The sequence below is a fragment of the Cladophialophora psammophila genome, assembly GCF_000585535.1.
Source record: "Cladophialophora psammophila CBS 110553 chromosome Unknown aczJe-supercont1.23, whole genome shotgun sequence".
In the NCBI taxonomy this organism is placed as follows: domain Eukaryota; kingdom Fungi; phylum Ascomycota; class Eurotiomycetes; order Chaetothyriales; family Herpotrichiellaceae; genus Cladophialophora; species Cladophialophora psammophila.
This window is the reverse complement of record NW_006912944.1, coordinates 346,135-415,963: the sequence shown is the minus strand read 5'-3', so window position 1 is coordinate 415,963 and position 69,829 is coordinate 346,135. Positions and strand designations below refer to the sequence as shown.

Here is a 69,829-nt window from a genome sequence, read left to right as displayed (position 1 = left end):
CTAAGGCGCGAGCTCGATATTTAATTCTTCGCGAATAAAGCCGAGGAATATAGTAAAACCGAGAAAACTATCGATATTAGAGAATATCTTAGAGTTCGTTAGCGAAGTGATATACGTATAGAGATAGATATAACGTAGATAGAGATAGTCGATACTCGTTTTATATATCGTTTCTTCTCATTATACTACTGAAGAAGTAAAATCCGCTTAGGCTTAATCTAGTGTAAGTAGTTAGTCGATATCGTAATCTAGCCGTAATACGGAAGGAAAGTTCGCTCGTAGGAAGTAGAACGAGAGATCGTGATGCTTCTAATCTCTCACGACATTCTTATACTCTTATTCGAGTCGAGTATACTTCTTTAGTGTATAGCTATAGTAATCGTCGAAGTAATACTAAGAGAGTAGCTTCTGTACCGCGAAAGAAACTTAGTCTCGATCGTCGTCGTCTTTCTCACTATTCTCACTATTATAGTCTAGGCTCTCTTTCTCTTCGTCTTCTTCGTCTTTCTTCTTCGATTCTCGCGCTTCTATCTCGTCGGAATTAGTTAGATTAAGAGAAGTATTAGAGCTAGAGAAGTAGTCAAAATTATTTAGATCGTTAGGATTATTAGAAATATTCTACGTCGCTATTCTAAAGGAGCGAATAGATGAGAAGATATCTATCGCGGTACGTATAGATATTAGAGATGTCGTCGAAAGATTAGTTAGTCTAGGAGAGAGCGCGCTCGTAGAAGAAGTGTAATCTATAATATTAACCCGAGAAGTTATCTCGACGACTAATTAAGTAATATCGTTATTATTCTCTTCATTACTACTATTACTCTCGCTAGATTATAAGTATAAGTTATAATCTTTACGATTCTAAGGATATTAAGATAATTAAGTAAATAGTCGATGTACGCGAGGAAGAGCAGATAGTGTAGAGATAATAGAAGTAATAGAGAGATGACTTAACGATTATAATTCGCTAGATTAAGAGCGAGAAGAGACAAAATAATAATGAATCTACCGTTAATTAAGAGAAGAAGTCTATAGCCGACGATATAGCGTGGCGAGAGTATTCTAAACTCGTTTATAACCTTAGCTTATATCTGGACTTCGGAATAAAGATGGTTAAGATAGTGTAGCTATTAATTTAGTACGGTTAAGAGATAAGCGTAATAGTATAGAGGCTATATTATCTATGAGAAGAACGAGATTAACGTAACTAGTTAGTATTAGTGTAGAGTGTATGATGCTCGTTAATATTAATAGTAGTGAGTTATCGTATAGCATCTTCGACGTCACGGATAAAGTCATATCCTTCTAGACGTAATTCTACAGCCTAAACGGTTAGCTCAGAATTAGGAAACTCAAAGGGTTGCTTAATAAGAGACTCAATGCGCTGTTAATTAAATACTTACTGTCCTTAAGCTCTCTCTTATTGTCGTCGTTACCGAAGTCTTCGTTGCCGAAGACGATCTTAATCTCGTTTACGCTGAATTGAAGGATCTAGAGTATCATCTATCGATAGTGGTCTACCACGTTTCGGTACTCGAGCAGACTCCATCACTAAGGAATGTCTTATAGAAGGAATGTCTTCGAGATATCGTATTAAAGTACTGAAGCGATGAAGAGTATATTGTGATTCGGCTAAGTTACTAAAGATGGAATCTATAAAAAGACTAGCGTTGCTATAGACGAACCAATGAATGAATTATCACGCTGTAGGCGAGCCAATGAATGAATTGTCACGCTGTAGGCGAGCCAATGAATGAATTATCACGCTACTTAGCGTAGACCCACCTAAATAATTCTTGGCAAAGAACATCAAAAATTTCTCGTTATACTTGGTTTTCAAACCTCAATATCTTAGTAACGAGATGAGATATTAAGATGCGGTGAACGGGTATCGATGGTAAATCGATAGAATTATATCTTTATCTATTAATATTATAAAAAGTCTCGAAAGGTGGCTTAACTTTAATAGGTGAAAGAAGTATGGAGAAGAACTTTAGTTTAGTGTCGACGCCTTAGCTAATTATAAAGCTATTTATTACTTTAAACTTCTCTTATTATACTACTTATAGATATCTTAAGATAATAACGTTACTTCTTAAAAGTATATATAATAGTTAATATCTCGTCGTCGTTCGTATAATAGTTTCTTTTCGTAGAAGTTATTTTCCGTAAGAAGAACGCTATTAGCTTCTATAGCGTACGATTACTAAACGACTTATATACTTATATTAATATATCTTTAATCGTTTAGCTTAATATATTTATCTCGATACGAAACTACTATTTTAAGTTAAAGTACGTAAGTATAGATATCTATGTAAAGCGCTCTTTTAGCGTATAAAATATATAATTAGTTTCGAATATCTATATAAAAGAATCTATTTTTTTATTCGTTACTATATTCGTAAAAAAATCTATAATAAATACTACTATCGCTAAGTATTTATAAATAAATTCTTAGTAGAAGTTAATAAAATTTAGAAAGATCTAGATCTCTTAATACGATTTTAGAATAAATTACTTCGTTATAGCTTATACTTTACTAAGATTTACCGATATATTTACGACTTTTACGCGAAACCTAAGAAAGTTAACTTTCTTAGCGTAGAACTTATGTTTAGATAGCTTAATATATAATCTATACTATCGTAGTCTCTTAAGTATAAATTATACGTATCTTATATACTTCTCTTTATCTCGGCTATAAATAAGTATATTATTTATAAATATAACGTATATATCGTTTAGTAGCTCTCTTAACGCCTTATTAATATAGATTTAAAATAACACTAAAGTATTAATTAGTTTAAATAGTATAATATTATACTCGAAGTACTTATAGCGCGTACGAAATATAGTTCTTTAGCGATTCTCTTCCGCTATAAATATATAATAATAAATATCTCTAAGATTTAGTTTTATATATATCTTAGCGCCGCTTAAATAATTAAGATTCTTAAAAATAAGCGGTAGTAAATAATAATTCTTTTTATTATTTTATTTAGCGTACGATAGTCGATATATAGTCGTAGACTATTATTCTTCTTTACGGTAAATAAAATCGAAGTACTTATTAACGATTTACTTATCTTAATTTATTTTTTCGCTAAGTTAGTATCGATATATTTACGTAGAACTTATAGTTTTCTCGCGTTTAATAAATAAATAAATCTATAAGATACGATCTCGCCGTTTATAATTAAGATTAAGTATTTAATCGTTATTCTCTTCTTAACGAGATCTTCGCTAAACTTATAATATATTTTAGCGAAATTACTAAATATATTTAGTAGAGATTCTTCGTCTTTTACTATATTCGCGAGCGTTACATTAGCGCTCTATATATTAGTAATCTTTAAGAGAATTATCGTTATTATATTAATAATACTTCTATCGATAGTCGTATCTTTTATTAGTTTATATAGCGATATATATATATAACTTACTAACGTTTATCGCTTTCGTAGCTCTACGTACTTAAATCTTAGTCGATATTAAAATTAATCTTTATTAACTATAGATAGTCTAAAATCGTATTATAACTCTAAATATTATAATAGAAGAAGTTTAAAGTGGGGGATAGCTTTATAATTGGCTGAGGCGTCGACGCTAGACTAAGGTTCTTCTTATATTGTAATAAGGCAAGGTGGCTATGCTGTGATGGGCTGTGCTGGGCTGGTAGAGCGGTGGCAAGGTGAAAAAGTTGTCTAGTTATATGTCAAACCTAAATGGGCTGGTAGAGAGGAGGTGCGGAACAGTTTACAGTGCTGGCAGTGTGCCATTCATTTTTTACAGATTAAGCAGAGTATTATGAATTCCATGGCTTTTAGTGCCGTCTACCTAAATTCTAAGAGTGTTTTATTAGTTCTGTCCTATTCCTCGATGCTACCGCTGTGCTAAGTATTCATAGCCCTAGTCGCTATCTCTCTAGGTGGTATTAGTGGTGTTATTATCAGTATTAACTAGAAACGCGTTCTCGATTCCCGATCTACTGGATAGGCCTCTATGCGTTGTTATACGTATACGCTAAACTCTAAAGTACTTTATTATAGTTAGCGACCGCGGAAAGATAATCTATTCATCGAAGATTCGAGCTCTTTACGATAATGTCTTAATAAGATACTACATTAAGAATTACTAAAGTTAATGCTAAAGAGTAAAGGACACGACTAAATAGAAGTTCGAGATTAACGACTAAAATTTACGTAGGTATCGATTTAACTTTAAAAGACGATAAGACTACTTATAGAGATAGAGTCCGCTAATTATTTAGAAAACCTTTTCTACGAAAGAGTTTAGAACCGAAATATTAAGAAGAATTTAAAATAAATAGCTCTTTTAAGAAGTAGATTAATTAGTCGCGAATAAAATATTATAGTGGAGATATTTTCGAAGAGAAGATACCCGATTAGTAGAACGAGACGCTATAGTATTATAATATATAAAGCCTAACGCGAAACTTAGAGAGAAAGAAGACTATCTCTCTAAGATCTAGAAGTTCTTCTAAGCGAGCCGTCGAAAAAGTATATTCACCGAAGAACTAAGATATAAGAAGTAAGAAAATAGATACGCGGAATAACGAAGAAAAGAAGTAAAGAGATACGGAATACGAATAAGTTTTAAGATAGAGGAATATTTTAATAGAGAATTCGATATAGAGCTATAATAGTGATTCTAGACTATTACGGTTAAATAGATAAAGAAGATATTATCGACGACTAACTATTACTACGTCGAATATAGTCCTTCTAGCTAATTAGTATTCGAGATACGAACTTAGTCGGCGCTATAGAGGTTACTCGCGTAACATTAGAGCTAATTAGAAAGATCGGTTCTCTCGTATACGAAGATCACTCATAGATCGAGAAGATTACGAACTAAGTATTAAAGAGCGAGATCTATCCGACTATTAGATTAAGTTCCGAGAAGAAGGCGCCTTACTAAGAGCGTAGCTAGTTTACTTATTAATTTAGCTACTACTTAAAGGAATCGGGGGTATACGCGAGCTTCTAGATTAGTTCTTTCGAAGTATAGAAGCGATGACATCGGAGCAATCTAGAATATCGAGGTTTCGAGGACTAGCTGCGAGTACTTCTTTAGCGTCTTTCGCTATATTCTTATCTTCTTTTAGAAATTCTTTATAGTCGTCTTCGTTGGAACTAATATAGATAATGACGACATCGGATCCGACGATAATAACGTAGAATAAAAATAAGCTAATTACATTAAAGATACCGTAAGAAAGTAAGAAGAATTTCGAATACTTATTCTTTAAAGGCGTGAATACTACGGTATTCTTAGAGAATTTCGAGTATTTATCTTTATATAATCGATAGTTAGAAGAAGATCGTACTAAAGCGATTATTCGTTTTTATAACCGTTCCTATATAATAATTATTCGTAACCTATCTAAATATAAACTACGAGATTAGAAAGATATTAAGCGAAAGATACTAAAGAAGTAAAAGAACGAAGATAAAGATTAGCTAATATTAACTCTTTTCTATTTATAATCGCTTAAGGATAAAAAGCGAGAGAGTAAGATATATATATTTATCTACGCGAATTTAAAAGAACTAGCGATACCTTACTTAAAGAAGAGAAAATAATCTCTATTTAATTAGATAGATAATTACTAAAAGAGTTACCGAAGCGAGATCGCAATAAAATTATCTTAGATCTAGACATCGATTATAGAGATACTAAAATAATTAAGTACGATAAGATTTATAAAAAGACTATAAATCGCTCGTAAGCTCACTATAATACTAACCGTTTTATAGACTCTTTAGAAGATTAGGCTTTAAATAATTTAATGGAAGAACGTAAAGAAAAGTTCTTAATATTAAGGTAGAAAAAGAAAAGTATAAAAGACAAGAAAAAGAATAAGAAAACTAAGAAAACGGCTAATAAAGTATCTTCTCGGACTTCTTAGATTAGATAAGGAATAGTACTTCTCTCTACTAAGCCATTATTAGCGAAATATATTAATGAACTATCTAATCGTTTCTAAAGTGCGATGGTACTAGAAATAAGAGACTTAAAGAAATAAATATAAATAGTAATAGAGATAATTAGTGCCTTAGTAAACGCAACGATAGTAAATTTAGATTTATCTAGTTATATATTAAATCTAAATTTAGAGCTAAGATCGAGAATATCCGCGACCGGGAGACCTAGCTATAGAGAAGATCGACGTAATGTAATTTATTACTTTTATAACGAGGTTAAATATATATAGCCTCGCTATTCGCATCTAGAGAAATATCTACGAGCTAAATAGATTTATTTTAACTTAAGAAATCACATTGTAATAAGGCCTAAAGTACCGGGAAAAGATATTAAAGAAATCCGTTTCCTATAATTAAAGACTAGATTAAACTATCTTAGAGATATCTTTCATAATCTAGAAGAGCTAATAAAGAGTTTACGCGTCTCTTATCTTAGAGTAAGTCTATATAAAGATTCGACCGTAATTAATAATTCTTCGGAAGAGAAAATTAAAGAGGCTATAGTTACGACTATCCGAACGTTTAATAAGAGTAAAGCGCGAGAGTCTAAAGCTAAATATAGTATAGCAGGCCACAAGACCATTCTAAAACGATTAGAGAAAGAAAAGAACTATCCGATTACGAAGTAAGCTCGATTAGAATAATATATAAAAGAGATTCTTAAAGCTACTAATTAAGTTACGGAATAATCGAGGAAAAATCCGATAAAACGGATACGTTTTACAAAACTAGAAATTATCTACGATAGCGTTATCTAAGAAGTTCCGAAAAATTAAGATACGATAATGAAAGATGCGAAACTAAGTTCGGTTATATAACGTTAAAAAAGAAGAACGTATATATAGAAATAAGAGTAGCTCGTACCCCGTGAAAAGCTTTAAAAGGCACTTAAGCGAATGTCCACGGAAGGAACGATAAGCTTAGTTAATAAGATTTTAAAATAGAAAATAGTCGGAACTACTATTTAGAATATATTAGCTAGGTTAAAAGAAGTACGATAGAAGCTATTCTTAAGAAAAATTTAGGAGTATAACGAAGATCGTTAGAAGCTTCTACACCGTAAGGCGCGAGTCTCTAAGATACGACTAAATAATGAGAGTAGTTATTCTTAGATCACTAAGTTAGCTCTTACTAAATATCCGTTTCTAAATATTAAGCTTCGTTATGAATATAAACGAGCATTAATTAATAGCGGAGCGGAGGTAAATTTGATCTCGAAGGATCTTATAATGAAAATCGAAATGGAAAATACGATTTAACTTACTTAAAGCGTTACTAGCTTTATTAACTACGATAAGAGACGTGGGTAGCGGTTCATTAGGTTAATTAATCCGTTAACGTTAACTATTACCGATATGAATATTAAGACTTCTATTTATATTATACGAATTATAGATCTTAGTTATCGATTAATATTAAGAATCTTATTCTAGATTATAGCGCGAATATAGATAATGCGAGATAACGATGAGAATTACGTAATTACTCTCCGTTTATAGACGGATAAAGGTATCGTTTAGATTAAGATAAGAGAAGAGAAAGTCGATAAGAATGAGAAAATCGCGGAAATAGTGGAATTATTATATAGCGAATTAAACTAGTTAGCGAATAAAAATATAAAAGGTCTCTATTCGCCTTCTTAAAAGGCCTAACCTCTATAACGATAAGAAAAAGAGAGCTCTACTAAAAGAACGAAGGCGAAGACTAGAAGAACGAAGGCGAAGATAAAAGTTCGATATTAGTGAGAAGAGATATAATAAGTAGAGATCTATTAGATTATATATTAAACCTAATTTATTAATACGACGAAGGGAATCTAGTAAACGAGACTACGGCTAGAGTTCGTCGGGTTATTATCTCGTCGAAACTTCGAGATAAGAAGAATAGTCGATAACTAATTAGACTCTCGAGGCGAAGAGATTTCATTAGCTTAATTAATAATATAAGAAATAAGATAAGATATAGAAAAATTAAAGTAGTCTAAGGCTTAAGAGCTCGCGTAAATACGCTCTATAAGCGTAAGGCTAATAAGGTTCTTCCGGTGAATATATCTTAAACGGACGAAAGTACGCTAGATGAGTTAATCGACTAAAGAAAGAGAGTAATAGCTAAGAAAAGAGCTATAGAACTCTATTCGATGCCGTATCGCTATAGTTAGTAAATTATACCGCGGTTTATAACCTTTTAAAGAGAATTACGCTTAACGCTAACGCGACTAAAGTAGCTTTTAATCGGAGACGTTCTTTAGAAATTAAAAAAGAATATATTAGTAAAAGTATTATTTAATAAAGAAGAAGCACTTTCCTAGAAGTTCTTAGAGATTAGAAAAATTATTTAAGAAGTAGTATTACCTTAGATTATTCGAACTATTTCATATAAAGTATAGTAGACTAAGAGTTTTTATATTTCTAAGGCTCTAGAGAAGAAGATAATTATATTAATGAAAGATCGAATTTAAAAAGGGATCTTTAAGCCGTATTATAGTCTCTATCGAAATTCTTTCTTTCTCGTAGCTAAAAAAAAGACTAAGGAGTATAGAATTATAAATATAGCTATAAACATTAATAGAGTAACTATTCGAGATACGAATCTACCGCCTTTATCGAACGATTTCTCTAAAGAATTTACTAAAATATATATTCTATCACTAATAGATTAATTCTTTAGTTATAATTAAGTAGAATTAACTATTAAATATAGAGATATAACTACTTTTTAGACTTTATTAGAGTTAATACGATAGACTATCTTATCGTAAGAGACTATAAATTCGATGGCCCAGTTTATAAGAATATCGAATAAGATTTTAGCGGCGTAAATCCCGGAGACGGCGAGATCTTTTATTAACGATATCGCGATAAAAGAACTAAAGACGGACTATAGAGCTGAATAAGTAATGTCTAGATTAAGAAAGTTTATATTGAAATATATTTAGAACCTCGATTAAGTTTTATACGACGTTAAGAGAGTAAAAGTAACGGTTTTAGAAGAAAAGTTATAATTCTATATAGTAAATATTAAAGTAATTAGATATATCTACGATCGCGAAGAAAGACATCCTAATACTGCGAAGATTAAAAAGATTATGAAATAGTTAGTATCACGGAATATCACGGAGTTAAAGGGATTTTTAAATATTTATATCTACTATCGAATCTAAATTAAAGGTTTTATATATAAGATTACTATTTTTTATCGTTTATTAAAGAAAGATACTAAATGATAATAAATATAAGTAAAAGATAATACTATAAACGTATTAAAGATTACGCTAACTATCGCGCCTATACTAGTAAGTATTAACTATAAGAATAACGTAGAATTAATTATTCTTACTTTCGATACTAATTTACTAGGTTAAGAAGTAATACTAATACAGTGTAAACGTAGTTCTCGAAAACATAGATATTCTATACGTTATGAGAGTAATTTATGAATAAAAGTAGAGGCTAAATATAACACGGAAAAAAGAGAATACTATACTTTACTAAAGATATTAAAGAAGTTTAAGTCCTAGCTATACGGTATAATTTTTTTAGTTAAAACTAATATAGTAACTCTCGCTACTTAATTAAACCGCTCGGTAACCGATCTATTTAGTATCTTAGTAACGTAGTAACTTACTTAGATTCGGCTATTTAATTTCGAAGTTAGATATATTTCTAGAATTAAGAATATAATAGTAGACGCTCTATCTAGACGGCCGAGAACTATAAGTAAGACTACTAAAGTAGAAAGAGAAGAAGACATCGATAAATAAGTAACCGCGTAACTCTTTACGGTGCGAGTTAGCTCGATAATTCTAAATAAAACTTAAGACTTACTTCTATATGGAAAATATCGAGTTTTAGAACTAATAATAGACTCTACTATTAAGATATAATATATACGAATCTACTTTATTTAGTTAAAATCTAAAATATCTTAGTAAAGTACTACCGAAAAGAAGAAATAGTAAATACCGTTGCGAAAGAAAGAATATTCTAAGAAATTATAGTAAATTACGCACTATCTTTAAATCTTTCGACGACTCACCGGAATGAACAACGATAACTTTAAAAGAATAAAGCGAGAAGTACTAAAATACTTTATACGAAACGGTCACTTATTCCGAAGATCTAATATTATAAGACCTACGCGGCGAGTGATGAATAAGAAAGAAATAAAGTAATGAATTTTAAAAGAACTACATAATGAAAGTGAATATAAAGAAGTTAAGGTCACTTATCGACGTATTACGGATCGATACCATTAGAATGGTATATATGCGATAATAAAAGAATATAAAAAGACGTATATAGAATATTAGTTTCGAGACTCGCGGAGAATTAAAGAGAAGATAAAGCTCACTTACGTTAATAAAAAATAAAAGACTATTTATATAGATATAACGCCGATACTAAAATCACGGGGAAAAGCTTATCTAGTGAAGGCTAAAAGTGCCTTCTTCGAATAAATAAAAGCGCGCGGACTAACTAAGAATAATAGTATATTAGTGGTAAAATTTCTCTAGAAAGATCTAATCTATCGCCATAGAATATTTAAAAAGCTAGTCGTTAATAAAGAGTCTAAAAATAAGAACTTAATAATTACTTTAATGAATAAATATAATATTAAAAGAGTAATCATTTCTACGTATCATCCTTAGATAAATGGCTAAGTGAAAGTAAATCATCGAGCTACTACGGACGCTCTTACGAAGACGTATAAGAGGCCGGACCGTAAAGACTAAATAAACTATTTATATATTATATTATAAGCGGATCGAATAACTATTAAAGCTAGTACGGGCTTTACTCTATACGAATTAGAGTATCTCGATCGATCGAAACTACTCATTAAACTAAATATTACTACTTAGAGACTAATACTATAGAAAGAGATCTATACCACTAAAGAATTTATAGAAATACGAGCGCGCGTACTTAAGAGACGTAAAGAGAATCTAAAAGAGACGCGAGAACGTTTAAGACGGCAACGTAAGCGAGATAAGAAGTATTTTAATAAACGTTATCGAATTTAAATAGAGAAGTTAAAAGAAGAAATACTAGTTTTAGTTTATAATACGTTTAGTTTAATAAATATATTAAGCTCTAAGAAGCTCTTCTTTCGATGAATAGATCCGTATTAAGTTTTATAGATAAATCCGATCTATAATAACTATATCTTATATAAATTAAATAGTGCGAAGCTTTATAAAACCTTTACTACTAATTAACTAAAGCGTTTTTATCCGCGTAACCCGAATCGATTCGAGTTAGTAAAGTTAAGTAATACGGTAATAAGAGTAGTAATCATCGAAGAAAATAATAGTAGCGATTCTATAAACGAGATTAAAGAAGAGCGAAGTAAATATATCGATGATCGAAATAGTTTCGGAGAATTAAGTAGTGAAGTCGTTAGAACTCGAGTTAAACGCCTATCTCGAAGGGCTTCGGCTACTTATATAACTCCGTTAATCTAGGTATTAGACGGAGTTAAAGAAGATAATTAAGAACGGCTTCAAACTAACTTTATTATCGAGCTTTCTCTTTCTTCTAGAAGAATTAATAGAGGAAGAGATTTCCGAGGGTTCCGCGAACTAAGACGTAAACGAAGAGAATAATTTAAAAAAAACTCGCTAAGTAAATAGAGGCGGCTTTACTTATATAAGATAAAAAGAAAGACGAGCTCTCTATAGCTATTCTTATATTTACTTACCTTTTATTAAGTCTATTACTAAAGTTTTAGTTAATTAAGTTATTATTTAGAGTAGATTTAATATTTACGATTAATACTACTATAATAGAGAGAACGGTATAATAATACCGGTAACTCTATTATAGTTTTTCTTATATTTTAATTTATTTAGTTTAATTTCTATAGAGTAAGTATTATTAACTATCTACGCTTATTTATTTACTTCTAGAATAGCTCTTAAAATATATAGATAGATAGTGAATAGAATAAAGATAAGAATTATAGAGAAAATAACTTATAGTATTTTAGTAGTCTTTAGTATAGATTAGTTTATTTAGTTATATATTAAATCTAAAAATAGTTTCGCTAAGAGACTAATAAGCTAGCGTAAACTTAAAAAGATACTTAATGATAGCCTTACGGTCTATACGTTACGGCGAAGTATAGATATTACGGCGCGTAAATTAAGATTTATAGTATAAATAGATACGATAATAGAATATAGTAATAGTAGCGATATAGAGTAATTTATTTACGGGAACTATAGATAAGTGAGCTAATTAATTAATTAAAGAGAAGAAAGTACTACTTAGACTATAAATAACACTAAAGGCGAGTAAGAAGTCGAGCGAATAAATACTAAGACGCCGTCACCGCGACTACCGAAGCATTTCTCACTTAGTTCGTAGATAGCACTTTATAAGTGAAAGAATAGATAAGAAGAAACTAAAATCGACGTAAATATATAGTAGTGACGTTAGTATATAACGAAGTTCGCCACTTAACGAGTAGTGAGATTAATAAGCGGCTAAGTTAACTCTCGACTATTTCTACTATCTCTTCTCTCTCGTCTTTACTCTATTTCGTTAAGTAATTACTTAATTCTCTTCGTTCCTAACGAATATTTAAAGGATATCTTCATTGACCTCGAAAAACAACGCTGCACCATTTTTATAGCTTTATTTAGTGTATTTTTCATTAAGAAAACTAAGCTTTAATTATTTATAAATAGTTTTAAGTAATATAAGTAATTAAGATACTTCGCGAAGATCTCGTCGCGTGTAAGGGCTTACGCCTAATTCTACACTAATAATATCGTAATGATAAGTTCCGTAAACGCCTTAATATATTACTTCGTTACTAGATCCGTTCACACCAACGCCCTTATATTAGCAGTAGTAAGTGGCGATTCGGAGATAAGACACTATTAATATTAGTCCGTGAGTAATCTAAGCTCCCTTATAAAGACCTAATATAATGGTCGGAACGTAACTCATTTATGGTTTTAAAGGCATTACTCTTAATACGGCTATAGCATTAAATATTTAGATATCGCATCCTCGTTATTTCTCGATTTAAAAACCACCACGGGAAATACTAGTATTATACCGTAAAGAAGGAATCGACGTAACCGAATAGGTTAAATAAGCCATCTAAATAGTCGAAAGAATACAATAATTAAGTGAAAAGTTCGTGCTAAAAATCGCTAATTATATTAAAGGCGATTTAGAATTGTGGAATATCGCCCTCTAAAGGTTTATCTTAAATCTTTAGTTACGTAATTAAATACGAAGTTTAAGTTCGTATTTAGACCTAGGGTCTATGAAATTACGTGACTAATGCGATATTAATTTCGCACTTTATTAAATGATTAGTCGTGCTTACTAATGTTAATTTAAAATTAACATTTTAAGAATCTTAACTATGGACACTTATTATCTATATAAAGACCTTTACTCTCCCTAGGTAAATAGTTATCTTTAAGTTCTTTAATAGTCACTTATCTACCTATAAGGTTTACGATCTATATGAGCCTTACTATCTATACATTAGATAGTTCTCAAAGTCCTTTAAACAAGAATTAAAGATAATATTTAAAAATAAAGTAATTAAAGATAAGAAGACTAAAAGATTTTAAGTATTAATTAAAGAAGCGATTAATAACCGAAATAAGTATAACGAAATTAAGAGAAGATTCATTAAAGATATTAATTATACTAAAAGCTAAAATATAGCTCTATTTCTAAAGAATACGAGCGGTAGAGATACGGTTAGCCGAAAGTTTAGGTAATGAATAACCGAAGAATTTTAGAAAGGTATCGTAATATAGTGGTTAGGCAATATAGCGTATACACTAAAGAAGCTCTAGTGTATAAGAATAGCGCCTAAGCTGCGGGACGAGACACTCATAAATATATTGCGTCGAATTAATCATTAAATAATAAAACGACTGGCCGGTCTCACGGGTGCAAAGTTTTCTTAGCTAGCACCGTAACGAATCGATATCTTTACGGTATAATCGAATCTAAACGATTTTAGAAACGTCATAAATGATTATGGGCATTTATAAGTTATAGCTACGCGTTTAGAATATTATCTTTAGTTAAAGAATAAGTTACACTAACTAAATAATATAGAGTCACTAAATATATATAATTTAATTCTTACCGAGGGTCTCCTAGGGGTACCGATTAGCTAAATTAATTAGGTCGAATAGAATCTCATTATAAGAAAGAAACTAACTATAAAACCGCCTACTAAGAAATTTATAGAGAAGAGATTTAGTAAGATATTAGCGAAAGACGAGACCGAGAATTAGTTAAAGAACTTCTAAGAATAAGCGATAAAATCTCCGCTTTTACCGACCGTACCTAAGAAATAACCGGAAGAAGAGTAGAGATATTAGAAGCGAAATATTCTAGATTACTTTAAGAATAAGTCTATAATAGAAAAGCTTACTAAAATTAAAGAAAAAGAAGTCGTAATTAAGAAAGCGACTAAAAAGTAATTAAAAATTCGAAACGAATATATTAAAATAGTGATTTAGCCTAGAAAAAGATCGCGATTAATACCGTTAGTTCTAAGAATATCTTTAGAGATAGAAGTAAGAGCTTCTAAGCGAATACACTTCTCGTCCACCGAATAAGCGTTTACGGAAGCTAAAGAAATTATTACCAATAGTAAATATCTTCGTGGAGAGTTTTAAGAGTTATCTTCGCCCTTTAATACGAGACTATATAAATAAAACTTATTAAGAAATCCTTCTAATATAGAAAGACTAGTATAGAAGATTATTATAGACTAGTTTAAGAGAGTTAAGTATAATATCGATAAAGATACTTTAACGAAACGATAAGCGAATAAAGTGATTTAATACGGATTTAAAGCTATTATACGAGCATTTCAAAGATTAATCGAAGTATTATCGACTAATGTTAGTTCGAGGTAATCTCTTTAGTATTACGCTACTCTCGAAGTAATTTAAATCATAGAAAGAGTAGAGACTAAAAAAGGTACGTTAGAAATTTAGCGAATTTAAGACGCTTTAAAGAAATTTAAAGAGCATAGTCGCGAAGTAAAGAAATCTCTTCGCGGCGAAAATTATTACTCGGAAGGATATATAATTAATAAGAAAGAATTAAAACATCTTTTACTTAGTGCGAATTATAACGATTAGTTATTTATAGATTACGTTATTAAAGATATCGCGGCCTATCGAAAGCACTAAGTGAAAGACGAATGAAATGTAATCTACCTATATAACGTTCGAGGGATATTTACGTTTATAATCTAGCCGCGATCGTAGCGATAAGATAAGTTTATATAGAAGAAGCTAATTCTCTATCGAGAGATTAACTATTAGTAGTTAATATACGTCGATCTCGATTCTCGAATCGTTTACGCTATAGATTCGATTAGGAAGCGCACGGTAAAAGACTTAATGATTTCGATTATTTTAGAGTATCTCAACTCTTAAGTTCGAGCAAAGCTTAAAGACGGTAAATAGTTCACATTTTAGAATATTAATGTTAATAAATAACTAAATAACTATAATTACGGAATATTTATTATCTTTTAGACTAGAGCTCTTATGAAAAACGGTATTAAAGCTATTAAAGAAGTTAAAATCGATACTTCCCATCGAGTTTAACTTATTTAGAATATTTATTAAGCTATTATTAGAAATAAAAAGATATCATTATTATGGTCGTCTCGCGTAGAAACTAGTGAGTGATAGCTATTAAAGTCTATTGTGATGATCACTTTAGATAAAAGTATTGTTGATCTCATTAACTAAGAGAATACGAACTAGATATTATAGGCTTATATCGATCTATATAGCGAAGAGAGAATAAGTTTAGAATATAATAGTAATGACCCTTAGAATAGAATCTCAACGCTAAGAGTGAACTCTCTCTTTCCTCGCGTTACTTAGTTAGTTAAAGAAGAATTCTAAGAGCGAACCTTAGAGCCACTGAGCAATATTAGTATAGAAATAGACTCGATCCTAAGATAGAGTGATTATTAAAGCGAAATATTAAGAGCGTCTTCGGTGTCCTTATATAGACCGAGTAGATCTATTACATCTATTAATGATGTTTTAGTTCGTATTCTAGACTCAATAAGAGAGAAGAATCTATCCTCATTACGAGCTTCTTCTCACAGTACTACGGACCCGCTCTCTAGGTAATAATAGAGTTAGACAATTCTTAAGTATACTATGTACTATCGAACGAGGTCGTTCTATAAATAAGAGAGAGAGAGATGTAATAAGGTAAGGTAGCTATATTGTGATGAGCTGTGCTGAGCTGGTAGAGCGGTGGCAAGATGAAAAAGTTATCTAGTCACATATCAAATCTAAATGAGCTGGTAGAGAGGAGATGCGGAATAGTTTATAGTGCTGGCAGTGTGCCATTCATTTTTTACAGATTGAGCAGAGTATTATAAATTCCATGGCTTTTAGTGCCGTCTACCTAAATCCTGAGAGTGTTTTATCAGTTCTGTCCTATTCCTCGATGCTACCGCTGTGCTAGGTGTTCGTAGCCTTAGCCGCTGCCTCTCTGGGTGGTGTTGGTGGTGTTGTTGTCAGTATCAACCAGAAACGCGTTCTCGATTCCCGATCTGCTGGACAGGCCTCTGTGCGTTGTTGCACGTGCACGCCAAACCCTGAAGTGCTCTGTTACACTAGAATTAAAGTAGATATATATAAAATATAAGGTTTCGAACTAAATCTTAAATTATTAGCTTAATAGCGTTAGTATTTACTAAGATAAAGACTTAGTAAGTTATTCGCTTTTAGCGTAAATCTTATTTCCGAAATAGAAAAGACCTTTTTAAATTTAATAATATTATATAATAAGTATATTATAAAAGCTACTAAAAATAGATGATCTATAGAGGCTTATAGTCTAGATATAAGAGCTGTGAGCGACTGTGAGCTCCCTAGGCTCCCTAGGTATATAAGAATGCCGTTAGTCTATTCTTAAGTGTTTTATTAGTCCTGTCCTATTTCTCGATACTGCCGCTGTGCTAGGTGTTTATAGCCCTAGTCGCTGCCCCTCTGGGTGGTGTTGGTGATGTCTTATCAGTATTAACTAGAAACGCGTTCTCGATTCCCGATCTGCTAGACAGGCCTCTGTGCGTTGTTACACGTGCACGCCGAACCCTGAAGTGCTCTGTTACAATATTATCTACTGAACTATATCGTTCTTAGAAATATAACTACTTATACCGTACGCTTTCTTCACTTAGTTCTATACTTATAAGAATTTACTACTAAGGAATCTAATTCTATTAGATGACGAGGTACCAGCTTTAATAGTTAGCTGGATTATTTATTAGATGCTATAGCGGTACTATCTTTCCTAGATCGTATCTCTAACTTCTTCGGTCTTCGCCTTGGTGTTGACTCTTCTTTAATGCTCGTACTCTGAATCTTGTCTACCATACTAAGTTACTAGCCTGATTCTGTAGATTGATTCGATCTAATTTCCAACTTCAGCGGCTTTCTTCGCGGCTTCTCCTCTATGTTTGCCTTATGCTGTGCCGGCCCAGTTTCTGACACTGCTGCCACTGGTGTCTAGTCGACTTGTGACTTGTTCTGTTGGCTCACCTCCTGCTCGAGTGCGTCGACCACCCTTTCAGGATCAGCGTCCTCAAACTTCTCCTCTTTCCCACCCAGCTTTACCCATGGTCCATGAATAGCACCAACGCCACTTCCAATTAACATACCTAATCCTGTTGTAGGAACCGCTGCCACCGCACCTAAAACCGTTCCCACTCCCGCGCCGAGACCCAATCCAGTGGCGGCGCCTATCCCTCCCCCGAATCCGAAGCCTTGCCAGGTACCACTTTGTAGTCGCCTCGCCATCTTGCTATGTCCATGAGCTTCTACCTCCTTGTCGAATGCCTCCTTCAGCATTTTCTCGCGTTGTTTTGAGTCCGTAAGTGCCAAAGCTCTTGATTTCAGGTCGTTGGCTGTGGATTGAGCTTTCTGGGCCTTCTGAAGGCTCTCAATGGTTTTAAGCTTTTCCTCTCTGCTCGGAAACTGCTCGTTGTTATCATTGGGTGCGCCGTCGTCGCCACTGTTATCATTCTTGCCGCCGCTAAGCACGGATTTCATCACTTCCATCGTTGCTTTCTGGTCGTCCTAGCCCTTGATTCTTTAGTTGCTTCCGGTTTGTTCCTTCTAACGTTCAATATATATCTTTATGAAACTTCTGTAGGCTTGTAGGATCCTTGGATAGCGTAAGGATCAATAAATAATTTCCGGATAAAAGTTAGCAATAGGCTGGTTATTCAAGTTGTTATACGAAACGAAATTACGACGTCATTGCTTCTACCGTTATTACCTCTGTAGGGGTTGCCCAATCATCGCTCAGACTGCCGTGCACCTACGTCAGAGGCGATTGTCGTATTCTACCTACCAATACCTACCTAAATGTCACGACGCACCAATTTCCGTACTACAAACGAAGATAAAGATAAACGCTTCTTCGCTTAACCTCTTTCATCCCCAGTCATATTACTAGAGCATTAGTCCGGAGTTCGGTTTGAGGCCCGGGATCTATCCTGGATGGTAGGAAGTCATCCGTACAGCCTTGTCAGCTCTGGTGGAAGAATTGGCAACATAAGGGCCGGGCTTATAAAACAACTGAGCATATACGTCTAAATACTAAGTCTCACGGACAAATAAGCTGAGATTTCTAGACGACAGTATCAGAAGCCGCTAGAGCTCTATCGTAGGGCAATCTTTACCCATTCTCAATTGTTTACTCAGTGCATTAATCGGAAACTATACTGCAAAAGATATATCCTGGTAAATATAGTAGAGTTAACACCACTAACGTAAAAGATGAATGTGCTAACATCTATCAATCCATCTCCTCGTCTGCAACCAAGGAAGTGCGAAATTATCCATCTAAGTACGAATCATAAGGGAAGGGTCTGAAAGTGGTAGCCGTTGAGCACACCACTAGCACGTCCCGACTTGAATGGTTCAGGCTGTTAAAAGAGTTGAATATATCCTCGTTCAGTCAAGTCAAACATTGTGTTACTCGATGGCTATTCTCTAAATCTCTTTTTTCACGGTATTGTCGCCTCCCAAAATATCCTCGTTCCCGTGGGTACGTCGTTGCCATTTGCACCCATCGTAGCGGCCATCGGTTTTGACACAGCAAGTTCCTAACAAAATCCTTTCAAAATTAGCTGGCCTCATATATAGTTGCTTGCAGTGACGAAATAATTGGACCTCCAGCACCGAGGCTAGTTTTAATGACGCCTTCAAGCCGGAATGTCCATTCCCAGCCTCCATCCATCTCGAAGTGGATGACCCCACCCCTTGAAGACCTCAGTTTTCGCGTCACCCCAACACATACACGTGTCAGATGTGTCGTGGCTAAGATTCCTTTCGCCATTGCTCGAGGTTGAGCCTAGCTAGAACAAGTCATTGATGTTGTGTCCAGGATTATTCTGGCCGCTGGAGCTCCCGCGGCTATGAAAGTATAGGGAGTGTGTGGGTGAACGACTGTAGTGATAAAGTAAAGTGTGTTGAGGAGAGTGACGGAAGGATGTCCTTGGCACCCGCACAGGTGAATGCGGCCAGGTGGATTCTCTCTCATGAATGCTCGATCGATTATCGTGACGGTTCTCATTCCGTTTGGCCGACTAGACCGTTACTAATATCAGGTGTCCCATTCGTAGACATCTTTTTCTCGTCAGCTTCGGAATATTGTGAAATTTGCAGGTCATTCTGCAATGCATGCGGGACAGGAAGCTGGGACTTGACCATCCTTTTCTGCAATGTAGCGAAGAAATGCGAGTCCGTCCCCCCAAAGTCAGCAAGAACCTTCTCCAGCAAGTGCAGGGACTGCCTTGAATCCATCAGCAGACCTCGCGTCCCGGCTGAGTTAGGCGCGCAAAGGAGGACGTCCAACAAGCAGTCCGCTATTCGAAATATCTTGAGTTCCTATATGACGTTATATTCTGAACAAAAGAATCGTCTAATACTACTTACCATGCCATATCCATGAGGCTGAATGGACTTCCAAGACACTTTTTCAAGTACGGAAAGCGTGTCATGTGCAATTGCCGCCGGAAGCAATGCCGAGAAGGCCTGGTCCTTAGCATGACATGACACCGGGAAGTGGGTAATTGTGTACTGCCAGAGCAGTATCCGAATCCAATTCCGAGTGGCGAGTATATCCACCCTCTGCGATTCATCTAGCTCTTCACTAAGTGGATGATGGGTGAGATCATGCTGGAGGGCTGATATCTGATTTTTTGGCGCTCCCTGAATTGAAACAGTGGCTGACGAGGGTGTGGGCTCGAGGATATCGCCATCAAGAAAGGTGAACAATCGTATTAGAGCAATGAATGCTGGCAGCGGAGCACCGTCATATCCCTCTATGGGATCGGCGCTCGGAAACTCGTTAATCGGCCTTAATGTAGTTGGCAACCCATTCTGGACACAATATGTTCTGTGCTTTTGGTCAATGATGTGAAGTCTATATAGTATGTCCCACTGACCGTTCGGAGACAAACAAAATCCAGTATATTCGCAGCCTCAATTGATGCTCCCTGAAGTTCATGTCGGCATAATTGTCGGGCTGGTGTAATTTGAGGCCGTGTGCGTAGGTAAGAGTTTCTCGTAGATAGAATCCGGCCGTGCGGAGTTTCTCAGCGTTTGCAAAGTAGATATGCAGGAAGAACGAGGTTAAAAGAGATGTCATCGAGTAATTTTCTTGATACTCGAAAAGCTGTCTGAGCCTTTGAGATTCTGCCACCATTTCAGAGGAAGAAACGGCATTGAAAGGCACAATATGCTCGGGCAGTCGCAATTGAGCAATGACAGCAGCGCATAGAGCCGCGGCAAGGGAGTATGATTCATAGTCTTCTTGATTGTTCCTTAGGGCTGCGATGAGTTCATCATAGGAGACAACCGGCCAAACCGAGTATAAGCGTAGGTGGAAAACCTCCAGAAAGCGTTCATAAACCAGTAAAGAAATGCCAGGGGTATGCGTTGGTGCAAGATGACTCTCGACTGCGGCCCCCAAGATAGATTCTTCGGGCGGCGTAGGAAGAGATTGCTGATCGCTGTTGGCCTTCAGCATCCTTTGGAACTCTTCGATTCTCATATTGGTACACGGTCTAGGGCCTTTTGGTCCTCTTTTCCGACGGACGCGGAGGAATGTGCACGAAACAGATCGGTGCTTGCACTCAAAGCAGGGTTGTCCCCCAGAGCATCGCACGCGCCTCAACGCGCAGCCGTCGCAAGGATGTGAAGTCCGCATTTCTGGCGTCGACCAAGAGAGTCACAGAATTGGAGCTGTACGTATCTTGACAAGGTGTGGACTCAAACATCTAAGATAAGTTGTGTCTTGCGGACGAACAGCCGTTGAAATTGGGTTAATTTTCAGCGATCTACGGCCGATTTGCCAGTGGGAATGGAGGATCTTCCACTTGAAGGGAGCGAGGCAACCAACGCCGCAAGGTCAAAAAGAATAAGCAGTTGATGGGAAAGGGTACAGTATGAAAGGATACCTGATTAGTCACTTCAGTGGAGAACAGAGCACCAAGCGTATGTCCGGATGGAGTTTCCTCATCACACTTGGGGTCGACACGGAGAGCCACCCAGCTGGCAGGTAAACCGGAAAGTCTTTCCAGGAAGATCGTATGAGCTGAGGTAAATAACTGGCCTTTATCAGCCGCAAAGATCCTACCTAGTACTGCCTTTGCCTCCGCTCCAGCTTGCTCTCACATATGATAAATCCTTGACTCTATCGCTCATCACCTTTTTGACAACAAGACGACGGCCGTCGCCCCTGTTCTAGTTCGTTGCACAAACCGATATCATAGCTGCATCACGCGTCAATGGTCATTACACAACTCCCTCTGATTCGTGTTAAACATGATATAGATATCATCTGTGCGAACTTGGGATCCAGGAGCCAGCATCGTTAATGTCGAGGGCGCAAGGCGAGTAATAGGCAGCAACGAATCGAAGTGTCCAGCAGCCATTTGCAGCTACATCGAAAACTGTGGACAGACATCTTATAAAAGGTGCATCGTTGCACTGCTGTTCTTTCGCCGCCGTGTTTCTCCCACCATCGATATTTGTCAGTGAAGCCAAGTTTCGGCGCCTATCACATAGGTAACATGGATCTGGCGTCTGAATCATGAATATCAACGGGGCAGTCTTAATGTTAGCGAGACGGCATCGGAGGGAATTTCAGCCTGTTATGCAAATTCCCATGCTAAGTCGATCACTGACGTTGGAGTCCAGACTGAGAGGTTCAATATCTCTACGGCCATATCAACATGTTGAACCGCAAGGTCGTCCTTTGATCTTCGGCCAAGTGTTGAGCTGGAACAGGTGGTGACCTCTGATGGCTTGACGTTATATTGTTCCCTGGGCTTTTCATGGACCCCCAGCAGCCTGCCGTTCTAACATGATCTAGGAAACAATTATTAACCACCCACCATTTTGGTCTTCAAATTTGCGATTTTACTCTGCGAGTCGCTGGATTGAGCACTGAGACTAATCCCATTGGCTCCACAATGAAGGGGCGTCGAGGACGAAGACTTGCTCTCTCCATTACCTGCCATCCTCCTGATGCGAAAGAGCATAAGGGCACCAAGGGTCTCCTCACCGCGATGACAGGAAACAACCATTGCATATGCTATCGAGCACAGCTACTAGTGCAGCGACGGTACTGACGCGTATCTTTTCGAGTCTATAAGCTGCCCAGTCACCGAAAGGATGCCTCTCACGAAATCGAGCGACCTTCTGCAGCCGTCAAGTTCAACTGGCTTCCTGGAAGGAGTTCCGGGTGCTAGTTGAAGGACTTGTCGTACCACTGCAATCCCTCTCCTGTTCATGTACGTTTGATTCATGCTCTTTTCGACACCTTCGTCCTCGTCCTAGCGCCTCTGTTGGCATCAAAGGTGGGCAGTCGTGAAAGACAACAGACTTAGCGAAGAGTACTAGATTAAATAGATTCTACCAAGTCCCACAAGCAGAATAATGCAGGGAATGGATGGGCATGGGCTGTAGGGCTAGGAGTTGCATGATGAACAATTGTTTGGCTTCCGAAAGGTGTCGTCTTGCTCAAACGATCATGTCCTATATGTCCATTCAGCAAAGGAGTTGCAGAATGGAAAACTCGGAAAAGGGATTCGACATTGTAATCGTCGCGTACACCCAAACCCACTCGTCTGGAAGATTCCTCCGTAGAGACCGAAGAACCTAGTGGTGAAACGTAGGAAACACCATTCTGGAAGTGTAGGCATGTATTACGGAGTACGAAGTTCACCGCTCAGGGCGTTAAACGAGGAGGACTGGGGTTCCCAGTCTATGCGGGGACGAAACTTGACCGCCTCAGAGCGAGTAGGATAATGAGCATTGTGAGTAGGGGAGAAATTGGTAGTGGGGTAGCGAGATGGCCATTGGAACTCCGGTGCGGCTTAGTTTTGCTCCTCTGAAAGTTTAAAGTCCCCCTTTAGACTTGCGAAGAACGGGATACGGCACCCAGTCTTATGGCAAAACAGAGGCTGTGGGGACCGGCTTCAAAGCAGACTTCATTCCGTTACCAATTGTGATAAACAACAGCCACGTGCGCACTTGGTCTGAGAACAATATGTAATATTCACGGGCACGGCTTTCCTTCCCGTCAATTGCATCGAGCATCACCTCCAATTTAACAAGCGATCAGCAAACGGAGAAAGGCACGCATTGCAGAGGGGGCCGCCAGTGGAATTCTCTTCGTTATTCTTAGGTAACCCGAAGCCTATGTGGGCCAGGCTTGGCCAGGTCAGTGTCAGGGGTCTAAATTGGGCACGGATGAGTTACTCGTGGCTGGAGGCTGAAGGGCTGAAGGGCGGCATCTTACCGAGTGCCAGATCCTGTTTCCTGGTCTTAAAACAGCCAAAGCACCATGTATATTACTCCGTACTCCCGCACTTGGCTCAGCTCTTGTCTTGCTACCGCCCATCATGAGACACAGGCATGTGTGGCGGGTGATGTCTTTATTTTCTTCTTTTTGTTCCAGATAGTAGAAAGTGTCCCTTTCTTGCTGGTCGTTACTCCGTAGTTGTTCAATTTTTTTGCCTAGAGCACGTACTAGAAACAGGTTGAAGGGGACGGGGAATCAGTGCAGGCTGGCCCTGGAGCTCCGCCCTGATATGTCATTCCATCTGCATTGGCAGTCAGAAGTCAGCACTCAGGCGGGGTGGGATCTTCACAGGAGAACAATCACAGGAAGGAATTTTTTTTTCCTTGGCCATAGAATCAATGGGGGGCGAAAGCGTCGACAATCCTTACAAAGTAATCCTCCAAATGGCGATCAGTCGCGCTCAAATATGAAAACATGAGACGCGAAAAGAAGGTCGGCAGAAGCTTTTCATGTGCTACTGCCCCAGGGATCTGCATCGCGAGGTGTGACAATGGATAATTTGATCTTGAGCTGTGCTCAGACTCTGTGAGGTTGATATCAACATTGCTCGTACAGTACTTGCAAATGCTGTGCACCACAATAGCAGCTAAAACGGGGAGCATCTTGGCGTTGAAACACGTGCTGCCGCTCGTACTGGGTACTCGGGCACCTGTCTCGTTGTGCTCGCCTCTACGCTCAAAGAGCGGTCTCACGCTCAATTTCTCCTTCTCGATCCTCCTGAATCCTGACCTCAGCATCCTCTTGACCTCCCCTGTTTCGCATTCAGGCTTTTGTCCCTTCAAACTGCTTAGACTCCACCCCCGAGAATTGGCGCTTTCAAGCAATTGGCGGGCGCCGTGCCTTGGAAAGAAGCTCAAAAATTAAACATCAGTTCCAATTTCCACCGGCGCAAGCACTGGCGAATTCTGGAGCCCTCGAGCAAGCCCATTGTCCATGACACCTTTCCCTTTCCGGCACAGAGCTACCCCTGACACCATGCTTTTCTCGACAACGCCCCTCCGCCCGTGATTGACAGGCGTGACATTTTGCCCTGCTACGGCGTAAGTAGAGCGCTTGCAACGCTCGCGATCCTACCCTTCTGGCGTGATGTGGCTGATACGGAACCCGTGTCCAAAGATTGGCATCTCGCTTGAGGGCCCATCGTTGAAAGGTCACCAAAAGATCCTCATCGCTTGTGCCCGTTCTTTTCAACCAACAGAAATCCAACATGCTCTCCACTATGCTAAACTGAGACAGTCTGCCCCAACTCACTATGCTCGATGGCATAGGAGGCAATCATCCTGGCTTCGGGAGCCCACCAGCCATGGCTTCGCGACTGGCCGATCAGGCTGGCCAATCTTGGATGGGAAGGTGAAGCAGCCCCCAAATGGCCAAAGGTGAGGTAATATACAACCCCTACCCGCGCCTCTTCTTGCTTTGTTTTTTCTCTCTTCCCTCGCACGCAACATCTTCCTTCAAGTCACTCCTTTGTGCAGGCAAATCTGCCTGCGTCCGTTCGTTCAATCATGCGTTCTTTTCCTCTTTTTTTCGCCGCTGCTGCGGCTGGTCTTGCAAGTGCATCAAACTGGGACTCTGCCGATGTGACTGTCACAGCAACCTCTACACGAACTCACACGGTCTGCCCAGTGACACAGGTCCTCACATGCGACGCTTCGGGCCCGACGGATGTGGGCGCTGACAACGGCTGGCACCCTGGCCATGGAGACAACGGGGCTGAGAATGTTTGGGCCTCGCTCTGGGATGCACAAAAGTCCAAATACAGTATTGGACACGGCTGGAACACTGCCACTGCTACTGGTGCCAGCGCCGACAACGGGTGGGGTAAAGGTGGCCATGGTGGCCATGGTTCCACTCCGTCAACAGCAGAAGGCTCTGGCCCTTCAACAACTGGCGGGAGTGGAAATAATGGCGGTGGATCGGGATCGACTCCTACTAGCAGCTATAGCTACAGTTCGCCAACGAACTCGCCCAGCAGCAGCGGCTACACCCCTACCACTTCAGCGACTTCAACCGCAAGCTCTGGCTCCTGTCCGACTTATACTCCCGTTAAAAATGCTACGGATGATTACTGCAACTCTGCTGCTGATCGATCCGTTTGGTGCGACAATAAGGATATCAACAGCGATTATTATGGTAACTACAGGACCGGTGTCACCCGCAAATACACCTTTACAATCACCAACACCACTTTGGTGTTTGATGGCACTGGTCCCAAACTCGCTCTTGCTATTAATGGCCAAGTACCGGGCCCTGTCATTGAGGCCAACTGGGGTGACATGGTCGAGGTCACCGTGATCAACCAAATGCAAGATAACAGCACATCAATCCACTGGCATGGTATCCGTCAGTTCAATACCAATGACCAAGATGGTGTTCCTGGTGTTACCGAATGTGGTATTGCCGGAAACGGTGGCAGTCGCACGTACACATGGCTTGCAAGTTCCTATGGCACCTCCTGGTATCACAGCCATACCATGGCCCAGTATGGTGATGGTATCCGAGGCCCTATCGTCATACACGGACCTGCAACCGCCGACTATGACTATGACATGGGCACGGTCATGATCGATGATACGTGAGTTATTACCAGTGCTCAACAGGCTCGGTTGGCTAACCTCAATAGTTTCCCTATCACCGCAGCCGCTATGGCATCTCGTATCGCTCACGTCGGACCCGGCGGCTCGTTCAACACCCTCTTCAATGGCAAGAACAAGAATCCTGACGGAACTGCTCCTGGTGGAACTCCTTTCTCCTGGGGTGTCAAGCCTTGCAAGAAGCACTTGTTCCGCATTATTAACAGGTTAGTTTTGTCTTCTCTGCACAAGAATATTGCCTAAAGTCTTCGCAGCTCTGCCCAAAACAGCTACATTGTTGGCTTCGACAATCACACAATGACTGTCATTGCTGCTGACTTCGTACCCATTGTGCCATACAAGACCACCACCCTCAAAATTGCAACAGGTCAACGGTATGATGTGATTGTGCAAATGGACCAAGCACCCAGTAGTTACTATGTTCGCGCTGTAATCCAAACTGGATGTCCCTCTGGTGGCGCCAACTCTGGTCTGGGAACAGCCAATGCAATCATCAACTACGAAAATGCTACCCCTGTCACCCCTGTCATCTCAACTCCGATTACCAATGTCACCGCCAACATTTGCCAGGATGAGCCTCTTGCTTCCCTGGTGCCTTACCTTGAGAAGCCCGCTGGCACTGTTACCGCCTTCCAGGGCTCTGCATCCACCATCCCTGCTGGTTCCGTTACCTCTGTTGCCACCAATGACGATGGAACTGTATTCCAGTGGTACATCAACAACGCCGTTATCAACGTCAACTGGAGCCAGCCTACTCTCAAGACTTTGGCTGAGGGTTCATCAGGGAACAACAGCCTCATTAGCAACCCTGTTGTTCTTAACCAGGCCAACCAGTGGGTCTACTTTGTCATCCAGAACCAGTTCTTCGCCTCTCATCCTATGCACGTCCATGGTCACGACGTCTCTGTCCTTGGCACAGGCACCGGAACTTTCACCTCTGACATGGTCAGCTCTCTCAACTTCGACAGCCCCATGCGTCGTGACACTGTCATGCTGCAAGGTTCTCCGGGTGTGGGTTTCCCTGCTGGTTACACTGTCATCGGATTCGAGACTGACAACCCCGGCGCCTGGCTTATGCACTGCCACATTTCCTGGCACGTCGATGGCGGTCTTGCTCTTCAGTTCATTGAGAGACCTGACGACATCCCTGCCAAGAAATACGTTGATCAGTCATTTGAGGATGAGTGTTCAGCGTTAGATACCTACGAGGGTTCCAACCCCGAAGGTGCCAAGTTTTCTGGTAATTCCGGTCTCAAGGCTCGTGGATATACAGATGAGTTGGATATCGAGCTCTTCCGCCCGGATGCTAAGATCGACATTAACAAGTACCGAAAGCGATATTCCCACCGTCGCCTGCATTAAATGACCAAAATCCCAAGTCATCAGTAATTGCACGCAGCAACAGCGGTGAAGTAAATAATGGGAGGATTCTGGTAATGCAACTCATGTATGCTAGCATAGTTTTTGCATATCTTTCGTCATGTCCATTTCTGTTGAATTTAGGAATTGAAGACATTTTCATAACAGGTAATGAGTGCAACATCAGTGCCGTCTTTTTTCAAGTATGATGTCTGAAGTTCCTTGAATACGATGCATGCATGCATACATCCAACCACCAATTTCGTGTACAGCCCACATTCTTGCACGGAGCACATGACCATCTACTCGGTACTGGGTTCCCAAAACACCTCGCCTCCTTTCCCCAACTCCTTGTCCCCGATAATCTTGGCTATTTTCCCATCTCCTCTCCACCTTGCGTTTGCACAGCATGTGGAGGCCCTCCACTCTCCATGGGGAAATCCTACAAGTCCCACGAGTCCATCTCTCAGATCTGAGATGCTCTGACATTGCGTACAGTGCACCAATGAGGGGTTGCGTTCAGTTCCAAACCTGGGGTCTCAATCTTGCCCTTGAAAACCCTCGCACTCTCCATTGTCTTTGGGTAGTTTTCTCGCGAAGTGTGGTGGCTCCTTGACCCTGTTGATATCGACACTCTCCTTGACATTCTGAAGCCCTAGGTTTGGAAGAGAGCTTTGTCACAGTTAGGAAAGAGGGAAATCATCATGGCCGCCAGCCCTATGCTCTGCTCAATAGGACTCGAGAATGCCTCACTCGTCAAATTTGTACTGGCAACCTTTGTCGCTTTCCCTCTGCTGTTCGTTATCGGGTTCTACCTATGGGTCACACCGAGCACGTTGAAAGACTCACGACGGAAACACCTTCCGCCAGGTCCTCGTGGTTTGCCCTTCCTTGGGAACTTCTTTGAAATGTCCAAGGCTGAAACGTTTCGATTTCAGGCGCAAAAGTGGGCAAAGGAGTATGGTGAGATCTTCTATACCAAGATGGGAGGAGCTGACTACATCTACTTGTCATCTCCCACTGCGGTAAAGGAATTGATGGACAAGAAATCTGGAATATACTCCTCACGACCGCCAGCGCCGCTTGCCAGCGATGTCGCATCCGCTGGTCGACGACAACTGTTTATGCCATATGGACCCAAATACCGTGTTGTCCGAAAGATTGCTCACCAGCTCCTTAACATCACCGTTTCCACCAGCTACCAACCCATTCAAGATCTAGAATCCAAGCAACTGATGTACGATCTGCTCCACGACCCAGAACACTTTTATGATCACAACCGGCGCTACTCGTCAAGCGTTATCCTTACCGTGGCATATGGTCATCGGATGGCAGATTGGGACAATCCATTGGTGAAGAAGATTTACAGTGTGGTCAACAACCTGCAGCAATTCTCCGCTCCTGGTGCCTTCCTCGTTGACACGTGGCCCTCACTGCGATATTTTCCCCAATGGATGTTTGGTAATTGGCGGAAATTCGGCGAGAAATGCTTTGCTCATGATTCGGTTGTCTATCTTAAGCTCTGGGGCGATTTGAAGAAAGAGGTAGACGAAGGGAAAGCCAATCCATGCTTTGCGAAGGACTTTTACCTGAGCGATCCCAAAAAACTCGGGTTGGACCAGCTCCAAGCAGCGTATCAAACTGGTGGCCTGGTGGAGGCTGGTTCCGAAACAACATCGGCGTTCTTGAACTCTTGGATTTTGACTATGACCCTGAACCCTCATATCATGAGAAAGGCTCAGGAAGAGGTCGATCGAGTAGTTGGAGAAGACAGACTGCCTACATGGGAAGACGAGCAAAATCTACCCTATCTCAGAGCCATGATTAAGGAATTGCTTCGCACCCGTCCACCCAACAAATTTGGCATGCAACACTACACGACAGAAGATGACTGGTTCAAGGGCTACTTCATCCCCAAAGACACAGTGGTTGTCTTGAACTGGTGGTGAGTCTACTTTTCGTATGGCCTCGCAAGATTTCTGACGTATGCACAGGGCAATAAACTACGATCCGTCTCACTGGGACAAACCAGATGAGTTTATGCCGGAGCGCTTCCTCGGCTACGATCTACCGGCCGCCTCCTACATCAACATTGGAGATCCCAGCCAGCGCGACCACTTCTCGTACGGAGCTGGAAGGCGGGTTTGTCCGGGTGTGCATGTGGCCGAAAAGTCCCTATATTTGAACATTGCCCGTGTCTTGTGGGCGTTCAACATCTCAAAGAAAATATGCAAAGATGGCAGTCTGATTGAGCCAAACACCGCGATGGTCCCAGGCTGGATGACAATCCCACAGCCGTTTGAATGCGATATTACTGTAAGATCAGAAAAGAAGGCGGCATTGATCAACGATATTTGGGCAGAGGCAAAGAGAAACCTTGACGGAAAATAGTCGATATTTTGATAGGCATGCAGCATTGCCATGTTTACCGGGTAGCATATGTCTGATGATTCCATTCTATTTAATTTTATTCAACTTTTCACATTCCCAATATAGCGCAATCCTCCTCAATGTGTGGAGTAGGAACCACCGATGGACTACTGTACCCAGCGAGCAGTATCTTGACCATCTCCGCCAAATAGAGAAATTGTTCGGCAAAATTTCCGGATCTTGACATTTACGTCTGAGCAAATGACCTTACGCGAATTTTGGTATCGAAGCAGGCGAGGTTGGTCGCGTCCGGTGTCTGCCTTCAAATTGAACAATCAAATAGTTGCGTTCTCCCGATTTTTTTGTTCAATAACCAAAAGTCGTCAGCCCAAGCACAACAAACAGTTCACACACTCCTTCCGATCCTCTGCCTCCTCCCCGCCTTGCCACTCTCAGCTCTCCATCATGCCTGCCACAACTGCAGAGACCCTGTCGCTTGTTAGCAGACAAGTGTCAGTCGCTCCACTAGTTCTCTTATCAGCTGCAGATCACTACGGCCGGTCTGCAAAGGGGACACGGAAACGAGTAGTAGGTGTTCTACTGGGTCAAAATGACGGCAAGAATGTTCGAGTGTCGAACAGTTTTGCGGGTTCGTTGGCGAGCGACTGTAGAATATGAACATTCTCTGACAGGTGACAGTGCCATTTGAGGAAGATGAGAAAGATCCATCCGTCTGGTTCCTGGATCATAACTATGTCGAAGCAATGCGGGAAATGTTCAAGAAGGTCAATGCGCGAGAAAAATTGATTGGGTGGTATCATTCCGGTCCGAAACTGCGAGCATCTGATCTCGAGATCAACGAGCTATTCAAGAAATACACACCGAACCCTCTCCTTGTCATCATCGATGTTCAGCCGAAAGAAGTCGGTGTACCTACAGACGCCTATTTTGCGATTGAAGAGATCAAGGACGATGGAACGACCACAACCAAGACATTTGTGCATACCCCCTCGATCATTGAGGCGGAGGAAGCAGAAGAGATTGGTGTGGAACATCTTCTCAGAGACATCCGCGACGTCGCAGTTGGCACACTCTCTTCCCGAATCACTCAACAGTTGCAGTCTCTTCAAGGCCTCCATCTACGGTTGCGGGACATCAGCACATACCTTCAAAAAGTTCTTGATGGCGAACTTCCCACCAACCATGCCATCCTCGGCAATTTGCAAGATATTTTCAATCTCCTCCCTAATTTGACCACCCTTCCCGCATCCCGACCGAATGGCAAGAATCAAATCGAGAATAGCGAGCTGGCTCGGGCCATGAGCATCAAGACCAACGATCAGCTGATGACCATCTACCTTAGCTCGCTAGTCCGTGCAATAACCGCCTTCCATGACCTGATTGACAACAAGAACCAGAACCGACAGCAACAGGAAGAAAAGGAGGCAAAGAAGGATGATACTGAAAAGAAGGAGGGTGAGAAGGAGAAGGACGAGAAAAAGGCAGGACCTAATGGAGCGGTGAACGGGGACAAGAAGGAAACTGAAGAGACTGGCAGTGGAAAAGGCAAGGGGAAGAAGAAGAGCTAGACACTGAGATATCTGTGAGATTTTACACCGCGCAGGGCGTTTTGAACGGCAAGCTCGGCTTTAGGGCACGCTTTTGCAACTGGGCATGGGCAATGTACATTATCACAAAAGACTTGATACCAATGTGCAAGCAATCGACGCCGCCTTGGTCGTCTTTAATCATTGTGTCGAAGACATGGCTTTCCGGGGTCAGAGGCAGTTCCACTTGGGGCAGCGTCAAACATAGAATCTGCCACGTATTTTGCTGGTCTAGCTGATCTCTTTACCCTGTTCAACAACCTTCCCATTGCTCTCTCGTATGCTTTTGTATGGCTGTGCACGCCTTTGCTGCTCGCATGACAAGAACACGGATAGGTTTGTAGGCCTCAACTAAATAGAGTTCATGTTGGCAGTTTTTCATTCCTTCAGTGCTGGGCTTTGTTGGTTTCGCGAAATATACCACGTACTCCCAGCCCGACACTCCATCAAACTATGTTTTTGAGATACGTAACGTCTTCCCGTAGTATTTATCGTCTATCACCGCAGGGGGCCCATTTGGTGCCTCTCCTCTTATAGTCTCAGGGGCCTACATGCTCTCCCCATCCCCCTCCCCATGCAACCATCTCTTCCCTCGAGACTATAGTCTCTTTCACGCCGTCTGTGAACAGACTCGGAGCAGCTTTCGCGATGGTTGCGGCCACAAGGTGTTTGCAACTTGGTATTCTGCCCATTTTGATGGTGGCGGTGCCACCGAATTTCCAATCATCTTTCATCTTCCTTTTGGAGTCGCCGATTCGACCAACATCAACATCATCTTCGTTTGCTCTAAAGTCTTGATCAAATTGCAGATTCAAGCTCTGAAACACACTGACGCTGAAGGCTGGGCAAGTACAATTCCAACTGTCGAGACGGACTTCGTAGATCGAGCCCGTCGTGCTAGTGTTTCTGCGGCGAGGATGGAATCGTGTCTTCGACATAGGCTTGTCCACAGTGGATGATGATCGGATATAAAAGATTTCCCAGCCTTTTTCGTTCGATTGAAGTCGAAGTTGCAGGTCAGAGCATTCGAGCACGGAGCGATCTTCGCCCACAGAACTTCTCCCTTCGGCGACGCCTTGATCGTCTGTCCTTAACGCCGGAGGCTCCACCACAAGTTTTGTAACCAAGCCTCGGTCCAAAAGATCAAGAGCAGGAAGGAGTTCATGAGGGAATAGCATGTGGAGGGTTAGGAAGACCGATCGAGCTCTATCCCGATCTGATACAGGGAGAGCTTGAATGCCATTGTGAGCGGCATGTTGGGGATGATTCGGCGGATGAGTTGGCACCTGATTGTCTTGTCGAGAGGCTTTTGACTCAGAGAGGTGTGAAAGAGTTTTGAGAATGACATTCAGTAATGAAGATTGAGACTGCTTCAAAGTCATTGCGAGACCGAAAGCTTGAAGCAGCGAATGTGCGGGCAGACGTGGAGAGGCTAGAATGTTATCAGTGGTTGCCAACTACGCACCGAGGGTTCTTGCCACTATTGCTGCCATAAATTTGCATTTAGCGATGCTGAATGAAACCAGACTTACGATAAGCAATGTTAAATCCAGCAGACCAGATCGCAAACTCGCTGGGATTGTGGTCTTCTAGATCTTCGCCCCGACGGAATCTAAGATGTAAAGGTCTTCAGCTGACGCCCAAGGATCCTATTCGGTAATTGTTAACTGGCAGCGATAAATGTCCGCTATGGGCCACATAGACCACCCTCTATTTCTGTCACGCAACCAGGTGGTTATTGCACTGCTTCAGTGTCTTAACTTTCAGAAATCCCTGATTCTGATTTGGCCTCGCCGCTTCACCTACTAGCCAAAAACATGACTTCTTTGTGTTCAACCTTGCCATCGAACTTTGCCCCCCTTCATCACACTCACAACCCCCAAAGGAACCTGTGCCGCATCCACTATCTGGATGCTTCCATACTTTTCGACGATCTGAGTGCCGTACACTGCAAGTACCCATTTCCAATACGGATCCATCGAAGAAAATGATTTGACAATGCCCCAAGACGACGGTTTCTGACCACGTGTTGGAGTGGGTAGCTTGTCCAGCCATGCGGTGATTTGATTAGTTGCATGGACATGAAACTCGCTAGGTATCTCGAGCAGGCGGGTATAAGCATTGTACAGGTTGGCGGATCGTTCCTCGCGGTATCTCATGTATTCGTCTTTCGACATAAAATTGTCGCCAAAGGTAGGCAGTGCCGACGAGTACGACTTCCTTCTCCCGTAGACTCTCATATCTGAGTCAAATTGGGACTTCGCGGTGAGGTACGAACTCTCCTCGGCGTCGAGGCATCTCGACAGAACATTTTGGGATGTTCGACGCATTGTTTCTCGCATGCAGTAGAGCGGTACAAGTGGATTTCGCAGCTCGAGACCTCCCATCTGAACCGGCCAATACCAGACTCCGTCGGGAATATCCTTCACACCGAACCTCTCCTGGGCCATTTTCGAGAGGTAGTCAGTGACTGAGCCATCTTGGAAGAGTGATTGCTGGATTTTTGCAAACGTATCGATCATGTTGTCCAGATGATCACGGCCAAATGCATAGGATGGTTTCCCGAAGTTGTTGCTGAAGAACCGAGCTAGGTACGCATTATAGGCTTGAATGTACGAGAATATCGACGTGCAATGGGACAATTGCAGCTGAAGTTCTTTGATGTGCTCGTCGACCATGTCCTGATCTATCACAAATCGGACGCCGCTGGCATCTAGTCGCAGAAAACCCCAGCGTACATCCCCTTTTGGTAAGTGAGGCTCACTGGATGATTCACTTCCGCGGTCGGCTTCTGGGTGAAATTCGAGCATTTGAGCACCTGCAGACCGCGAAACGATGCCCTTGTCGAACACAACACTGCCAGTCTTCTCTTTGTTGAACTCGATGCCCATTACGGAGGCGAAGTTGCTCATTGCTTTCCAGCCATTGATGCACAGATCTTCGGTTCCCCAGAACCAAAAGTCGTCATGAAGGCGGTAGAGATAGGTTCGGGTAGCATTGTTCACGGCAAAATCCATAACGAACAGAATGACCTCGCCAAAGACATCACTGAGCGCATGCGACATTGGCACGCCTCGTTGACGAACGTGATGTTGACCGTTTGGGCCATCCTGTACGAATCGCATTGGGGCCTGCAGGAACTTCCTAAAAAAGTCCAGCCAGGCCGACTCAATTCCGAAGAATTCCAAAACAGCAAAGATGGTGTCGTGAGGGAGGGAGGGTCCAAACCATTGAAAGTCTGAACGAATTACAGCGCGCGAAACTCCTGGACGAACGTGTTGTGAAACAAGAGCCTCAGTGATGAGCAAATGTAGAAGGCCCTGCTTCGTTTCGACTGGACTCTTCTTGCCCGGTGTCAAGACCTCGTCACTGTCGTACCCTCGAGAGCCCTGAGCCTCCGTGGTTGGCAGCTGGGACATGAAATAATCTTTTCCATACTGCTCCTTTCGTTGTGCCTCAATGGTGCATCTTGGAGCTGATTCCTCATCCAGGAAGTACCTCCGTCGCTCCCGGTCATTTTTGGGAATGTTTCCTCCTGCAGTCCGCCAGGCAGCGGAGTGGAAGAAACGCATGAGGCAGGACTTGAAGTGGACGGCCCATTTCATACCGATGGCATGAAGTAGAAGCGCATCGAGGATGTCCTCAGCCATGAAAACTCGATATTTTCCGTTCAGTTGCCGACGCTGTTCGACAGAGATGGCACCATTGGTGGTGGTCCACTTCCACGTATCAAGAGAGGTAAATCTCATGTTCAGGACATCGGCAACTTCTTGAAGAACTGCAGGATTGTTCTGAAAAGACTTCAAAATGGCAGCCTTCTCATCGGATAAGAGATCAGTCCCGAGGAGGCCAGCAATTGTGATCTTGAGATCGTCTACACTGAAAAGTTCAGCTGTAGAGCGAAGAGTGTTGCAGAAAGCCCTTGTCGACGTCTCAATATTCTCAAAATTCTGTGACGTTGTCTTATCTGACTTGAACAGTTGGTTAAGGTAGCGCTCAATTCCTGCTCTATCAATTTCAGGGATTGAGAAAACGATGGATTCCCACTGCGCTCGCTGTTCGTGCATTTCCTTTCGACCGACGCTTTCAAATGATGAGTCCTCCATTTCGTCGTGTTCAGACTGACGTAGTTTGGGGTCCTGCGAGCTTGAGAGCCATTCGGTTACAAGTTCAGAGAAGAATTGTGCATGTTCATGTCGAACACTTTTGAGGCTAAGATGCTCCAGTAACTCATCATGGATCTGGTGCACGATCTCAGAGGCGAATGCAGGATCTTTGCCCGCTTGGCGGAGGAACAGCTGCTGGTTTCGACGAGTCCGTGCAAGGTCAGAAGCAGAAATAGAAGTGGCATCGGAATCAGAATCGGAACCGGACGAGTCGTCATTGACTACATGAATGCCAGCTTGACGACAAGAACCGATCAACAGCTTGCACGTGCGTTCGAGGTCATCCTTCAATGGCTTCGCATCAAGGATGATCTCTTTCTTGGAGACCTCGTACTGGTCGCGTTGTTTTCTCACTTCCTGGATTTTTGTCGAGGTGACGGACAGGAGCGTCTCTGGAAGCGCGGAGGACGCCATGGCATTGCCCAGTTGCGATGAGGTATAAAAGTTGTGAGCTGGGAAGAGTTGAAGCAGGAGATCGATTGGAAGTCAAGGGGAGAATCGACCGTACGGATAGAAGAGCTTGCGCAGAGGAGCTTGCTTGTGGCGGTCTCTGCCTGAAAAAGCACGAGGAGGAAGAATACTTTATACCATTCAACGCAGGCGAGAAACTATTGCAATGACTCACAACTCACATTAAGTTTTAGATCCCTAATGGATGCGAGTGTTCTATCACTCCGCAATCACTCCGGTAGCAATGTGGCCTCAATGTGGCCGACAACGAAGTGGAGTTTTTGAAACAGCCTTGCCATACTGGGTCCTCGGTAGAAGGTTGCAAGGCTTGAGTCCTAGGTGGATTGAGGCTTGTAACTACCGGCGATCATTTATCTCAAAAGCGCAGTATCGTAATTCTCAAGGCTCCGTGTCCATCGTACTGTATTCCGTACTCCATTCCTATCTGAGGTCATCCATCCTTGTAGGCCAGAGTATGCTTTCATCGACCCAGCGCAGAGCAGGATCGCCTCGCTAGACGCTCTGCCACAATGAGTCCGCCAAGCTGTTCCAATCCTGCGCAGTCCATCCCCTTCCCCCTACCATGGACGCACCAGAGGCACATCCGCCTCCCAACTCTAAGGTGATTATTCAGTGTATCGATCCAAGCGGCCTATTTGACCGTCTCGAGCCACGACTCTCGGCCAGAAGCCCCTTACGGAACTTGCACTGGAAGGCCCCGAACCGACCCCTTCGATCGATCTCGAACCTGAATATTTCTTTGACACGCGAAGAACAATCAGCTGGAGCACAATCCAATGTCCGGAGGCATCAGATACCTGGTCTGCGCGAGACACCTTATGTCAAACTATATCTGCTACGATGCGATGACAAGGAAACGTACAAAGAGAAGGTCAGGAAAGAGCTCCGCCAGTGGGTCAAGACACAAACACCTTTGAGTAATGGTAAATCGTCAAGTAGGAGCCAGGAGGATCATGATGCCTCAGAATGGCTGATTGTCCATGTTATACTTCCAAACACTCCTGCAGCCAGCCAACCGAAATCTTCAAAGCACATCTCGCTAGAAGCCTCGGAGAGCACCGACAGTGTCAACAGCAAATCAAAATGGTCTGGCAAAAGCCCATCCACCATCTTTGACAAGCTTAGGGCCGATTTCAGCAGTTCCAAGTCATCCATCGCCCGTGTCGCTCAGGTACGACTTCTTGAACCAGGAGACAAATCCTCGACATTGACATCTGCTGAGCTGGAAGAGCAGTGGCAAGACTTAGTGGATAGTCTGAAAACATGCATCCTGCGTTCGTTCGATGCTCGTGTCGCCCAATACGAATTGGACATCCGAGAAAGAGACAGCCAACGTAGTTTGCCTGGCTGGAATTTCTGCACGTTCCTCGTTCTCAAAGAAGGTCTCGCCAAAGGCTTTGAAAATCTGGGCTTGCTAGAAGACGCCCTCGCCGTGTATGACGAGCTCTCCCTGGGCCTCGACGCGCTGGTCAAAGAACAGGCCCAGAAAACTGATCATGATGAAAGCGGAGCGTTGTTGACTTTCTCTAAAGAATCCAAGGATCTCCTGAGGGCAGCGCTGGACCCGGAGTCCCAGCGCCCCTCATACATTGACACGAGCTCGCCTCTTGACCTGAATCACATTCTCGCAGCGGATCGCGATGACTTCCCGTTTGATGCCGAAAGAAAGAACTACCGCAACCTCATTCTGTCGAACGAAGTATCGGCCTTGGATCTCCGCATATATCTCTTCACCCGGGAAATGGAGATCCTGACTAGACGAGCGCGGCCGGTTCCAGGAAAGTCCTCTCAGTCAGGCAGGGCGGATGCCGATTTCGACATTGTCGCGGATTTGACTGAGCGAGCCATGCAGTTCATAAGCCTCGCCGGCCGTACTCTTCGATTTGAGCTTTACGATGCCTGGGGTGGACACGAAGGGTTGAGTGAAGATGAATTGCACACGCAGCGAACGGTTACAAACAATATTGTCTGCACCTGGCAGTGGCGAGCGGCTATACAAACACTCGCCCAAACCTTACCAGCCTTGGAGGTTAATGTCGATTACAGCAACAAGGATTTGGCACTGGATGCTGTTGAGCTGTCTTCCGACCCCGGTGCAATCGGTGCCAACCAACTTCATGGACCCGCTGAGAGTTACCAACGTATATCCCTTGGACCTAGCCTGCGGTCATCCTCGCGTGAACGCTCTCAGGAACGAAGCAAGAGACACCTACCCATGCCCAATGGAACCATTTCGCGTCAAATGCAGCCGACGCGACCGGGAGCCGCGCGACTTGCCTTGTGGGTATCAAAGCTCGTACTCGTGGCAAGACACTTCATTGAAAATCTGGAGGCTACGAAGCCGTGGGTCCTTAATATGAAACAGTATGCTCTGGAATCGAACGGCACCCTAATGGAACCTATCGCTAGGAACGGCGAGGCCAACAACGACCCTGCAGAAACGGACGAACACCAAACCACCACCAACACCGAGCTTCTCCTAGGCTTGGGGTCTGCCACATTGAAAGCTGCAGCGACTTCGATGTCAAGCTTCGTTACGCTTTATGCCATGTTGTCCGTCCTTGCGTTTCGGATTGTATCCTCTACAAAGAATCGATCCACATCCCAGCAGATATTGGCAGACCTTGTCGAAATGGAATATTCTCAAGGCAACTGGTCTATCGCCGCGCGCTACCTTGAAAATATTCTTGGTCCTCTTCCGCGTGCCTCGTATCGTCTCTCCGAAGAGCATCTCCTCCGCATCTATGCTGAATGTCTGAAGAGTCTTGCACGGCCGAGCGAATATGCTAGGTGTCTTATTTCTTGTCTATATCAGACTAGGAAGGCCGACTGTGTCCCTTCCTCAAGGTTCGGCTCCGAAGCGAACCAATATTACATGGATCAGCTTTTCCAGGTCGTACCGAAAATTCCAGCCACAATCCTTCCTGCGGCATTACTATTTCGTATTTCCGCTGTTTCCGGGAACATTTCTCCTCTGGACATGAAGGATGGGTTTACTGTCTCAATCAATATAAGTAGTATCTCTGGCAGTTCAACTCCACCGATCGACAATATCAAACTGCGGCTAATTGCTAAAGACGGCATTGAGCCGCGGTCTATATTGCTCTTCCTTTCCCAAAAGGTAGTCATTGATTCCGAGGACAAGACCATACCCCTAGAGACTCCCGTGACGGCTCATGGCTGGTACATACCAGATGAGGTCGAAGTCTGCATTGGCAACTTGAGACTCATACATCACTTCAAATCAGGTCTAGATGATGAAGCTGCTCGATCCGACGACTCCCTTAGCCCTCGAGCAGATGTGGTGCCGCTTCTTTTATACCCCAGCTACCGATCATTTGGAATCAAGATGTACCCTTTTCCTGTCATTCATTTGGCACAGGTTCGGCGGCTGCTACTGCAGGTCAGGCCCGGCCAGAATAATGTCAAGCAGGCCAAACTCCGCTTGAGGACAGCGACAGCTGGGCTGAGGCTCAACATCTTCGACTCCAAATCGGTAGGCAATGGACACGAGTCGAATCAAATGCGGACGACGCGAGAAGGTGACGCTCTGGTGATGGTCATGAACAACTTGGCCCCTCTGTCGGTCACGGAAATCGAGATCCCGTACACCATGGAGACATCTTCTGAGCCGGCCATAACGCTGCGAATTGAGGCTAGTTACGAGACCGATCAAGGAATATTCACCTTTTACGATACAGCCTTTGTTAAGGTGATCTTGCCTGTCACTGTCAATGTACAGGATATATTTCGTAAGGATTGCATGTACTCCAGGTTCACCATTGTCCCTTCAACCATGGTGCCCCTTCGTCTCATTGGCTGCAGTCTGGAGAAGAATGACTCCCATGACATGGTTGCAGGAGGTAGCTTCGATGAGCCATTCGTGGTGTTCCCGAAGCAACCTGCCAACTGGACAGTCCGGCTTGTTCCAATGGACCAAGACACTGCTAATGCCACTAACCGATTAACGCTTGTGGTTGACTTCCAGTCTCTAGACGGTGTGATGTTGGCCATCCTCGAGACACACTTTACCAAGGAGATTGCCAATTCCAAGCACGCTTTTGCCGCCCGGCTTCTGACATCACATTTGCTGGATCGTGTTCGTACTACATGGACAGAGCAAGATGTAGAAGTTGCAGGGTTAACACAAGAATTCGAGATGTGGAAGATGGAGGATATGGAGTGGCCATCAGTCTTGTGTGCCTTTGATCGGAAAAGAAGAGCTGAGGTTGAAGATTGGCTTCGAGATTGGCATTCTCGGACGCCAGCGATCAAGTTCTCGTCTTCGAAAGTCCCTCAACGGCAACTCAGATTGTTTGTCGACATACCTCCGCGGCCACTCCTTGTTTCTGCATTTTTAGACGCCCAATGGTCAACCCCGACACACCCGACTGCAACAATTGGCCAGCCAATACTGGCTGGAATCGTCATGAAACTCGAAAGCAAAGTAGAGGGGGAATTCGAAGCATCATTCGAGATCGCTGCTCCTTCAGACTCGTGGTTGATTGGGGGAAAGCGCAAAGGCAATGTGCAGCTGGGTTCAAGGTCCGTCCGTATGCCCGTCGTCCTGTTTCCGCAACATCTCGGACACATACTCATTCCAACAATCGGTATGAAATGTCGCAGACGGGTCCGGAGTAGCAGCAAGGATGAGTGGATCGATGTCATGACTGATGTCCAGAATCCCGCCTATGGTCGGAGCGTTCTCATTACCCCAGATTTGCGGGGCACCACCGTGGAGGTGTTTGGAGCGATAGCGGATGAGGGCACTGGCAAAATGGTCGCGAGTGAGAGCCGTGGAGGAGTGGGTTGAGCTCCAGCTGGGAATTTTGGCATGCTCTTCACCGCCATGACCACTCTCCGCGATGGCATGGAACAAAGCGAGAATTAATTTTGAGCCGCAGCTTGGAATGTCCTTACTACTGTGTAGTGACACTAAGCGCCAGGAACGGCCTCGCTTTGGGCCATTCCAGAAACCTTGACTACAGCTGCTAGGTCCAGTCGCAGGGTCCGTGCTCGGCACGAACCGATGGCCACCCCTACAAACAGATTTGGTGGATTGGCAGGGTGGAGTGACGACATTCAGCGGAGTCAGAGCCACCCACAAAGCATGCAGCCAAAGTCGTCCGAGGTTAGCGTCAGGTCTCAGCTCCCCAACAAAATCATTTTCGTGGGAATTCCGATTTCACCCTGCATACCACAAACCAGCAGCATCCATGCCTCCCGTGACCCTGAGACTGACCGCCAACTCAAATCTCGGTGGACAAGCCAGGGCTTCAGCTAGTTGTCTGATCAGCTCGTCATGCTTCAACCTTCCCCATTCGACCGAGGCACGAGCTCTGGGAGCGACATCTACAAGTAATCGAGGTTCATCTGCATGTGAATTTTCAAAGACGATATTGCCGGGCGAGGGTCTATTGCACATGCCAAATGGCCTGAATCGATTGGCAACGGTGTCCTCTAACCAGTCCGCAATACCGAGTAAACGGCACGGAATCCAGCATGTGCGCGAGGTGGTGACCATCAGCGGTCGGTCGAACGCGCCCAACCGCCAACTGACGCGCAACATCCTGGCGAATGTGTCAGCGTCTTTTTGATTGACGAGTCCAAGCCGCCAGCGAGTCTGGCAAGACTGGAGTGTCCAAGAGTTGGGCAAGGCCGAGATCAAACAAAGACCGGTCAACGAAGAAGGCAAACCGTCCATCCAAAGCCACGGTGGGATGATGGAGAGCACCACCGCACAAGGAGGGTATCCTGCTCAGCGTTCACCGGCAAAATGTGCCAGCCAGGCAGTCCCACATTGGGGCACCTGCTGACAGACCGACTCCAGATGTGTCGCCGTCCGAACAAACTCGCTGCGGAAATACAAAGTAGCAGTGGTCCAACCCCCAACCTCAAACTGACTGAGCGCCTATTCGTGACAACAGCCTAATCCAATTACCTAGCCTTGGTCAATCACCTTACACAAGGTACTGCACACAATGATATGTACTACCTGTAGTCACCCCGTGCCTTCCTTTTTTTTTTTTTTTTGTTTTTACTTTTGAAGTGTACTCGGTTCTGCCCTGCCCTTCGCCAATAAAGAACGGGCTCGTGCTGTGGGCGATCCTCGCGGTCCAGATGAAGGCCCTGCAATCGTCTCTCACCGCCCAGGCACAACCGAGCAGCTAAATGGCCGCCTTTCGATGTTAGTTGCTGGCCCCCTGACTGCCCCTGCCGCACTAGCCCTAGGGGGACTTTGTTGAGATTCATGGATCATGCGAATTTTTTCCTTGCCCAAAAAAAAAACGAATTGCCCGCTGCCCACATTCTCTCCACTGCCCTGCGCCTGCACGATTTCTACGATAGGAAAGCTCTGCTCATTCGCTGCCAGTGCTCCGTAGGTACACTCCTTTGCCCCAAAGAATATGGCCCATTGAGCCTTAATATTATTATTTTCCCTTCAAGCTCAGAAGCTCCATTTAACCCTGCCTTGTCGCCGCAGCCTTCACCTTCTGCTTCGCTCAGGCCCGACCTATCCCAGGCTCTTCCTTTTCTGTCCTGTCCTCCGTACAGTACCTCGTCTCAGTTCAAGATTGAATATTCACCTCGTTCCCCTCTATTCCAGAGTCCCTTATCAGATAGACCATGACTTCTACTTCACTGCCCGCTGAGGCAGTCCTGCGTCGTCTGGCGACCGCCACCTCCACTCCGACCTCCTCTGCGAACATCTCCCCTCTCGATAGTCCGAGATCCTCCCCTTCCTCGACCTCCTTGTCCTCTCTCGCCTCGGAAGATGCTCTTGCTGAGCCTCCCAAACACAAAGCTGGAAAAAGGCAGCTGTTTGATACCTACGGCAACCCCTTCGAAGTCCCCGACTTCACCATCGGCGATATCCACAAAGCCATCCCCAAGCATTGTTTCAGAAGATCTGCCACCACTGGGCTGTACTATGTTGCTCGAGACATTATCTCCCTTGCCGTTACCTTCTATCTCTTCAACCGCTTTTTGACTCCCGAGAATGTCCCATTCACTCCGTTAAGAGCTGGTTTGTGGTTCGTGTATACTGTTGTACAGGGCCTCTTCGGCACCGGTCTGTGGGTGCTGGCTCATGAGTGCGGACATCAGTCATTCTCGCCCAGCAAGGTACTGAACGACACAGTCGGCTTCATCTGTCACAGTGCGCTTCTGGTGCCTTACTTTTCCTGGAAGATCTCTCATGGCAAGCATCACAAGGCCACCGGCCACATGGAGCGAGACATGGTCTTTGTCCCCGCGACCAAGGAGCAATACTTCACCCGAAGAGGATGGCTGCTACATCAGCTCGATGAGCTTACCGAAGAAACCCCTATTGCAACTGCGTACCACTTGGTCAGCCAACAACTCTTCGGATGGCCGATGTACTTGTTTACCAATGTCACCGGCCACGACAAACATGAAGTTCAGCGTGAGGGCCGCGGGGTGGGCAAGCACAACGGGTTTGGAGGTGGAGTCAATCATTTTGACCCTGCCAGCCCCTTGTATGAGGCGAAGGATGCCAAGCTGATTTTCCTCAGCGATCTTGGACTTCTCGCAGTGGGAAGCATCCTTTTCTGGGTTGGCAAGACTTATGGTCTCTCCAATCTGGCTGTCTGGTATATTGCCCCATACTTGTGGGTCAATCATTGGTTAGGTGAGTCATACGGAGCCGAAATAGTGCGCCCCAACGTCTTTGCTTACAGGTAAACAGTGGCAATCACTTTCCTGCAGCACACGGATCCATCTCTTCCCCATTACACTCCCCAGATGTGGACCTATACCCGTGGAGCCGCAGCCACAATCGATCGTGAATTCGGATTCATTGGGCGCCAGCTGTTCCACGGAATCATCGAGACCCATGTTCTTCATCATTATGTCAGCACCATTCCATTTTACCACGCCGATGAGGCCAGCGAAGCCATCAAGAAGGTTATGGGCCGTCACTATCGAAGTGATACCGAAGGGGGGCCCCTGGGATTCTTGAAAAGCTTGTGGAAGTCGATGCGATGGTGTAACTGGGTTGAACCCATGGAGGGGGCCACTGGGGATGACGCGGGCGTGCTGTTCTTCCGCAACCGGAACGGATTGGGATCTCCTGTCAAGACACCAAAAGCTGCTGCATCATGAGTCTGGTAGGCTTTTGAGCATTTTGATGGGCACTTTCATTGGCACGCTTCGTCTGGCTTGCATGAAACACCGGAGTTGGACCTAACGGATCTTGCAAATGACATGATAGAGTAAGACTCTTAGACATAGACATAACAGGCACCAGTAGATTCGAAAGATGGGACTTGGGAGAGTGCGAGATGAACAAGAAACCCGTCGGTGGGAGGCATGAACGTCTTGTTCTTCCGAATCCGCCGTGTCAAAACAGCTGTCGTTCCTTGAATTGCCGCCCCTCTCGGATGTTGGGTCCGTGAAGCGGGTAAGCTTGGCCCTCCTGGGATCTACCAAGGCGTGATACGGAGTGCAAAGCGGAGAAACTCAGACATCAGCTGCCCTGATATAAGTTGCACCCCGCGGAAGTTAATCTCACAAAGTACTCGGTGCACCGTACTCCGTTCTATACGGCCGAATGGGACATACTCTGCGCAATGTTATTAAGGGGGCCAGAGAATGTTGCCTACCTGGACAATGCACAAGCGTAGGAATATTAACAGCGCTATCCTGACTTAGGTCAACCCTCGCCCCCACCACGACCACCATGTTGATTCCTCCTGCCGTCGGGAGCCTGTTAAATTGTATCCTCTTACGGCCTTAAATGCACCTTCAGAAGACACGGTCGATAGTCAACCCGTTGCTGCCTCCAGCCTGCGGAGGTGTTGCTATCCACACGGACCTCCTACACAGCTGGGTTGAGGCTGTGTTGCTCGAGCCAACGTTCTGTGCAGAGGCCCTCTTTCCAGGAATTGGCTCTTGCCCGCTGACAGCTCCGCCGCTCGAACTGATACCCCGGCTCGCGTGCGTTAGTCACTCGCCCACGAGCAGCCTCGCTGGTTTCACAACTCGTTTCGTGCGAGTTTACACTGTACATTATGCGATCAGCACGAAAAAGGAAGCTGTGGCAATGCCGCATGCTTGGTCATGGCGTGTGGAAGAGCAGTATTCACAACTTCAACCATAATTTAAAGAAGTCTTGATTTCACCCCGCCCTTGAATTCAACATCAGCATCCATCACGTTAAATCTCATCGCATTGCATCTCAACATCCTAACACAGAGTACTTATATGAGGTAGATTCCAACATCCATTGGACTTTGCTATCAACATGGCTTTCAAGAGTACACTACCTCCGTTCGAAAAGCGGCCTAGGTCGCAGTCTAACTGGCCCAGCGCTAGCACACGACTATTTTATGTGAGTCCCTTTGATAAGGCCCCTTTGTGGTTCAAACCACTGACTTACCAAGGCCATCCGCGAAAACTTTTCCGTGTCGACATGGATGCTTCTTGGGGCTCTGCTACAGTCCCTTGTAATTTTGGTCATACCCCGCTTCTACGCCATGCTTCCCTCTATTCTTGTCCTCGGAGCTCGTCTAGCAGAGACTATGGCCATTACTTGGGGCAGGAAGAGGAACCATTATCTCGACGATGCTCTTCTGTACCGCACTTCTCCGCAGATCCCGGACGAGGATGGCAGTTTCCACGAGGAAGCATCGGAAGAGAAACTAGCCGTCTTCATGTTGGGAGCCAAAGTTAATCACCCCATGGGGATTTTCGCGCCGAACGTCAAGACGGTTGGCGATTATCTGACCAAGATGATCGAAGATCTCGAGGCCGAGAACACCGACCTAGGGTTCTATGGCGGCTCCACTTGGACCAGCCAGGACAAGAACGGCGCCACGGAGGTGCTTAACCTCAGTTACTGGCGGTCCGCAGAGGATATCCACAAATTCGCGTACGGCGACCTGCATCGCGAAGGCTGGGACTGGTGGAACAAACATGTCAAAGAAAACAATCATATCGGCATCAACCACGAAATCTTCGAGGTAGACCGCAAGCATTGGGAGGCCATCTACGTCAACTTCCAACCGACATTGCTGGGCGCGACAACATACCTTAAAAAAGGGGACAAGATGATGGGCGGCACGGTCGAGGACCAATGGATTTCCCCTCTCATTGGTGCCAGGAGCGGCAAGCTGAGGAGCAGTGCCGGTCGATTGGGCAGAAGACCCGAAGAGCTGTACGAGAAGCATGGATTGGCCCCGGGGGCCAGTTACGAGGCGTGAACTACTCAATTTGAGGGAGAAGGGTAAGGATTTCTGAATGAGTACAGAGATCCTTTTTGTAACGACTTGGACTTTGGGCACGGTGTCTTGGAGTTGGCGACCAGGTGTTTCCCACGATAAAATGTCCCGTATGGAGCCGAGAGAGTCTCTGGTCAGATCTTTTACCTAGAAATTGGCTTGTATTACCTAGCGGCGAGGTCACTTCAGACTGAATGACATTTAATAATAATAAGAATGCCGTTCTTCCCCGCATACAACATGCATTAGGGACTTTGTGCACCCTGATTCACCGTTATGCATCTCCAGGTCTTTCAGTCTCCCTTAAACAAACCTCGGCAACTTGAACTTGGTCTCGTATTCACCTCCATCCTTTTGCTTTGTACCTGACTCGTCGCTGCTCGTCGCCCAGTTCTGTTGCCCCAGAAAAGTCTCATTGTTGGTTTGAATGTGATTCTAGTGCCTTTGACTAGACTCGATCTCATCCGACTAAACTTCTCTCCATTCACTATGGGCCTCGGCAGCTACATTGACTGGTGCTTCGGCCATCCCTCTCATTCACACTGAATCCGTCTCGGCTAAAGTCCACCAAACGAAGGCATGTAGTTCAGTGACTCTGACAGGGGCGAATTACTATAGCACATATAATACACAATCGACCTGTCGCCTCATTCTCGTCTTGCGGCTTCCCTTGATCTTCAGTCTTCACCATGCCATATAAATCCAACTGGACGGTGGCCATACCGCAATGCTCTCTACCGACTTTCCTGTTCAAATCGCCTACCACGCCGCTGGGTTCCAAGCACGCATTCTCAGAAGCCGCCCGCCCAGACACGCATTACCTGACTCGCGACCAATTTCGGCTATGGGCTCAGCGTTTTGCACTTGGGTTGCAGCGGTCAAAGCACTTTAGAAAAGGAGACCGCATTCTGCTCTTTAGTGGCAATGACCTCTTCGTTCCAGTGGTGTTCATGGGCGTCTTATGCGCCGGGGGCATATTTTCTGGAGCGAACCCGACATTTGTCGCGAGAGAGCTGGCACATCAGCTGAGAGACAGCGGCGCAACATACCTTCTCTGTGCTGAAGGGTCACTCGAAACCGGTATTGCAGCCGCGAGACTAGCTGGCCTGGATGTCGCCGAGAGGGTCTTTGTCTACAACTCCAAAATATCCGATGGAGAGAGCCAAGGTCTGAAAGGTTGCAGATACTGGAGTGAACTTGTGGCGCCGGCAGAAGACGCCAGGGGATTTCAATGGGATGATCTTACAGGACCAGGGGAATGTGACACTACTCTGGCTTTGAACTACAGCAGTGGCACAACCGGTGTTCCCAAGGGCGTCGAGATCACCCACAAGAACTACATTTCCAACACAATACAAGTGCATGAAATGGCCAAACTCGACCCCGATTATGAAGCGCGCAACGCTCGTGCCTCGTGGCTCTGCTTCCTTCCGCTGTACCACGCGTATGGGCAGACATTCTACATTGCCGGTGCATTCAGCCGTGGGGTGCCAGTTTATGTCATGCCCAAATTCGACTTTATACAGTTTCTGGAATATACACAGAAATTCCGCGTCACAGACTTCACGCTCGTTCCCCCTATTGCAGTCATGTTAGCCAAGCATCCCGCAGTGGAGGAGTATGACCTGAGCTCGGTCGAGAATATCGGATCTGGAGCCGCGCCGTTAGGCCGAGACGTGTCGGAACAGGTTGAACGGCGGATAGGAACAGGCTTGAACTTCAAGCAGGGTTATGGCATGACCGAGTAAGAAACACAGGGACATGGCTTTAGTGCCCAAAAAAAAACTAATGTGTTCGTCAGATGCACTTGCTCCTTTCTTGGCTGGGATCCCAGGGAAATATCCTTGACTAACTCAGTTGGCCAGCTTAACCCTAATTGCGAAGCCAAAATAATGACCGAAGATGGCACCTCCGAGATCACAGCTCGCGGCTCCTCTGCGGTGGGAGAATTGTGGTGTCGTGGACCAAACGTCATGAAAGGATATTGGCGTAACCCGGAAGCCACCGCGGGTACTCTAACGCCGGACGGATGGCTGAAGACGGGCGACATCGCCTATGTGGACTACGATATGTGTTTCTACATAGTCGATCGGAAGAAGGAATTGATTAAAGTGAAAGGGAATCAAGTGGCGCCGGCCGAGCTAGAAGCCTTGTTGCTGGAGCATCCTGGAATAGCCGATGCGGCAGTGATAGGTATGCCGACCGAAGACGGAGATGAAAAGCCTCGTGCATTTGTCGTTAGGCAAGTTGGGCCGCACGGGAAAAATTTGACGGAAGAAGATGTCAAGAGATTCATCGAAGGGAAGGTCGTTCGATACAAACGACTGGCCGGCGGAGTGGAATTCGTGGATGTTATTCCGAAAAATCCTTCAGGTAAGATCTTGAGAAGACACTTGAGAGACGCAACGCGAGAGAGGATGAGAAAAGAGGGTGTGAGACTATGAACCAGGCCAGGCAGAGGCAAGAACATATCAAGGCTGGCGCTTCTTGCAGACAAATTCAGGAGGGAAGTTGCGCGCTGATTTGTTGACAATCAGAGAAGCGGGCATAAGACTTGGGATGGCTACGAAACGACAGCGTAGCGTTGAGAATTGACATAGGGTAAGAGAGGGTTGGGCACGCCACACTATCTGATTGAAGCGAGCCTGAGACCGAAGGCACAGTCCAAACAAGGCTTATGTCTTTCAGTAGCAAGGCGGATATTGGCAGACGCACAGGAGTCTGAAGAGCGACAAGGACCAAGCACCAAAGTGATATCTCAAGAAGCATCCATCACACCCTTCTCGTGATTCAATAAGCTAGCGGTAGATATCCAGCCATGTATCTTGACGCAGCGAGTATCAAGAGCAAAGGAACTCATCTCAAAGGCAAATTCTCCCCTCACATACTGCGTAAGCTGCTCTACGAGGCTGACACCAGATTGCCACCATGAAGCTGCTATACGATATAGGAAGTTGCATCTTCTCTAGATGGGGCGGACTGGTCGATACTACTCTACACCTATTTCATTTTCCTCGTGTCCATCGCTGAGCTAAGTCTGTGGCGGGAAGGTTGGTAGTCATTCGAAAGATGTTGGCCAGCCTAAAAGCGCCCTTTCTAGTATCCACCAATGCCGTCTATGCTTCTCCCTCTGCCAGGGGACCGCCGAGCCGAAGACTGACTGATCTTTTGCTTGGGAGTACTGATGAAGCGCACGGCTCGTCGTGGATTACATATCTTAGCATTTGTCAATGTATATACGAACGGGGCTATTCTAGTCACGCATCGCTGGCAGGGGTAGAAAATGCCTGGCTATGCTCCATTCTGCAGGCTGACCTTGCCCAAAGTCAGCCTGGCAGTCGCACGGTGAATGTCTTCGGATAGATCCCAGTTAGGGAAATTTCCATCGAAAACAGATCATGCCATGCACAATGGACGGCCCGAGCATATACTCGAAGGTATAGATTTGCCGTCCATCGATGAGCACAGGCTATTCTACCAAGAACACCCGTCAAATCGCCGCCGCCAAAGCTGCTATGAAACCCCGCAAAGTCGTCTTCGTCAATGATCTCTCCTGGATTAAAGTGGACAAGAAAACCCAGATATTAAAAGTCAGAGCTCATGCGAGGGTCGGCGGGCTTAGAACGCTCGAGTTGCGACAACAGGCTAGCCCATCGACCAAATGTGTTCGAAGGCGCCGCTACCACGACCTTTTGCAAACGTATCCCTGCCTGACAGACTCCGACGAGTACCCCACATTGGAAAAGCTAACCGTGTTGGCACTCATTCTCTACTGCTCTGCCAACGTCTGCAAACTGCGCCTTCCCTCCAGACATTTCACAGCCGTATCCGTGCGGGCGACCAGTAATTTGTCAAAGACACCCACACCAGCGACGGAGCCGGAAACGAAACCTCTTGTTTGGGTGTCCATGGTGATTGATTCCTGGAGGTCGAGAGCTGGGCAGATGAGGTCGGCGGGCATGGATCTTTCCAAGGTACTTCAAGCCGAGATTCCTAGATATGAAGAGCTAGAAAAACGTGGCTGACGTGTAGTCAAGATTCTTCTGGCATGAAGACATGGAAAGGTTTGTTAGTCGCTCATGCGCTGATGCCTGAACTTTGTCACGGTGTCAGTCTTGCCCAAACCGGCCGCAGTTGAGAGAAACAACGATCTTCTGCTCTTTCTCCTCGGGACAAGATGACTAGCCAATCCCATCCCCCAGACCTTGGGTAAGTGCGAAACAGTTGAGCAGGTAGCAGTTACAATTCCAGCGCCGCTGGAAGGAAAGATAGCAATCGTTAGTGGGGAATCGCGAGGCATAGGGTGCAGGAATTGCCGTTGATTTTGCATCAAAAGGATGTATCCCCATTTCAGGCGCACATGCCGGAAGTCGAAAAGCCATGGAATCGGTATCGAGAAAACTTCGAAATATTAGCTAGTCCATCCAGGTAGTTGCTATTCAAGCACATTGGCCCACCCACAACCGACGTGATGAGATCTAAAAAAGCACTGCCAAACTCATATGTAGACAAGACACTCGGACAACACTCAGTTGAGAAGAAGTTTGAAGAAGCGGAGGGCATTATGCCTCGTTGGTATCGAAAGCTTTCTCACAGCGGCGGCCCCAGACGAGTCAAAGCGAATCTCATCCCTTCAAATGGGGGAAATTTGCTAGAATTATTACAAGGCCGACAGTAAATCGGGACGCACAATCCCAATCAGTTGTCGATATCTCTCTTTTGTGATACCCGCACAACGCCTGCGCTTGCTGGAGCTTACTGCAAAATCATCGTCTGAAATTCAGTGTATAATTGAGTGGAAGTTACTTCTCGTCTTGGTCATCATCCGTGCTCAATGCAGACAAGGCCATCCTCAGCTCCTCCACAATCTTTGCATCCAGTAAATTACCGCCCTTCGCGTTTTGCCAGCTGATTTCTCTTTCTTCAGATGGTACGGTAATCTTACGTCTTGCCTCTTCCTTCATTGCTAGTACATCACGTAGGTCTTCTGCTATCGCCTTCCTGTGCTCGTCGTAGCCCTTCAGTGGAAGCACAGTTTCAGAATCAACTGCAGCGGACGCGCCAGCATTACGGAATGAAGAAAGGATGCGTGAGATTAGAGCTAGAGTCGTAGCCTCCTTCGTCATATCTAGAGTTAACACATAAGGCCCAACATAGCTTGTTTGGGGCGTAAGCATTAAGCTCGTGCTTGCACGAATAAGTTGGTTGGGGAATCGATTGAGAAAAGCAGATATCTCAGGAGCAATAGCGCCACCAATGCCATAGAGGAGATTTAGGCACAGTGGAAGTAATCCCTTAGCCCACAAACGGTAGAGGAAGCTGCAGTTGAGTCGAGTATCAGCATGGGAAGCGCCACCGGGAACACTTTGAAGTGATTCAGACGTCTTGGAGGAAAGGAGCCGGTTGAGGACTCCCTCGACGGCAAGCTCTTCCGCGACAAACGGTAGGGATGATATGGAGGCCAATAGCTGAACACAATATTCAGCGTAACGGGGTTGAATATCTCTCTCCGATCCGCCGATGATATGAGACCACGAATAGAGCAGGAGGCATGCCGAGATGATACCAGAAGAAGATAGACGACCCGACAACTCCACAGAAAATTGAGGGAGACTAGGAAGTCTGAGAATAGTTTGAATAAGTGTCAGCAAGAGCAGTATGTCACGTGGCCCGATGAGGTCGTTTTCGTAAGCGTCATTGGTCTTCAATTTCTTTTCTTTTTGATCCTGAAGGGCAAGAACAGCAGATTTGAACCCTTCTGCCACGATTTTAGTTGCGATCTCGAGGAATCTCATGTTTTCCGGATCGAGAGTAACAACAGCCGTGGAGTTACCGGGAGTCATGGTTGGCTTTCGCTTTTTGTGGATGTGAAACTTCATGGTCATGAGTAGAATTGAGACGATCGATCGCCAATACATGAGGTCGTTATTGAGGATGGCTTGTTCATAGGACCCATTTCTGAATCTGACAGCATCCCAGGCGGGCTCCAACAAGCCGGCAAAGTCAGAACCTTTGACACCGAACGCAACCAGTTCACGCAGCAGGACCGTTACCAGATCCGCCCGTGTTTGGAATAGTGTCTCGAAGAGAACTTCAGACGGATAAACCCGAGAATTTGCTCGTAAAGAGTGTCGGATAATTTTGGCCATCGATTTCTGGACCTCGCGATCCTGAACGAAGAACCTGCAATGATCAACACAAAAGCGCTGGAGGCTTGAGAGCAGCACCAATTCGGAATCCACGGCTGAGAGGTTCATATTCGCTCGCCTAAACTCTGCTGAGAAAGACTGGGTACTGGGCGCCCCACGTGCCCCCTGCCAGTACGAGTCTTTGGCCAACAACTCATCTGCATATTCGACATCGTAAAAGAAGTTTGAACCGTATTCTCGCTCAGTTAAGCCGGCGCGTTGAATGTCGGAAACTATTAGCCCATTATACTTGGCGGCAAAGTTTCGACGCATATTGGTGTGTAATGAGGAGTTGTAGCTGGAAACTTCGACGGCATTTGATGTGAGCCAATTTAACAAAGGATAGAAGGTTTTGACGGCGTTGAAGTCTCTTTCGACTTTGGCATGATGAAGATGAGTTGTGGCAATATCCGTGACACAAGCCGCGATCAAATTTTGCTGCGCCAAATCCATCTCATTGTGACGTTTGGGATCAAAGCTGGTCACAGATAAGACAATCATAGAAAAGAACTCAGACGAGGATGAGAGATCCTTTGTTACCCAAGACCAATTTTGCTGGGCCTCCAGAATGAATTCCAGCATTGTCCTCGAAACGTTTCTAGGAAGCGTTGTAATATCTTCCATCTCCTTCTTGGCAGATTGGAGGAAAGTTATCCCGTGAACGCACTTAGTAGGCATCTCCCCTGACTTGGTACCTTTGGAGTTGCCTGGAGCAGTGCCAGTCAGAATAACCATGGCCAGCCATTGCTGAGAGTCCTTGACTAATAAAGTAAGGAGCTTCCAAAGTTCAGCACGTTGTTCTGGAAACTCGGACTTCTGGTCAAGATGCCGGACAAGGTTGACGAAGTCGACGCATGAAGAGGAGCCTAGATGGCCGAGTAAAGAGGAAGTCTGGTATCGCTCCACGTATCCTAAGATGGAACGCAGTAACCTCAAACAGGGAGTGCGGACGGAAGACGGGCCTTGGAGCAATCGAACAAGGCAAGGCACAACGTCAAAAATATTCTCCGCAAGCATTGACAGAGGTAGATCTTGTAACTGGCCGTACCGAACAAGCAGCAGTGCCAATGACAACATAGCGCTTACATATCGGTTGAAGAACGCTTCGTCGGCTAGAACAGACCGGTCAATTGTGCTGGTTATGAAAATGAGTCTTGGGATCGGGCTCGGGACAGCATCTTCAGGATCTGAAGATAGAAACGAAGCCACAAGGTATCTTGCCGCTCCAGCAAAAGACGTTGTCACATTGCTGGGGGACACTATCGAGATACCGAGGTCGAAAGCGTAGCGCAAAATATCGCAAAATGATTCGGTGATGGACGTGCTGATACGCATCTGCTGGGCTGGATCTTGAAATGACCAATCCGAGATGTCTTGAAAGACTTGGAACATGATCTCGGTCGCAGCTAATAGCATCGGACTTTGAACTCGCCATGCTGTGGATGCCGTTGGGTTCCGTAATGAAGCTCCGGTCGTTGATGAAAGACCATGACCAGAGTCCCTGAGCGCCAAACTGATTAGGGACTGATATAGATCTGTGCACTCCTCCAGAAAATCAAAGTTTCGGAGCGGAGCTTCCACTACGGAGACAATGCTAGGAATCGGTGATGAAGCTGAGTCGTGACCAAAGAGACTCGTTCGATTGAGGTTGGACCATATCAGATGTGGCTTAACTCTCGTGAGGACAAAGACGAAATGAATACAAGACGTCATGATCCGACAATCAAAGACTGACGCAGACCGACGCCGGAAAGCCTGCAACTCTTGTTCGAGTATGTTAAAGATGTAAAAGACCACATCTGTCTCCGGACTGAGATTGCTGCTGGCTTCGTCTAAAATCGAAGCGCAATGCTGTTGAGCATGATCCGCAGACTGATCGTAAGAAGTGCTGCTCAGAATAGTTGATAGAAGAGTTGCTAGAAGACCAATGATCTCCGAAACCACTGCTTCAGGATCTTCAAACGGCGACAAGGAGGTGGCTAGCAGTCCCATATAACGCAGCTCCAATAGCTGCCCCATGTATGCGAGACCCGAGAATTCATATTGCCACCGGATCACTTTCGGGGAGGCATCGGGGTCAGAGATGAGCTCACCAATCGCACCGGCCGGGATAATGGACGTGGTTACTGGGTCCTGGTAGGCGTAGGTTAGCAGCTTGTGCTGTGAGAGATCCAGCACGTTGACTGGCTTGTTGAGAACCACGAAGCTGCCAATTTCATCCTCACGAGTGGTGCTATAATCAATGCCTTTGATCGCTGCTTGAGTGAAGGATGCGAGGCTCCGGAGCCGAAATTCGACATATTGCGTGCCATCCTCACTAAAGATCGGAGCTTTTGCCAAAGTTCGAGAGAATCGTAGAAAAGGCAAACACTCGTAAGGAAATCTGGCCGCCGAAGTGTCGTAGAATCCTTCCAGAAGAAATTTGTCTTCGATGAACTCCATTGCGGGTTCATAAAGTTTCTTCTCGGAGGAACTGTCACGATTCGCTGACAGTAAAGCTAGCTGCGAAGATACCAGCTCCGGAGTATATCCCAAGAATGACTGCGAGACCGCGATGAGCTCTTGCATTGCTTGGAATTTGTAAATGGCGAGTGTTGTTTTGGGTTTACCCACGGAGGCAGTGAGGAGTGCAATGTATTCAACAAGGTGGCATTGATCGATAGCAGCGTCAAGTAAAAGGACTGATGGGTCTTCGTTTGTGCTGAGCGTCGTGAATCGATCCATGAGGTCTTCAAAAATCGTTGGCTGGAAAGAAGCGCCCCCACCCGATGAACTTCGGCGTCCAGTCGCCGCATCAAACGTTGCAATTCCGTCAATGGTCCTCTGAATGTGGTGAGTCTCTCTGTTTTCCTTGATAGCAATGCCTAGCTGTTTGATCTGATGAACAACAACTGCCCAAGCTAGGATTGCAGGACCGGCTTGTATATCTCCCATCGCGGCTTCATTGGCAAGCAGCTCATGTATTTGAAACGCACAGTCGAGATCAAAGAAGTACTCTCCCCGCGAGCCGTGTCGAGCTGTCTGACCAGACGACGCCGTTTCGTTCAAAATAGCGACCGTGGAGCCCAGACTGAGGAGGGACAACGATACTAAGGATGCTGTGGATTGTATTTTCTGGATTGTCGCAAGTTGGACGTCAATTTCGGAGTTGAAAGACGCAAAAAACCCTACCGACGACATGAGCTGCAGCCAGAGAAGGACCGATTCCGAGGACGGCATCTCGTCTGAACTCCGCAGCCTCACCAACAAGATTTCCAGGACCAAACTGATCATCTGCAGGCTGCATGTATCTCCCACATCTCTAAGGAGACTTAGTTCTGGCTCATCTAACTCCCATGAACGAACGGATTCAAGAGTCTGCAGCTGTTCTCGGATATACTTGACACCATTCGCAATGTCTTCGGCAAGACCGTATCTTCCACGTCGTAGGATTTTTGCGAATGTCCTCTGGGGTCTCGATGGCGACGTCTCACCCAGGTCCGGTAGTAGGCTGACATCCCAAAGCTCCTTTCCTAGGCGCAAAAGCAAGACTTGTTGTCCCAGATGCCGGCGAATCAGGCGGGCCCGGTGTGCATTTCGAGAATCTATGAGCGCTTCGTCTCTTGCCAGGGAGGCACCCCGCCCTCGAAAGTTCCTGTCGACAAAATCCGACCCAAGTGCGTCTCTGAGACTGGCCACTTCAGCCTGGCAGAACCCTTCTCGCAATCTGGATTCAGAGCGATACTGCCACTCCAGGATGGTCAATCGGAGAGCCTCCTGTTCTTCGAGTTTAACCTGTTTGCTGAGCCACAAGGCATCCTCCTTGAGCTCGTCGCGACTGTAGTGTCCATCTGAAGAGGCGGGTATCGCCAAAACTTGGGAATCGAAGGCATTCTTTGAAGAGGCTGAAGGCTGAGGAAAGGAGGGGAATGTAGACTCCAAAATTTCTTTAATGCGGTACTCAGATAGCAACTTGCTCACAAATTCTACCCTTGAGTCGTCATGGGAGAAGAGCGCGTCAAAAAGATCGTCCCAAGAACTGTGGTTCGTCGTTAGCAATGTAATCAATATTGCTGCGGAGGGACTTTACAGAAGGAGGAGCTCGCCAGCAAGACACTTCTCGACATCAGGAAGATAAGTCGGATTCAGCGACCTAGACGCCATCTTTTGAGGAGTAAGCAACCTTCCAGAAGTGACATTGAGGGAATTGTTGGTCGTTGAACAATTAGTTGTACTGGGTAGACCAAATGTTGCAACAAAGCGCGTCGCAGGCAGCCCTAATGCTCCGAAGTAGTTGCTGTGGCCAGCTCTTGGCGTTCTGCCATGCTCCTCCGTGCTACGTCTCTTTCCTCTTCTGTACCCGGTACCTCACCTTGTTCGCCCTTCTACAATAGCTCACCGTTGCTCACTGTTCATGATAGAGTCCTTTGTCGACCACAGACCTATTTATTGCCTAAGCAGGTCACACCAACTCTGCGTCTCGCACTCTGCGACCTCCAATGCAGGTATTACTTGGGTAGCAGAAAGGCAGGTAGGCGAGGTTTGGGCACCCTCCATTCCTAACGAGATTTCACTAGGATCATTCCTCAATGTCGTCCAAATGATCTGAACACTGACCAACTTAGATCAGGACTACTGGCACAGAGAGAGTCCTTCCGAATCTGACAGTTGCCCATGTATGTCCCAGACGCTGCTTTTTCTCTACAAGCGTTGCCTCACATAGATCTTTGCAGAACCCTGATCTCAGAGGAAGGTACGCCATACAACTAAAACACTCGCCAGTTCGCCAGTTCGCCAGCCGCCTCGAGTTCCCGTGGCTGGATTGAGACTGTGCATGATGAATTCCTGCTTGGACTTTAGGATAGCTTTGACTTTATAATGACCGTCATCTCTTGCGGCGCAGAGAATAATCCACATCAATTCGTGCACCGTCCAAACATCAGAATGCTTCATTATCCAGGTTCCTATTCCCAAATCCGAGGGCGAAGATCCAGTTCTTCCCTGCCCGTCCACGAGAGATCACGGACTACTTGTGCGAGGCTGCCTTCAAATCATGCGTCGCCGGAATAGCTCTTTCCTCGGCGCAAGCTGCCTTTGTATTACCATCTGACGGACCTTTCATCATTCGACTGATAAAAACCAGCTGTTCCTACCTCATGTCCATCTTCCACTGACCGGAGTTGAACAGCTACAATGGCGAGGACTTTACCTCCGAAGTCTATCGACCGCAACTCCCAGAAAACGGAATATTGTTCTATTACAACGAATGCGCCAAATAAAAGCGATGACAGTAAGCCTGCCAACTCCGTCCTAGGATTGCACTCTCTGGTTCAAAAGCTCTACAAAGATACGATCAGCAAGTTTGCAATGTCTTCCGGTCATCGATGTAACCTCAGCAATAACCAGAGTGATTCCAGTCAGAAAAGCACCGCAGACTGTAAAATCTAGAACAGTGGGGAGCGCCGACGGCGTGTCTGGGCGCACCGTGCATCATCTCGAGTCGAACACTTCTATCACCTATGTTTGTATCTTGAAAGCTTCTCGTCCTCTGTTACAGAATTCCAGTGAGATCAACCATCGTGGGGCAAGCGGTTTAAAAGAGCAATCCCAGATCTCAGAGACCCATCTTCCGTATGCTTCCCACTAGTGAGCCGTCGCAATCGGAAGATCGTCAAACTTTTGGAAGGTCTCAAGGCGATCTCCTTAGCCACGGCTGCTAATTAATTTCGCATAAGTTTTGCTTTCCTTCCATCACTGCTAAACCAGGCTTCTATACCGAGTACCTATCCCTCATTCACTTTTACTGCTGCGGTTTACCATTGTGAATTCATCATTAGATTGCACCTCGCTTTTCTATATTAAACTGGTAGAGCTGCTTAATATACCCTGAAGTTTCCTCCTAGAGAGAATACTCCTTAGCGCATAGCATCATTTTCCAGAACGACCAAAAAAATCGGGTTGAACCCAGCCTGATTTGAACAGACAACCTTTCGATCTGGAGTCGAACGCTTCACATATTTATTAGTCTGGAAGTCACATAAGGGAATTACAAATCGGGACGTACCGCTACCGTTGCGCCATAGGTCCTTAGATAAATCTACCACTAAGGTGTGTTTCTGATGGAAAATTTCTGTATTTGCAACTATATCAACAATAATAATCGCTGCCCCCACCATATGCTTGGCAGGTTTGTTTCTAGGCCCAGCACCAGCCGCAACTACTCGGTAGTGATACCACGAACCAACTATAAACACAGAGAGGCATAAGGCCAAGCTGTCTTCTCGTGATCGTCAGAATATCTACTCGAATGTCTCATGAGATGCATTCAAGAGGCATCATTGAGAGAGCTTGAGAGTGCCCTCGGCAGACGCGAACTACGAGAGGAGGAACATCAAACACCCTATCTTGACAAAGCTTTTGCCGCCATATTCAACGCTCGATATCGACAATTTTGTCTCCACTGCCTTTGTATACGGCCTTTGACATTTTCAAGTTCCTCAGTGTGGAGCGAACTTTCCACACGTGTTCGCTATTGATATACATCTCCAAGGACATCGCACACCAATCTTGTAAAAGTGGTTTTGTGGAGATGCTACATGTTGCATTGGCGTGCAGAGGACCTTCCGGAATCGAGAGGGCTTTGACATCCATATTGCTAATGGGCACAGGAGCTGTGGCTGTAGCAGAGCAGCCGCACGTCGCTCTCCCCTACGCAATGTCTTAACAGGTAGCCTGATGAAGCAAGATCCACCGACCGGATCACAGTTAGGCCAAGCAGGAGCGGTGCAATGGAAAGCGAGCAGTCTTGGGCATAAAATATCAACCTAATGAGCGAAATTTACTCCAAGGAAATAGGGCAGGAGTGGAATGCTTCATATAGGAATAGGAACTGCAACTGGGACGATGATTACAATAGTAGGTCTCTGCGCATGATAACTCTTGGCTCCCCAGCAGGGTCATAGATATCTCACATAACTATCTCACTTGGGCGCAGCGCAATGAGTTACATTGAAGACCTGTTCACACACTCTAGAGGCGACTACGAAGTCCCGCCAGGTGAGTGCCAGCATTAGAGACACCCATATGCGCCTTTGTCCTGTTCACGATTCTTCTGAGCTTCACATCTAAGGTGGGCTTCGCTTCACTGAGCGACAGCCGTTGAGCCAACGGAGACGCGTTCTTCGTACGGACAAAATTCCTTCTTTTCGAAGCCGCTGCATCGTGTCAATCTGAGCATAGTGGATCAGCACAAAGGTCGCTGGGTGGTTGAAGGAGACTGATCCCGGCTTACATAAAAGGCTGTAAGTGCTGAAGAATGCAGCCTCGTCAGGGGTCACAAAGAAGTCACGAGTCACCAGATCGAGCCTCGCGTGGGTGTCGTTGAAAGCAAATTGCAGGATATGGCACAGTTTGCGGCAACAGGTCTACCTTCATGGGTTTGACTATAGTACCCAGCGATAAAGATCAGGTTGTCATATCTCTACAGAGGATGATAGACATTAGTGAGACCCCGATAAGCGGAGTTCATGTGTTGTTGACGACGACACGTCGAGGACCAAGATCCGCCGCACTTTCTGAATGAAGGTCAGCCAGTCCTGCTTCGGAGATTGGATCGAAGTCGAGGGAAGGGGAAATTGGAAGAGTACATTATAACTTGCCTCTATCCCCTGCCTCCGTGTCGGTGCCGGTGACGTCTGTAGAACTACTCTCTCACGATATATAAAATCGATGTCGATATGGCCTTGTTGTCGATGTGAGCTTTGCTAATGGCAATGCAGAACCATAGAAAGCCCTTGACGGTTGCCAAGTTGGGCGCTGGGACAGGAGTGGTAGCGGCCGGAGATGAAACTGGACGAGAAAGTTCATAGGCGCAAGTGGGCGGTAAACGGGGCAACGCCCCGTTTTATATCTAGAGGAGGGCAAGTCGGGGGAGTTTGGAAAAGGAGAGCGGTCAACCTACGACGACAATGAAACACAGGTCGAAGGTAACCATTTTCGGTCCTGAATCGGGACGAGACTGGCTAGGAGGAACTCCAGGAAGCGCAGCACGCAGGAGACCAGGGACCGCAGGGCCCGGAGTGAATGAAAGGTGAAGCGGGTGAGTAAAAGGTTGAGTGAGTGAAGGTAAGAGGAGAGTGAGAGGAGTGTGAAAGGGTCGCGCCCGGTAAATTTCTATATCATCTGAGCTCGCGGTAGATTTTTCACTGCTTGAGCGGCCAAGAAAACCGTTCTAGGATATCGGCTCTACAAGACTGAAACCAACCCGACGGAAGAGGACGATCAATCAGAGCCATGACCAAGAACAGGAGGAGCAGTTTCGGTGTCAACACCTCCAGAAATGGAAAGCACAGAACGACGGAGCAAGGGGCACATCGAGCAACGAAGCGCAGGATAGCAGACGCAGAAACTGCAGGCCCCACCAAGGACAAGCGCGTTGAGATGGCAGGTACAGATCCTTTCTTTACGGTGGGCTGGTTGTACTGTCAAGACTGACGCGACATAGGAACCGAGATCGATGAGGCGTGTGCGCAGTTCGAGAAGACGGAGGGTGTCCGTAAGTTCTCTCCTTGTGGACTCCAGAGGTCATCCTTCATTCTCATTCATCTACAGAGTCTGACTTATCTTCGACCACAGGCGGATATCGGCCCTTTGTCGATCAAGAGGGCTTCGTGTACCTCCTCACATTGGTGAGGAAGGACATTCTGAAGAATCGATTGAGGAAGCATCGCATCAAGGTTCGTTATGCGCCTCATTTCCCTTCTCAGCACGGCATCAATTCCCCAATATGCCGCCAAATCACAGAGAAGCGTCAGGGCTCGAATGATGGTGAGTCTCCTGTGCAGTATCTGAGCTGCTCACTAGTTAACGTAGCCGAAGGCAAGCCTTTCGGATGCTCTGAAGACTCTGGGTCAAACCTAAAACTTCCCCCTTGCCCAGTGCCACTGTACTACTTTCCCAAACCACACCCATATTCCTGGAACCCTGTCATTGAAGGTTCCCTGCCTCGATACCTCAGGCCATCAAATCCTAAGCTTCGTGTGCACATCCCTGATCCATGGGCTCTGAGCCTGCAGCTGTTCGAGTCAGACTCGCTCCCAGTTAGCACCGTATCTACCACACGCAACTCTTCCGCTTCGAGGCTCCCAGCAGAAGCCAGCTGCCGGGATGCGAAGTCGTATGCCTGCTACTCAATCTTCACGCGATCGGGACAGATTCATGTGCAGACGCTGGCCCCCGCTGGCAGCACGTTTGATTTGGCATGGGACATGTTCTGTGATTTCTTCAACAAGAGGGTGGGCGTCGATTGGAAGAATCTTCACAATGAGCGGAGGAAGGGCATTAACATCGAACGACCCTTGAGAGAGAAATTTCGCGGTGAAGATGGAGCATATGATTCCGGTTGCTTTCCTATCTCGAAGCCAACCAAGCCACAGTTTCGTGATGAAAGAGGCGAGGCATTGGTCGAGTCCATGGGGTCCAGGAGCAGGAAACCCAGCGTGACGGTACTGATCAATACAGGTGAGCCGATTATGGATTGCCAAGTGGAAATTCAGGCGAAGACTCCAGAGGGTGGATGGTGAAGCCGTCCTGCTCATCCAGACATGCTGAAAACCGTCCACTTGCAATTTGCTGATGTCATATGGGGAGACGGCCACAAATCAATGCAAAACATGGTGCGCCAGCTTTGGGGGCTGCCAACAGCCATTTTGGGTCCGTGGATCGATCTGGATCTTGGCAAAGACATGCGACTGTATGGGGTTGAGTTCATAGATAGTCCTTCTTGCGGCTAGTTCTCGTGTATTGGGTCAAAGCCCATTCGACTTCGCCGCCAGAATCCTTCTCCAGAGTGCCACCTCTTATCTCGAAGCATCTCATACTCATTCTGGGCCCGACTTCAGCCAATTCGACATCCCTGTAGCCAGTCTGCACGAAAACGTGATGGCGCACCTCGATGCTGTCCTCAACATTCTTGAAGGTGACCACTCGGTTGCCGACTTTATGTGGGCCATCCCGGGGAGGGAAGATGTGTTTGAGGATCTGCACGACTCTTTTTCCCAGCCGTGTCGTAAATCCCTCGAATATCAAATGGGGATAGGACTCGGATACCGTCCCTCTGGATGCATCAGGGATATCTGCTCGGAGGACGACGTTGTGCAGAGAAAAAGAAGCCGTGGGACCATGAGGCAGGTGCGAAATAGTCATTGCAGTAGGAGTGCCTCGATGTTCGTGGAGCAGGATAATGTCGGTGAGAGCCGCAGCCTTTGCGCTAGCAAGAAGATTGGGTAGAATCAAGTTACCTCGATTCAGGCGGATGGAAGTAGGCAGGAGTAGGCGAATTTCTTTGGAAAATGTTGAAAGACGAGTCGAAGGGCTTCGGGAGGTGGTGACCAGCGGGCGAGGGTCGGAGAGACCAGACAGCATCGAGAACTCATCGTCCATAGACTCTTGTGCAGCAGCACTCTCGAGATCCAGAGATTCATCGAATTTCAAATCCTTGCGCAGGGAATTGTCATTGGCAATCGACAGGTCGAGTGGTTTCCCGGTAGCAAGCGATTTTTTCAGCAGCGCCCGCTTCTCTGCGATACTAGCGTCTCGCAGTTGAATTGCACGACGGTAGAGATAGTCCCGACGCTCGCGGGCTTGCCGACGGAGCATTGTGGTGAGCTGAGAGGGGCGAGGAGAAAGGAATGAGGGAAGGTCAGGACCAGAGAAAAATGATGTTGTCGAATATAATTTTGGTGGAGAAATTTCGCCGCACTTGATCCGCATCGCAACCCACCCATATTCCTCCATCATTCACTCTCCTCTAGCCACCACTTCACTGCACCTCCTCTCCTACTAACCCCCGCATGTTCGACCATAGGTCCATAACCGTCTTTGAGAACTGGAGACTGTCGGAGGGGTGTGGAATCGCGACATCTATGTGAATACTGGGTGACCCTCTCGACTGCGCCGATCGGTCACCCTTCGCCTCAACCTTCTACCCTCGAAACCGGCCAAATTTCCCTTTGATGCGAGGCTGTTCAGGAAAATAAACTGCAAAGACAGGTCCTTGAAGATGGAGGCGTTCAGCAACATGGGAAACCACTTGGTTTCCAACTCCGCAGCCGCCATCAACGCCATCGATGACATCTCGACAGTTGATCCAGATGAGAGCGTCCTCAGCCTGGCTAAGGGTCCCAGAAGACGTCAACATGACGACGATGAGTCCGAAAGCATCGAGGAAGATGACCTTGAGAGCCTCGCTTCTGCTGCAGTTGATGCGAACGGCAAGAAACATGTCCAGAAGGCGGAAGAAGAGAAGGAGCTGCCTCCACACGCCTGCGCGTACGTCACTCCTTCGCTGGGATTCTATACTGGACATCATACTGACTGATCTCAGCTACTGCGGCATCCACAATCCAAGCAGCGTGGTGCGCTGTCTGACATGCTCCAAATGGTTTTGCGCCGCACGTGGAAATACTTCCTCCTCTCATATTGTCAACCATCTAGTTCGAGCCCGCCACAAAGAAGTCCAACTTCATCCAAGCAGCTCTCTTGGTGACACAGTCTTAGAATGTTACAATTGCGGGACAAAAAATGTCTTTTTACTTGGCTTTATCCCCGCAAAATCAGACACCGTCGTTGTCCTTCTTTGCCGACAGCCTTGCGCTGCAATGCCGTCCTCCAAAGATATGAATTGGGACACTTCAAGATGGCAGCCTTTGATCGAAGATCGTTCTTTCCTTTCTTGGCTTGTCGCACAACCTACCGACCAAGAACAACTCCGTGCGAGACATTTGAGTCCTCAAATGATTGCGAAACTGGAGGAGCTCTGGAAGGAAGATGCCAATGCCACCATCACCGACCTTGAGAAAGCCGCAAACATTGACGACGAGCCTGCTCCGGTCCTTCTGCGCTACGATGACGCCTACCAATACCAGAACGTATTTGGCCCCTTGGTCAAGATCGAGGCTGATTACGATCGCAAGTTGAAGGAGAGCCAATCGCAGGACAATCTTGTTGTCCGATGGGATCTCGGTCTCAACAACAAGCACTTGGCAAGTTTCGTTTTGCCGAAACTTGAATTGGGCGATGTCAAGCTGGCAGTGGGAGACGAAATGCGACTCAAATATACTGGGGATTTGCGACCAGCCTGGGAAGGTGTGGGTTATGTGATCAAGATCCCCAACAACCAGTCGGATGAAGTCACAATTGAGTTGCGATCAAAGGGTGACCACAAGTCCGTCCCAACTGAATGTACACACAACTTCACGGCAGACTATGTTTGGAAGGCCACATCCTTCGACCGTATGCAGCTCGCCATGAAGACCTTCGCTATCGACGAGATGAGTGTCTCTGGCTACATTTTCCACCGCCTTCTCGGCCACGAAGTTGCTGCAGCTCCCATGAAGACCCAGCTGCCCAAAAAGTTCAGTGTACCTGGTCTGCCAGAGCTCAATGGCAGCCAAATCAATGCGGTTAAATCCGTCTTGCAGAAGCCTCTCAGCTTAATTCAAGGCCCACCAGGCACTGGCAAGACCGTGACATCTGCTACCATTATTTACCATTTGTCCAAGATAAATGGCGGCCAAGTCTTGGTTTGTGCGCCCTCTAACGTGGCTGTCGATCAGCTTTGCGAGCGCATACACCGCACGGGACTGAAGACTGTGCGAGTGACTGCGAAATCCCGAGAAGATGTGGAATCGTCTGTCGGATTTCTCTCCTTGCATGAACAGGTCCGCATGAATGACAGCAACGTCGAATTGGCGAAGCTGAATCAACTCAAATCAGAGTTGGGTGAATTATCAAGCCAAGATGAGAAAAAGTACAAGTCGTTAACCCGAGCGGCTGAACGAGAGATTCTGCAGAATGCTGATGTCATCTGTTGCACTTGCGTCGGTGCTGGGGATCCCAGACTTGCTAAGTTCAAGTTCCGCACCGTCCTGATTGATGAATCAACCCAGTCAGCAGAGCCGGAATGCATGATACCCCTGGTTCTTGGCTGCAAGCAAGTCGTCCTTGTGGGTGACCATCAGCAATTAGGACCTGTCATCATGAACAAGAAAGCTGCAAAGGCCGGTCTTAATCAATCTCTCTTCGAGCGTCTCGTCATACTCGGCTGTGCGCCGATTCGGTTGAATATCCAGTATCGTATGCATCCCTGCCTGTCGGAATTTCCGTCAAACATGTTCTACGAAGGGTCTCTTCAAAATGGCGTTACCGTGCAGTACCGTCTCCGGAAAGATGTGGATTTCCCCTGGCCCGTTCAAGATGCACCAATGATGTTCTGGTCGAACCTTGGAAACGAAGAAATTTCGGCGTCAGGTACCTCATATCTCAACCGTACTGAAGCGGCCAATGTGGAAAAAATCGTCACCCGCTTCTTCAAAGCTGGCGTGAAGCCCTCGGACATTGGCGTCATTACCCCGTATGAAGGCCAGCGCAGCTACATTGTGAGCTCGATGCAAGCCACCGGGTCGTTCAAAAAGGAAATGTACAAGGAGATTGAGGTCGCTTCGGTCGACGCTTTCCAGGGACGGGAGAAAGACTTCATCATCCTATCTTGCGTCCGATCGAACGACCATCAGGGCATTGGCTTCTTGAGTGATCCCCGTCGCTTGAATGTGGCCATGACTCGAGCCAAGTACGGTTTCGTAATCCTTGGTAATCCCAAAGTTCTGTCAAAGCACCCGCTCTGGCACTATCTCTTACTACATTTTAAGGAACGCAACTGTCTGGTCGAAGGCCCTCTGAACAACCTCCAGGTATCTCTGCACCAATTCAGCCGACCTAAACAGTCCTACCGGGGACCACAACGTTATCAAATGGCGTACAATCATGCTAGTCATATGGCGAGCGGTATGATGAATGGTCGTCCGGCTCCGCGCAATGATTACCGTGAGCCAGCAGGCTCGGTCGTTGGTTACATACCGGATGACGTCTCTTCCATCCATTCATCGGCCATGGGCGGCGTAGGAGTTCTAGCAGGCTATCCACCAATGTTCCAAGGATTCACGCCCGATGCATGGCCCACGCTTCAGAATACTCACGCTCGTCGTCAAAACGGAGTCAAAGTAAGGGCAGTCCCGAGTAGTGTGGCCGGAGAATCTACAGTGGCGACCGAGTCCGACATCACCGGCAGCGTTCTTGGACAAGGTGGAGTCAGTCTGGAACAATTGTCCATTCATGACACCAACAAGCAGCCAAGTTACAACCAGGCCGATCGACTAAAGAGATATGTCGAAGGGAGTGTCCCTGCGCCTGGCGGCTATGTGTCCAACCACAAGCTCGGCAAGGTTGTGCATGAGGACGAAGACGCCAGGAGTGTTTCGACCGCATTTGCCAGTCAGGTTGGTGGCAGCTACGACTGATATCACTGCGGCCCGACGACGAAATTTCCATGACAGCGGAGAAGAACGAGCTCATCTGAGCATCTCTTACGATGTGTAGTCATCATAAGCACGAGGCGCCACCCCTCCAATCGGATGCCGGCCAGTGACTAGACGAAGCATTTTATCCCGCGCTACGAGCAGGCCATGCTTCACCGTCACCCGTCGAGTTCCGCCAGCAGCAGCGACAGCGACACGGACGATGCGGCGCTTGCGAGGCTGGAGGCTTCACAGTTGCATGAGATGTGGGTTCCGGATTTTGCCAGAATCAGGGACACAAGGGAAGGGAAGAAGATTGCGGGGGAGGGTGCAGCACCTTTGGATGCAAGCAACCATTTGAAGAAACTCTGCAGGACCACGATCATTACCGTCTTGTCTCTTGAAGCGGCATGCTTGGGCGGCGGCGGCAGTGGCAGCAGCGACGAAGGTAAGACACAAACAAAGAGAGGAGAGAAAGGAGGAGCGAATGCAGTGAAAGGAGGAAGTGGCTGTGACCAACCAAATGAGATTGATATTGTTGTGGGTTCATTTTTTTCTTCTGAGGATTCGCCTGTTTCGAATGCTCGGCCACTCTTTCATAAACCAAACACAGATACTTACTCCGTACTCGGTACTACCCAGTAGGTAGTCCGTCACTCTCTTTACCACCTGCAGGTACGTAGTATCCATTGACAAAGCGACTCCGCGTTGGCTTGTATGAACCTAGGTACTCCGTGTTTCTAGCCCTGCTCTTACGATCCACATTTGGAGGCTCAGGAGGTTGTTCCTTCGTGAAACGTCGAGGAGCTAGCCGAGGGGCTATTGACTCTTTGCGTGTTCCCTTCAAACACACGCAAACCTCAGCCTGACACACTTCCGACGCCTTGATTGCCTCTTCTCCATCCTCAATACCTCCACACTCTGACCTAAGTCCACCCTCTGCGACCTAGACTCGGTCTTTGACTGGTTATCATGTAGCAGCCTCGTTCAGCCGCTTCCTTGACCACTGCCAACCAAGGTTTCGGATCTGCTATGATCCGACAGTTAGTAGCCTTGCAACAGAAACCTGCCCCGTACGAGGTACAGGTACGGAAGTCGTAGCTATTTCATTCTTGCTTTCTACGCAGAAACCTGCCCTCTCTTTCAGTCATTGTCTTTAGCACAGTAAACGTACGGCAGCCAGTCGTTCCTCTGAATAGCGAATCCTGGAGATTTCCAATCAAACCGACTACGTCCAGAAGAACGGCAGTGAACCATAGATTGGAGTGCCCAGTCTACCAGCCTCATCCATTGATCATGGCCGCCGAAGTCCTCTCCGACCATCGAGCACTGAGAGAAGCTTTTGACTGCGAGATCTTCTCCACCTCCGGCACTCCGCTACGATTTGGCTCCCTCTTCTACGACTGCGACGTCTACCCAGCCGAGAAACGAGTCCTCGTCATCTTTATCAGGCATTTTTTCTGTGGGAATTGTCAGGAATACGTCCGCAGACTGTCGTCGATAGAATCGCCGTTCCATCCCTCTCAGAAATCACTCCAATTCTCCACATCAATAGCCTCAATGACGAACTTCTCCAAACCAGCTTCTCGTACCCTTCCCACAGTCATAATCATTGGCCCCGGCCAGCCTACCCTGATTGCTTCCTACAAGAGCCTGACGCAGTGTCCTTTTGACATTTATGCGAACCCCTCCACGCGGCTGTACGAGCTCTTGGGAATGCATCACACACTATCCCTCGGTCACAGAGCACCCGACTACATTGAGCAATCCCTCTTCAACGGTGCCCTGAAATCTGCTTGGCAAATTGTCCGTCGTGTGGGCAATGGGGATGCCATGAGTGGAGGAAATTGGGACGTCAATGGTGGCGAGTTTCTTTTCACTAGGTCAGCGGGTGGCATACCCTTGATGAGTTTGAAATCTAGTTCGCCTACAAGGTCGAGATCTTGGAGTAGTCAATCCCGAGAATGGCAAGTTTCATGGTGCCATCGAATGCTCAACTCAAGGGACCACACCGAAATTGTGAACTTGCAATATCACGCCTGCCTCCCAGAGCTGCCATCTCAAGCACACTCGCGCACCACCTCTCCCACACCACTGAAGTCGATCTTGATCAATGGCGGGAGAGCACATTCCAAAACTCCCTCACGAAGCTACTCTACCGAGCGTCTAGGTTCTTGCCCAGGTCCTGATATCCCCAAATCTCGTGAAGAGGTTCTCTCAAGCCAGCGTTTCAGCGGTTCGCACTCTAGGGGGCATTCCAAACCCATGTCTCATCATCAACGCCGGTTGCGAAGCACGAGCGTCGGTTCCCAAACGAACACCACTGCAAAGCAGAATCACGAAATAGTCTGGTCAGGTATCGGCAACGCAAGTGCGTCGCGTCTGGAATTGCAACCGACAGCTTCTTATCATGGGGTAGCCAGTCCCATATCCGAGGTCGAAGAAGACAACTTGAAGCCACGAAAGAGCTTCTCGGCCACAATTGCGGAGAGAGTGAGCTTCGGAGCGCTCCTAGGGCGGTCGAGGTCGTTTTCGAGCCCGCCAAGGACTGGTTCTGCCTTGTCTATGTTCGAGGCTGGA

General features: G+C 45.7%; 15 protein-coding genes across 15 annotated transcripts in view; 10 read left to right on the top strand and 5 right to left on the bottom strand.

Moving 5' to 3' along the window:
• Positions 1 to 17,550: 17,550 nt before the first annotated feature.
• On the bottom strand, positions 17,551 to 18,102 carry A1O5_11115 (uncharacterized protein; the record flags this gene model as incomplete). Its single annotated transcript, XM_007751688.1, has 1 exon — positions 17,551 to 18,102. The coding sequence occupies one exon, from the start codon at positions 18,100 to 18,102 to the stop codon at positions 17,551 to 17,553; it is 552 nt and encodes a 183-aa protein (XP_007749878.1).
• Positions 18,103 to 19,620: 1,518 nt separating this feature from the next.
• Positions 19,621 to 21,106, bottom strand: A1O5_11114 (uncharacterized protein; the record flags this gene model as incomplete). Its single annotated transcript, XM_007751687.1, has 3 exons — positions 19,621 to 19,938; positions 19,987 to 20,449; positions 20,499 to 21,106. 3 exons carry the CDS (start codon positions 21,104 to 21,106, stop codon positions 19,621 to 19,623), a joined length of 1,389 nt encoding a protein of 462 aa, XP_007749877.1.
• A 4,322-nt stretch (positions 21,107 to 25,428) lies between these two features.
• On the top strand, positions 25,429 to 27,879 carry A1O5_11113 (uncharacterized protein; the record flags this gene model as incomplete). The annotated part of the gene is made up of 3 exons (XM_007751686.1): positions 25,429 to 26,498; positions 26,547 to 26,723; positions 26,772 to 27,879. The coding sequence occupies 3 exons, from the start codon at positions 25,429 to 25,431 to the stop codon at positions 27,877 to 27,879; spliced, it is 2,355 nt and encodes a 784-aa protein (XP_007749876.1).
• A 701-nt stretch (positions 27,880 to 28,580) lies between these two features.
• Positions 28,581 to 30,267, top strand: A1O5_11112 (uncharacterized protein; the record flags this gene model as incomplete). Its single annotated transcript, XM_007751685.1, has 2 exons — positions 28,581 to 29,821; positions 29,871 to 30,267. 2 exons carry the CDS (start codon positions 28,581 to 28,583, stop codon positions 30,265 to 30,267), a joined length of 1,638 nt encoding a protein of 545 aa, XP_007749875.1.
• A 444-nt stretch (positions 30,268 to 30,711) lies between these two features.
• A1O5_11111 (26S proteasome regulatory subunit rpn-8) lies at positions 30,712 to 31,835 on the top strand (the record flags this gene model as incomplete). Its single annotated transcript, XM_007751684.1, has 2 exons — positions 30,712 to 30,895; positions 30,946 to 31,835. The coding sequence occupies 2 exons, from the start codon at positions 30,712 to 30,714 to the stop codon at positions 31,833 to 31,835; spliced, it is 1,074 nt and encodes a 357-aa protein (XP_007749874.1).
• Positions 31,836 to 32,392: 557 nt separating this feature from the next.
• A1O5_11110 (uncharacterized protein) lies at positions 32,393 to 33,235 on the bottom strand (the record flags this gene model as incomplete). Its single annotated transcript, XM_007751683.1, has 1 exon — positions 32,393 to 33,235. One exon carries the CDS (start codon positions 33,233 to 33,235, stop codon positions 32,393 to 32,395), a length of 843 nt encoding a protein of 280 aa, XP_007749873.1.
• Positions 33,236 to 37,052: 3,817 nt separating this feature from the next.
• A1O5_11109 (uncharacterized protein) lies at positions 37,053 to 41,303 on the top strand (the record flags this gene model as incomplete). Its single annotated transcript, XM_007751682.1, has 1 exon — positions 37,053 to 41,303. The coding sequence occupies one exon, from the start codon at positions 37,053 to 37,055 to the stop codon at positions 41,301 to 41,303; it is 4,251 nt and encodes a 1,416-aa protein (XP_007749872.1).
• Positions 41,304 to 43,117: 1,814 nt separating this feature from the next.
• Positions 43,118 to 44,614, top strand: A1O5_11108 (omega-6 fatty acid desaturase (delta-12 desaturase); the record flags this gene model as incomplete). The annotated part of the gene is made up of 2 exons (XM_007751681.1): positions 43,118 to 44,141; positions 44,199 to 44,614. 2 exons carry the CDS (start codon positions 43,118 to 43,120, stop codon positions 44,612 to 44,614), a joined length of 1,440 nt encoding a protein of 479 aa, XP_007749871.1.
• A 1,141-nt stretch (positions 44,615 to 45,755) lies between these two features.
• A1O5_11107 (uncharacterized protein) lies at positions 45,756 to 46,713 on the top strand (the record flags this gene model as incomplete). The annotated part of the gene is made up of 2 exons (XM_007751680.1): positions 45,756 to 45,842; positions 45,895 to 46,713. 2 exons carry the CDS (start codon positions 45,756 to 45,758, stop codon positions 46,711 to 46,713), a joined length of 906 nt encoding a protein of 301 aa, XP_007749870.1.
• Positions 46,714 to 47,420: 707 nt separating this feature from the next.
• On the top strand, positions 47,421 to 49,175 carry A1O5_11106 (4-coumarate-CoA ligase; the record flags this gene model as incomplete). The annotated part of the gene is made up of 2 exons (XM_007751679.1): positions 47,421 to 48,475; positions 48,533 to 49,175. The coding sequence occupies 2 exons, from the start codon at positions 47,421 to 47,423 to the stop codon at positions 49,173 to 49,175; spliced, it is 1,698 nt and encodes a 565-aa protein (XP_007749869.1).
• A 2,358-nt stretch (positions 49,176 to 51,533) lies between these two features.
• A1O5_11105 (uncharacterized protein) lies at positions 51,534 to 57,062 on the bottom strand (the record flags this gene model as incomplete). The annotated part of the gene is made up of 2 exons (XM_007751678.1): positions 51,534 to 56,937; positions 56,989 to 57,062. The coding sequence occupies 2 exons, from the start codon at positions 57,060 to 57,062 to the stop codon at positions 51,534 to 51,536; spliced, it is 5,478 nt and encodes a 1,825-aa protein (XP_007749868.1).
• A 4,128-nt stretch (positions 57,063 to 61,190) lies between these two features.
• Positions 61,191 to 62,479, top strand: A1O5_11104 (uncharacterized protein; the record flags this gene model as incomplete). Its single annotated transcript, XM_007751677.1, has 3 exons — positions 61,191 to 61,344; positions 61,402 to 61,452; positions 61,533 to 62,479. The coding sequence occupies 3 exons, from the start codon at positions 61,191 to 61,193 to the stop codon at positions 62,477 to 62,479; spliced, it is 1,152 nt and encodes a 383-aa protein (XP_007749867.1).
• A 184-nt stretch (positions 62,480 to 62,663) lies between these two features.
• Positions 62,664 to 63,554, bottom strand: A1O5_11103 (uncharacterized protein; the record flags this gene model as incomplete). Its single annotated transcript, XM_007751676.1, has 1 exon — positions 62,664 to 63,554. The coding sequence occupies one exon, from the start codon at positions 63,552 to 63,554 to the stop codon at positions 62,664 to 62,666; it is 891 nt and encodes a 296-aa protein (XP_007749866.1).
• Positions 63,555 to 63,957: 403 nt separating this feature from the next.
• On the top strand, positions 63,958 to 67,252 carry A1O5_11102 (regulator-nonsense transcripts 1; the record flags this gene model as incomplete). Its single annotated transcript, XM_007751675.1, has 2 exons — positions 63,958 to 64,226; positions 64,282 to 67,252. 2 exons carry the CDS (start codon positions 63,958 to 63,960, stop codon positions 67,250 to 67,252), a joined length of 3,240 nt encoding a protein of 1,079 aa, XP_007749865.1.
• Positions 67,253 to 68,545: 1,293 nt separating this feature from the next.
• The window catches only part of A1O5_11101 (uncharacterized protein), a gene marked incomplete at both ends in the record, with an annotated part of 1,806 nt that continues 522 nt past the window's right edge, over positions 68,546 to 69,829 (top strand). The window contains one exon of the mRNA XM_007751674.1: positions 68,546 to 69,829. This exon is cut by the window's right edge and continues 522 nt beyond it. Coding sequence (XP_007749864.1) covers positions 68,546 to 69,829 — 1,284 coding nt within the window.